The sequence below is a fragment of the Miscanthus floridulus genome, chromosome 17, assembly GCF_019320115.1.
Source record: "Miscanthus floridulus cultivar M001 chromosome 17, ASM1932011v1, whole genome shotgun sequence".
Classification (NCBI taxonomy): Eukaryota; Viridiplantae; Streptophyta; class Magnoliopsida; order Poales; family Poaceae; genus Miscanthus; species Miscanthus floridulus.
Window position 1 is genome coordinate 103,301,786 of NC_089596.1, and position 72,089 is coordinate 103,373,874.

Here is a 72,089-nt window from a genome sequence, read left to right on the forward strand (position 1 = left end):
ATTTCCCGAGATGCTCTGCTCCTCTCCACCTGCCGTTGCTCCTCTCAAGCCCTGAAAACAGAAATATAAATGCAGGACAATAAGACACTAACACCATAGAAGTAGAGAGCTGAAAAATTCTTTAAATAGAGTTATTTTAAAATGTCTTCAACCTACAGATAGAACTAGCAAGAATAAACAGGTCATTGCAAATTTACTCCGTGAGGGAGAACTATTAATTAATATAATAGAGATTGCACTCGTGATCGCTTGTCACTGTTGCACGAAAAAGACAACTCACAAAATAAAACCTGTACCAAGTGATGCACTATGAGAACTGAACTAACTTCACAAAATTCAGAAACTGAAACTATGAATATTCACTGAACTCTCAGTTAAAATCCTAAAAACTGAAACAAACCGCAGAACAAAAATTCACTCACTGAAGACAAACTATAGCTGCTACTCGTGTCAACATTCAAACAACAAGAAAGCTATCGGCCAGCTAATCTGAGCTGATGTACACTGAAAATAAAATGTAATTGCCTGTCAGCTAATGTGAACTGCTGGACAGCTAATCTGAAGCTAAAATGTAATTGCTTCCTGTATCCTGAAAATGGCACTTCAAACTGAAAAAGCAAACTGAACTATCAGCTAAAATCCTGAAAACTGAAACAAACCGCAGAACAAAAATTCACTCACTGAAGACAAACTATAGCTGCTACTCTTGTCAACATTCAAGCAACAAGAAAGCTATCGGTCAGCTAATCTGAGCTGATGTACACTGAAAATAAAATGTAATTGCCGGCCAGCTAATCTGAACTGCCAGCCAGCTAATCTAAAGATAAAATGTAATTGCTTCCTGTAGCCTGAAAATGGCACTTCAAACTGAAAAAGCAAGCCACTGAACTTGCAGCTAGACAGTTGCCTGCTACTATAGCTACACTTGATTTTTTTCACTTTTATAAATACATCAGGTTGTCATGGGTAACACACAAAACAACATAATAAAACCTACATGAGGGCAAACATAACTCACCTAGTGCAATGCAAACATAACTGACCTAGTGCAATGCAAAATGCAATAACTCAAATAACAATTTGCCGGATGACTCGTAACCCTTGTGTAAGCTGCAAAGGTCACAGTGTGGTTTTAGAATATGCTACTGAAAATATATGGGATCAATTTTTGTATAGAACTGTTTTCCCATATATTACGTCTCAATCATTCACCAAATAGGGCAAATGGAATAGAAATTTAAATCTTTACCATAAATTGGATAGGTAACGAAGCAATGCTTACTGTAAAGAGAAGGATTCGTACGGTGGGAACTGCCCCTGTTCCACACGGAGGTGGATGACAAGCTCAAACTGCCAAGAATTTCGTGGGTTAGATTTGAGATGGAGAGCAAGATACAGATCGATTTGGGGAGAAGACGTAGAGGTAAGACCAATAAAAATGAAAACGAGAACCTGCTCGGATGTACCCTCGACTCGCAAGACCTCCACCAAGTCGTCGTTCGCCCGTTCTCGCCTGCCGTCGTCGCTTCAATGCCAGCTACTGTATTAGAACCTGAGCACGTCATTATAGGGGCTGCTCCGTCTCTTTAAAAAAAAAAAACTGTTGCTACCGACCGTTTTTCACGCAGTGGAGCCCACCGCCTGACTGGCGTCGCCGCGTCCGCGCGCGCACGCAGGCGGCACTGCCAGGTCGTCCGTCTATCACGCATGCATATGCATGGTGCACAGCGGCCCGGTCGACGACCAACGCACGGATGGAGAGACCCCCGTGCCGCCCGTCGGCGTCGTCTCACTTGCCCGTGTGCCACGCGTCGACCGACCGGCCGAAAGCGAGTTAAACTACTGGCCATGCATGCATGGACGCGCGCGGCATGCATGCGGTGGCGACGACGTCGCTGTTGATGCGATTCGGGAAAAAGGTGAGGTGAGCGAGCCCCTACGACTCCGGTACGGTCCGTCCGTGTACAAAGCTAAGCTAGCTGTCGATGTTTCCGCGACGACGGTGGTCGCGTCGATCGTCGCCCGTCACGTAATCCGGCCGGACCGTGTGACCGGCAGGGAGGTCGGTCGGCGCTCTCACGCCGTTTAAGCCATTTTAGCCGGATGCGTTTGGCGAGCGACCGGCCGGCTGGGCGAGCCCGGGACAAAGGCAGAGCAGGGACCATATTATTCTCTCCCGGCCGGTTTCGAATTCCAAGCTTGGGCAACGACCAGTCCTGACGATCTGCTTAGGTTGGTGGAATCTGGTTCTGGTCATTCCAGGTGTTCATATTTTTTAAAGATAATTTTAGAATTTCACAACGTGATATTTTCGTCAATAAATATCAAGATCTACCAATTCAACCTTTTTGGATAAAATATACTCCTATATGCGTACATCATTATTAACTTATACTATATGGGTGAGTGCGCGTACATATGTACATGAGTGTAGATATTTGTACGACCATACCATTCATGCATCCGATGGTACATATGTATATGATGAGTACAAACATTTGTATGTATGACCAGACCATTCGTGCATTATCCGATGGACCGGCTGGGGATCGACGTGGCCATGCATGTGTGGCTCGGTTAGCTACCAATCACAGCACCGCCGGCCGGCCTCACCCTCACCCACGCTAACAACACGCGTGTGGTTTCCGCGTACGTACGTGCGGTGCACCGTGCACGCGTGGGCGCCCGTGCCTGGTCTATCTGTCAACATCGTCCATCCGGCCGTTAGCCCGTTAGGCTCATATTGTTAGAAGCACTCCCTACGTGGCGATCTGTCGACGACGGACCGGCCGGCGGGAATGCTTTTGCTCGATCGCTTTCTGATTTCTGAATTTTCTGAGGCGTCCTACGTCTCGATCGTTTGGTAATCGCCTTTGATGGTTGGATGGATGGATTAAATTCATTATTCCGACGAGCAAGGTTTTTAGGCGATTCATTCACTCCAGTGGCCCATGCACACGTTTTGGATGATGGCATGATGCTGTTGTAGTGCTGCATGCATTAGTTAGGATCGAAGAACTACCTCATCACTGACGCACGATGTGACACGAGGATGTTGGGAGTCCGGCCGCCCGGCCTAACCCCTGACCTGCACTAGGTAAAAAATGATTTTTAGCAGCGGTTCGAATTTTTTATAAGGACGGCAGGTGATGGAGCCGCCCTACAGTAGCGTGCTCGGATGCCCAGACACCAGTCGCCCCTATAAATGGAATAGTAGGGACGGCTGATGATACGAGCCGCCCCTACAAATGGAGTCTAATTTGTAGGGGCGGTTCAATCACCAGCCGCCCATGGAGTTGCTATTTATAGGGGCGGCTGGTGATTGAGCCGCCCCTATAAATGTCCCCGTATATATAGCTCCGATTTAAGGGGTGGCTCAATCACCAGCCGTCCCTACAAATGACCAACATATAAAACAGCTGCAACACCTTCTTCCTCCTCGGGTCACTCACTTCAACCTATGAAAGAAAGATGAAGAGGCCTTGGGCACCTCCCAAAAATTGCTCTATTAAGAGGGGAAGGTTTTAATCTCAAATCCTTTGGTGGAGACGTTGTAGAAGGTAAGAAAATGTTATTCCATATTTTTTGAAGTTTTAATGGTTGGTTAGTGAGTAATTAGAGTTTTGTTTTTCTCTCTCTTCTATGGTGCTTGAGCTACTTATGAAGCAAATTAGACCCAAGTTTTAAATGTACTAGGGTAAATTATGGAGGGAAACAAGATCATACCCTTATTTGATCCATGTTTCTTGATTTTAGTGAACAATTAGTTAGTTTTATGCGTGTTTCATGTGCATGTAAATCTAGATCTAGGGTTTGGTTTTTTTATTAATATTGTTTTTGTAAATTTATGTTTGATAAAATTGGACTAGGGTTTGTATGAAAGATATTGGGTAAAGTATAATTGTTGCTAATTGTTGTCTTTGAAATTGTTTATTGTAATAAATAAATATGTATTTTAATTATTTATGGATAAATGGGCCATTAATTAATTATCCTCTACCATGGTGTATTTGTATGCTTCATGTAATTATATTAGATTTATATTCATATATATATCTGAAGTATATACAATTATTCTCAAGTAATTATTAATTTGATTTATTTTTATATATATCTGAATAAGTAGTCCTTTAATGTTTGTTTTGTTATTGTTGTAAAAGATAAAGTACAGGAACTCTTGGATGTATGGTTCGTTAAGGTTCAAGGCAGGTTTTCGTAAAGAGGTGGATAAATTTATTGAAGCCGCAAAGAAGCATGCAACGACATTGAAAGAGAATAAGGATACAATTATTTGCCCCTGTAAAGATTTCAAGAACCATATAACATGGACAGATGTGACTATCATCAGATCATATTTGATTATGCGAGGATTTGTTGAGGACTACACAATGTGGATTCATCATGGTGAAACGGTTATTATTAACGATGAGGATGAGGAGGAATACGACGACGAAAGCATAGAATCCTTATCCCAATATTCAGCAGAGCTTGATGCACGAATGGATTTCGAGTTTGGCAATGAACAAGGTGGTGATACTGGTGGTTGGGATGATAACGATGAAGCTGGTGCCAATAATGATGGTGGAGCACGTGTCGATGATGAAGATGATTTGGAGGACATGATTGGAGCCTTTGGACCAGAGATTTTACTAAATAACCCGAAAGGTCTAGAAAATTTGGAAAGGGTGACAAAAGCATCGAAGGAGACTGTGTATGGTGTTGAAAAGGGTTGTCCGACACATTGGACATTGCTACATTTTGTGCTTGAGCTGCTCATCCTGAAAGCTAAGTACGGCTGGTTAGACTGTAGTTTCAATGATCTGTTGCATCTCCTGTCATGGGTGCTGCCACAACCAAACTCAGTTCTCCCAACACATACCAAGCGAAGAAGGTCATAAGTCCATTGACAATGGGGATTGAAAAATCCATGCATGCTCCAACCATTGTATACTTTTTCGTGGCGAAACGTTCAAGTCACTGGATAAATGTCCCCGGTGTGGGGCCAGCCGGTACAAGAACAATGACCTTTACGGTGGGGACGAAGCCTCCATGGGGAAAAAGAGGAATAAGAAGGGTATAAAAAAGGTGGTACAAGAATCTTAGCCCCCAGAGGACACTCCATTAGGCAACGATGCAAAGCAGAGAAGAATTCATGCCTTGGTAATGTGGTACCTGCCAATGACCGACCGCTTGAGACGTATCTTCCTAAACCCTAAAGAAGCCACACTCATGACATGGTGGGATGATGAGCGTAAGGTGGATGATGATAAGATTGCACACCCAGCTGATTATAGTTAGTGGCAAAGGTTTGATGAGAAGCACAAAGAATTCAGCGATGACCCAAGGAATGTATGGCTTGGCTTGAGCACCGATGGAATGAATCCCTTCAATGAGAGGATGAGCGACCACAACACTTGGTCAGTGATCTTGACCATGTACAACATCCTAACATGGTTGTGTCAGAAGAGAAAGTACCTTCTCCTCACTATTCTTATTTCTGGCCCTAAACAACTAGGCATTGATATAGACGTGTTCCTCGAGCCTTTGATGCAAGAAATGGAGAGGCTATAGAGGCATGGGGAGCATATGTACGATGCATTCTGAAATGAGGACTTCATATATAGAGTAATAATATTTATTACTACCAATGATTACCCCGTGCTATTTGCTTTATTTGGACAGATCAAAGGGAAGACGGGATGCTTGGTTTGCTTGGATAGTACTACATGGGTGTACCTGGATGAATCCAAGAAAATAGTTTACCTAAGGAACCGACGCTTCTTAAAGACAAGTCACAAGGACCGCCGCAAATTGTTCTTTAGATTTTATGATAACGCCCCAGAGATTGAACCCCCTCTAGAGAGACGTCATAACGAAGAACACGCGTACAGAATGGTGAAAAACGTACGCGTCGTCTATAGAAAGAAGAATCCGGATGGGACTAATAGAGATTTTAGCACACCTCCTATCGAAGGCGTACCTTTCAAGAAACAATCGATCTTCTTTCAGTATCTGCCTTATTGGCCAGACTTGGAGGTCCCCCTGCCATTAATGCTATGCACGTGCAGAAGAATGTCTTTGAGAGTCTCATTGCTACCTTGATGGACACAGACAAGTCAAAGGATGGTCTGAAAGCACGGAAAGACATGGTGTAGCTAAACGTGATGCCACAGGTTCACTCGGTACCTGAGGCTAATGGAAAATACACTCTGCCCACGGCATGCTTCAACCTAACACCAGACGAGAAGAGAGCTATATGCACTTTTCTAAGGGGGGTCAAAGTTCTGACTGGGTTTTCAGCAAATGTGAAGAAGCTAGTATCGATGAAGGACTTGTCAATAACACACTACAAGGCTCACGATTGTCATGTGATGCTAACAGTGTTTCTATCTATTGCATTCAGGGCTATAAAGCCAGAGTTCTTGAAAATGGCCATCACCCGCATGTGCTACTTCTTTTCGAAGATATCACAGAAGACGATTGGCAAGCAAGAGCTGAGTGACCTACATGAATTTGTGGTGGAGACACAAAACCAACTAGAGATGTGTTTACCTCCTGCTTTTTTAATATAATACCACATCTCATGATTCACATGGTTCATCAAATACAGGCGTTGGGCCCTTGCTACTTGCGTGAAATGTGGTCCTATGAGCGGTTCATATCGGTTCTAAGTCTATACGTGCATAATCGAGCATACCCAGAGGGCTCCATGATAGAGTGTTACAGTACTAAAGAAGTCGTCGAGTGCTGTCAAGAGTACCTAAAAGTACAGAAAGAGATTGGTAAACCCGATTCTCGTCACAAGGGTAGGCTGGCTGGGAAGGGCACCAGTGGTAGAAAAGTGTTCATCGACCATAATTATAAAGAGGTGAGTCGGGTGCATTATAGTGTCGTGTAGAGTACACAACTGATGCAACCGTACATTTATGAACACTTGGCTATCATTATGGCGGAGAGAAATGGTCGTTCGAATGATTGGGTCATGAAACAACATAAGCAACGACTAACTACATGGTTGAAGGACCAAAACATACCACTTGGAGAAACCATAGACTCTATTAACATCAGTAGATTGGTGGAGGAGCCATCGAGACAAGTGACATCTTGGAATGCTTATGACATCAATGGGTATACGTACTATACCCACGCAAAGGATAGTAAATATGTGAACCAAAACAGCGGCGTTCGAATAGAGGTTCTCGATGGATTGGAGCAAAAGATCCAATACTTTGACATCATTGAAGAGATATGGAAACTTGACTATGGAAGGGATATAACGGTGGCCCTATTTCGATGCCGCTGGATCAAACAACACCAATTGAATGAGATCGGATTGAGAGTCCTAGACCTCGAGAATCTAGGCTACCAAGATGACCCTTGGGTGCTCGCTTCAGTGTCGCACAAGTTTTCTATATGTCTGACCCATAAAGTAATCTCCCCTCAAAGAAGAAGACAAAGCATGTGGTTGCCTCTAGAAAACAGCACATTATTGGAGTTGATGGCGTGGACGATGTTGAAGCTTACAATAACTACGATGAGATGCCGCTATTCATAGACTTTCCTAAGAAGATCAGTGTTGTGAAAAAGAACCTCCCCAAAGACATATTGTCATGAGAACGAAAATGTGTCAAGGGGAAAGTTGTTACAGCGGGCTAGCTAGTTGAACGTGGAGTGTTTGTGTAAGTGTGTGTTTGTAAGACTTCATTTATACATACGTGTGAGACTATATATTTATGTACGTGTGTAAGACTATATATTTTTATATGTGTATAAGACTACATTTATGCATGTGTGTGAGACTACCCTTTGCAACATCTAGATGACTCTATTTGAACATCCATTCTATTACTACTAAAACTTTATGAAATCACTTAACACTTTATGAAATGAAGAAATGACCAAAATAAAAGTAGATCTTGACGAGTTATACAACTTTTATATTCATCACCTTTACAGCTGAAATCATTTAGTGTTTGAAAATCAGGTTTGAAGCTGTCATTTTCTAAAATTTAAAATTTAAATTGTTCAAAATTAGTGACAAAGATAGATGACTAGACTAAAATGAAAGAGCATGATTTTAGAAAAATTTAGAAAAAAACATCACATTTAGAGTTAGTATGAGGGAGAAAAACTAGTTACAAGTTTCAGCCACAGATTAAAAAGAGAAATCACACTTGTTCATCATTGATCATCATGAACAGTTGTGATTTTTCTTTTTAATCTCTAGGTAAAATTTATAACTAGTCTTTCTCTCTCATACTAACTCCAAATGTGATGATTTTTTTTCTAAAATTTTCTAAAATCTTGCCCTATCAAGTTAGTGTGTTGATTTGGTCATTCTTTTCATTTGACAAAGTTTGAGCACTTCAAATTTTCAAATTTAAAAAAATGACAAGTTTGAACGAGATTTTCAACCATTAAATGATTTTAGCTGAAAAAAGTGATGAATACCAAAATTGTATAACTCATCAAGATCTACAACTTTTATTTTGATCATTTCTTCATCTGACAAAGTGATAGTAAATATTATTCATAAATCAACATGTTTCTCGTATAGTTCATGAAACTATGAGTCATATGTGAATTTATGAAAATGTTTACTAATACTTTGTTACATGAAGAAGTGACCAAAATAAAAGTTATAGATAGTGATGAGTTCAACAACTTTTATGTTCACGACTTTTATTGTTGAAATCATTTAAAGTTTTAAAATCTTGTTTGAAGTTGTCATTTATTGAAATTCAAATTTTCAACTGTTCAAATTTGGTCAAATGAAAATAGGATCAAAATAAAAGTTATAGATATTGATGAGTTCTACAACTTTGGTATTCATGAGTTTTTCATCTGAAATCATTTACTCTTTCAAAATCTTGTTTCAAGTTGAAATTGTTTGAATTTCAAATTTTAAATCATTCAAACAAAGTCACATGACAAGATGACCAAAATAAAAGTTGTACATGTTGATGAGTTATACAACTTTTTTGTTTACTGCATTTTCATTTTATTTCATTTAATGTCATAAAATTGTAGTCGAAGTTTTAAAATTCAAATTTTTATTTTTTATTTTTTTGTTTTCTATATTGTTTTGACTACAATTGTCTATATATATATATATATTTCTTCATATATAGAATAATACAAAATATTATATTTGTGCATATACACAATTGTTTTTATATTACTTTGTGTTTTTATGATATAAAAAATATAGAATTAATAATTTAAAAAATAGAAAATATTTGTAGGGGCAGTTGGATCAGTAACCGCCCCTACAAATGCATTTGTAGGGGCGGCTAGATCAGAAACCGCCCCTAGAAATAGTCCCGAGTATAAATGCAAGGGCGCACGGGTGTTAGCCAGTTGGGCGCTGTCTTCTTTCTCCGACGCCGTCCGGCTACCCCACCGACGCCACCACCCGGACCTGTCTCGACACCCGCTCCCCCTCCCCACACCTGCTCGACCCATCTCTGCACCCGTGCACCCCCTCCCTGCACCCGCGCCTCCTCCTCGTACCCGCGCGGCTGCTCCCCGCCCTAGGGTTTCCGACCGGCCGGCGGCGCTAGGGTTTCCGACCTTGAGGTGCTGCGGTGCACCCAGCCGGTGGTGCACCCGCGCGCCCCATCTCCGCACCCACGTGCCCCCTCCCCGCACCCACGCCCCCTCCACCGGCGTCCGCGCTCCTCCACCGGCGTACGCGCACCTCCACCGGCGTCCGCGCCCCCTCCACCCGCACCCGTGCCCTCTCCACCGGCGTCCAACCCCCTCCACCGGCCTCCGCACACCTCCACCAGTGTACGCACTCCTTCCCGTGCTCTCCGGTGTCCATGCATCTCCACTGGCGTCCGTGCTCCTCCACCGACGTCCGCGCACCTCCACTGACGTCCGCGCATCTCCACCGGCGTCGATCAGCAAACATCGGCTTTCCTGGTCAGTCTATCTGTCTTATCTCTGACAGTTACTGCATACATTATGTTGAAAGCCAAACGTACTCTGTGCTCACTGGAATATGTTAGGAAAAGAAATCTATTATCCATTGTTTCTTTGCACAGCATAAAGGATGATACCTAGAAACAGAACGTCCATAGTATAGGTCTACAATGTCCTTGCATCGTTCTTGTGTACTACTTCTGTAGAATTGTGAAATGCTTTACAAGTGGAAGCCTCCTAGATTATAACTAAGAAATAAGATGTCTTAGTATACTTAACTCTTTGATTGATGACATTATTCGTTTGTTCCTCCGAGGCTATTGCCTTAAAACTTATTTTGAAGGTTTGACTTTACATTATTGTCAACAGTGTGGGAGTGATATGTGTGTTAGTCACCTGAAAACTCAGCAAGCAATTTGAAGTTGATATATTTGAGTTGTGTTTTCCGGCATGTCTCATTGGCATAATTCAGTTGTATACACACAGTTTTCTGTCACTTAAAATTTGCTTTCTAGCATGCTGAACTCGTGTGACTTGAAGATTACCCTCTTATATTATTCTATCCTTACCTTGGTCCAAATACAATGCATGCCAACATGGAATAGGTCTTGGAATACATGTAGCCATGTACTGTTGAATTGTATTATTATTGCTAGTCCATGTGGGCAGGAGAAATTCTATTTTTTAGCATATAGACAGCCACAGGGAAATTTGGTATGCCTTGATGGATCCTTTGGTTGCAGTAGTAATCACAAACAGTATCATATTCTTCTTTGTTCTCTGAATTCCTAATAATTGCCCAAGATAGCCTAGAAAAACTTATTAACCATGCCGAAGATGACCTAGAAAAACTTGTTAACCATGCCGAAGATAAGCTATATTCTTCTTTGTTCTCTATATTCAGTAATCACAAACAGTATTTGAGTTGCAGTTAACCATGCCGATATGGCCTAGAAAAACTTGTAAACGATAAACATCTTAACCTAATTGCACTTATAACAAATGAAACATCTTTACTATTTTTTTTTGAAACTTTGCCTCTGCATCCCTGTAATATGTATGGACTATGGATGTGAAACGTTTGAGAAGCACCTTAGAAGTTGACAAGTAACTTGGATTCACTGACCTGCTATGGTTGAGATACATTGCCGTGCGCTATGAATCATTTCTGCTCAGTCCTAAAATTTGCAATTTTCTAGCACTTTGCTGATCCCTCGTTCACTTCAAAATGAGCTCGTTGTTTCATCTTGCGTTTGTCCAAATATAAGGCACCAACCAGGATACATCTACTATTGAATTGGTGAGTCCACGTGATTAGGAGCACAGAGTACGTTTTTATCATATGCTACTCTTATATCTAAATGAGTTCTGTGATTTTGAGCTTATTGTTTCTCATTGGACTGCGAATAAGAAGCATGCAAACTTTAGTACTAGTTCTTTATTGCTTTGGTATTTCTGGAAATTTTGGTCATCTTTTTAGGTTGCAAGTAGTTTTATTTATTTATTAGTTGATTTCACTTGCATGTGTGTTGATACTACTAGCTGCTGGCTACTACTACTACTCTGATGAACTACTACTACTACTCTACTCTACTGAACTACTACTACTCTACTTACTACTGCTAGCTACTCCTACTCCTACTAGATGCTTGTTGTTCCTGCTGCTCTTCTCTCTACTCTGTACTACTAAGTGTTGTTCCTGCTGCTCTTCTCTCATTTTCTACTTTCTGCAAATTTAAAATGCCTGAGGTGGTGGCTGCTTGCTGTGCTTGCTTGCCCACTACTTACTAAATTTTTTTACTCTACTTAACTACTGTTGTGCTATGTCTCTACCTCACTCTGTTGACTCTACTTAACTACTATTGCTGCTATGTCTCTACCTCAGTCTGTTGACTCTACTTAACTGCTATTCCTGCTATGTCTCTACCTCGCTTTGTTGACTCTACTTAACTACTGCTGCTGCTTACTGTTTTTTTACTCTTCTCTCTCATTTTTGACTCTGTACTATGTCTCTATCTCTTTTGTGGTCTTCTAACTCTACTCTACTAAACTACTACTACTCTACTTGCTACCGAACTACTACTCTACTTGCTACTGCTAGCTACTCCTACTACTACTAGCTGGTTATAATTCTACTCTCTTCCCTAGCTATTGGCTGCTACTCTACTCACTTCCCTATACTACTAAGTGCCTGCTGCTCTATGTTTACCACATCTAAGTTACCAGATTTTGATCTGTAGGGGTCTTCCAACCATGTGGCAGCAGTCAACTCCTATCCTCTATGTTTGGGAAGCAGCAGCTGCTTTTTTTACACCTTTTTCTCTCTATGTTTGTTAGCAGCTATTGCTTTTTTTGCCAAATCTCCCCTCTCCTCTCCTCTCCTTTGTTTTGCCGATGATGAAATTTTCTAAGTCCATACATTATATGGAATATGAGCTAATGATCAAGAACTTGTGAGGAATTTGGCATCATTAGCAGCCACCCCTACATTACCTTCTCCTCTCTTCTCTGTTATGATGCCTTGATGCTCCAAGTTCAAGATCAGATGATGATTGACATGTTTCTAAGGCCTCTACTACTGCTACTTCTTATTTTTTTGATATATTGTTGTTTTATAGGACTACTTTGGTTTATAGACCATTTTGATTTCGTATACCTTCTCGCGTACCTAAAGCACACTTTCTTGCATCTATTAGAACAAAGCGTGAAATAATGTTGCGGACACCAGACAGTGTAGCCCGATGCCTCGAGCATGATTTGTAGCCAACCTATGAGGAGCAAGCACTAGAGGACCAGCTTACTCAGGAACAGTTCGATAACGAGGTAGAAAATGATCTAGAAGTGGTGCTTACTTAGGAGTAGTGTGATGAGGAGGAAGGGGGAGCAGAAGGAAGAGCGGGAGAGGCTGCTGAAGGCAAAGAAGTTGATGGTGATGAGGAAGAGGACTTAGAAGAGGGATATGTAAGTCTCAAAGATCCTTTCCCACGTGAAGCCAGAAGGAGGCCAACGGAGGAAGATTTGGACAAGGATTTTTACCCGAACAAGGAGGTAGGGAAAAAGCCTTAGCTTATAAATTTTGCTAAAGCTTTGGCTGTGTTACCTCTGCTAACACTTTGACCTGTCGTATATACAGGTCCCTCCTAAAACTTGGAAAAGACAATGTCGACGTCCACGACATCTCGCTGGACAAGACGGAGTAGAGGAAATGAGAGCAGAGGCAACAGCCACAGAGACGGATCACGATGTCTCTGTTCCACAACCTCAAGACACAACCATGACTACCAAGCCTAAGAGGAAACAAGGGGATAGAAAAGGAAATCTATATCCCGATAAGGCATGCTATGTGATAATGGAGGTCGGGCCAGCAGGGGAGATCCTTGAGCCAAAGGAATTAAGAGAATGATTTTGTAATGCGATCGGGGCCCTAGTAAGAGATAAATTAAACCCAGCAATCCCTAACTAGAAAGAGATACTAGAGAACACAAAGAATACACTATGGGATAGGCAACTGAAGCTCAATTTTAGATTTTCGGAGGGTAAGCATGAATTGGTAAAAAAATGCTTTCAGGATGATGGGAGAGTCATTCTGACGTTGGAGGTCGGAGCTCAACATGAAGTATATCCAAAAGGGGTTAACTCCCTTCAACGAGTTCGGCAAAATAACTCCTAGCTAATGGGAGGAGCTCATGGCTCAAAAGACTTCACTGGAGGCATTGGAGCTCAGTGCCCGTAACACTGAGCTGGCGAAGAGGAACAAACACCACCATCATCTAGGCCTCAATGGCTACTATGCCAAGGAAGAGCAGTTTAGGAAGATGGACAAAGAGGTCATAGCTGCTGGAAATATCAATGTGACGAATTTGAAAGTAAGCTCAAGGAATTAGATATATGCGAGGAGTACAGAATCATCCGGTGGTAATCTTAAGTTTGATAAGCTGGAGACCCAAGAGGCAGTATCAAGGATACTGAAATATGCTGAAGACAAGGAGAAGGGCTCATTCAATCATTCTAGAGAGAGGGACGAGCTTAGCCTTGGCTTAGAAAACAAGGAGTACACAGGCCACACCAGGGGGCTAGGGAAAAGGATGACATGGAAGCAAGGATTTGAAGAGGATAGGCACATGTACAAGAAACATGACAGAGACCGGGAGACTAGTCTTGAGCTTCAAGTGAAGGCTCTAGTTGTGATGGCGCTGGAGGAGCAAGGACTGTCTACGGAGCCACGGATATTAGTGACGTCGCCGGGAGAACTGGCATTAGTTGACAGCCCTCCAAAAGTTCCTAGCAGCCAAGGTTTCACTGCAGCCACAACCCCCGTCGATCGCATACGGAAACCAACTAGTTACACCTTGGTGTTTCTCAGCAGCCGACAGAACACTGTGATGGAGATGGCAACGGGTGTGGCACATCCTCCCGGTGGCTTACACCACAATAATAAGATACCGCCAGACTACACTAGGGTCAAGGTGCATACAGTGAAGCCTGAGTTCATGTAGTGGAGGATAGACTACACAACTCCCGAGGGCCTAGTGTTACTCGGAGATGTTATGGGACAGTTCATCCTCTGGCACAAACAGGACATTATATTGACTGCTTCTTCGCCGCCTCCTCCTCTCCTAAATTTAGAGCGAGTTGTTGAGGTTGGGGAGATATTTTCACCGTCTCATGACCACCACATTCCTGAGATGCCACATTCTTCCCCGCCTCCGAGCAAGCATGTGCCTGATGAGATGACACAACCTTCTCTAGCTTGTACTGAGCAAGTGCATCATGAGATACCATAGTCTTCTCAACAAGCACAGCTGATACATGAACAACGAGTGCCTTCTGAAGAAGGTGATGCACAAGAAGATGAGAACGTGCCTGAATGGGAACTTTAAAAGAAGCATCCAATCATCATAAGGCGAGTTTATGTTACGATCAAAGACGTCTCGTCGGTGTCCAAGTGGTTTTCCCATGACCAGTTCAAGCCTGAGAACCAAGTTAAAAAAGTCCCATCACGGGGTTCTGAGGAGGCCATCACTAGCAAACTCCATCAAATTGCAAAGTAGTATCCAAATGTTGATGACATCAAATAGTCAAAGGATTGCCCAAAAACATATGAAAGAGGCAAGCCCTTCCTACCAAACCGGGACATCCAACGCCTACCACTTGGAATGAGAAGGTTCCATGATTGGTACTTGTGTGTTCTCCCAACGAGCATAGATCTCATACAAGCATGATTCCCCATCGGCACATTTGGAAGCCCAGCCAGGAAAATTGTCTTTGACTTTAATGACATGCACACATGCTTTCACCTAGGAGAAATAGAGATGAATCTAATTCGCATGTGGTGCCTATAAGTCCTTGTCCTCCTGATATGATATGAATATAATCTTTAAATTTTGTTGTAACTAACCCACGTCGTGATTTATAGAATGCAAGTGCACATTATCAAACAAATGCCAAGTGTGAAAGCCAGGTATCTAAACCCTCAAGCTATAGTCCAAACAAATTTTAATTACCCTAAATAGTGGACACTGGATGCCAAAGAGCTAGATGCTGCAAAGACTCTTCGAGAGAAAGAGCGTATCCGTACGACGAAACTAAGGGAAGAGTCCCTTAAGGTTGCGGCATACATTGCCCTAGCTTTCAAAAATCTCCAACAACACTCTACTATATGGCTACCATACAACTTCGAGTAAGTTCAACTCTATACTTAAAGCTTTGTTCGATATATTTTATTCGATGCAAAAGAGTTTATCTAGTTCTATGATTAAATCCATGCAGCAACCATTGGATTTGTATAGCCGTCGATGTCGGGAGGAGCATGGCATGGATCTTTGATTTAATAGATAGGGATCCGATGACATACAAAGACTTCATATCGATTCTCAAGACGTATACATATCGACAATCCTCATTAGCTTATATGTTTGTATACATACTTGTAACGTTCACTTTTGGATACTAACAAGTTGTATTTGCTAAAATAATTTGAACAGGGCATTTATGTTCTATGTCACTAATCATCATGGAAGGCATGATCCAGCAAGGAAGCAAAAGCTAGCTATAAAAATACTATGTGCGGTAAGTATAACTTACTTCTTCAGTACTTTATTACATGGCTGTCAAAAGTATTACTTAACATTTTCATATGTAAAACAAACAACACTCCAAGCAGAAGCCTGGGAGTGTACATTGTGGATACTATATATGTTCTATGATGAGTAACACCGATGCCTACAGGAGACACCCCTTAAGGGTAAGTTTGAACCTCTTCACCCGTAGTATAAAAACTTCGTACATGATATGAAATACTAAACCAAAACTTATTCTCTTGTAGTGAAAAGAAGAGAAAGGAATGAAAAGAGACCCATATGAGAATGACCAACTCTTAGAGCTCGTCGGCGACCTTTGCAACTTCATATTGGACCAGATTGTACACGTCAAAGGCGCCTACCATGAGCGAGAGTCTGACTTAGGTAGAAATCCTCAGTACCAACACCTTCGTGAGACTAAAAGGCTAGCTCTAGGACATTGATAACAATGTGTATGGAATTTGTATATTTAATGATGGATTGTATATATTCTTGTGAATTGGACTTGTAATTGTAGTTTATATAATACTCTTGTGCTTGTAGTCGCGGTCGCGGGGCGTTCGGCAACGCGAACGCGGTTCGGAACGTTGGTCGCGGGGCGTTCGATGACGTGAACGCGGTTTGGAATGTTGGTCGCAGGGCGTTCGGCAACGCGAACACGGTTCGGAACGTTGGTCGTGGGGCGTTCGGCAACGCGATTTTGAATTGTAAATTTGAATTTTTTTTACAGAAAAACATACTGTAGGGGCGATTTAGATTGAGCCGCCCCTACAAACAAGTATTTGTAGGGGCGGCTGGTACTATAGCCGCCCCCTATAAATAGATTTGTAAGCACCAGCCGCCCCTATAAATTGATTTGTAGGGACGGCCTGAGAACCGCCTCTACAAATATATGATTTGTAAAGACGATTCGATAGGAGTGGCTGGTCAAACCGCCCCGAGTTAGGAGCCACCCTAAAAATCGATTATGTAGCAGTGCTGGTGGGAGACCAACGTCCGCGTCAAAGTGAGCGTGGTCGGTACAACAGTGTTAGTCATGCTGTGTGTGTTGGGTGGGTGGAGCAATATGCATCACAAACTACTCACAGATAGATAAAAGTGACAGTCGCAAAAAAAAAAAGATAGGGAAAACTGACGAAAAGAATCGATAAACTATGCCACCGTTAGTGTACGTGTCTCTTTTTATTTGCGCATGCTCACGCGAGCGCGCGAGCGGTGGATAAGAAAATGGTACTGTACGACCTTATGTTATGTTATCCCTGTCAAATTAAACTAGAGATATATGAGATTCGTGTGTGCACATTTTCCACAAAAGATACCTTGTTAATGTTATCTTCGACTATCTCTACTTGATCTGCCACTGGGATGGCCCTTCCCACCGGTTAACCAGCTCGATCTGGATCACTGCCCTTCCATGATACTCCCTCTCTGTCACATTAGTTTATCCGAAGTAAAAACATTACTATCTATGATCAGTTTCACATCATATAAATTTTATAGATTATGAAAGTATTATTTCTCGTAGTGAATCTAGAAACATAAGTCTTATGTCGTCATGAACTTATATATATTTTTTGATATGGATGGTGAAAGATACAAATACTTGACTTGGTACAAAACTAATATGACATGTAAATAAAAACGTAGGGATACCATTCCTGTTGAGACCTGCCTAAAGGAAAATAGTGTAAAAGCAACTCCAAAAGCTCCCTGTATCGTTTCTAACCTATAGGAATCGAGATTTTGATTAAAAAAGCGCACAATAAATAAAAAAGTTATTGGAGAATACAGAGATATAGAAAACAATTTTTTTACTGAAATGACTCTTTAAATATGATTTAGAGAGTACATTTTAGGAAGACCTTTGTCCTTGGAGATGCTCTAAAGTGCCTCGTACCCTCTTTCACCAGTTTGCCGAAATATGAAAATATCCAGGTGAGGCGCTCATATACTTCCGGTGATTTGACAAAAAAAAAATGTTGTATGCAGGTGAGTTCAATTTATTTGAGGATAATGTCACTGTCATGTCACCCTAACCCCAGGCCCGCCGTTGCGTCGTCGTCACAACTTCAATTCCATTGGTACCGTACGACGATATGTTATGTTATCCCTGTCAAATTAAACTAGAGATATATGAGCTTCGTGTGTGCACATTTTCCTCAAAAGAAACCTTGTTAATGTTATCTTCGACTATCTCTACTTGATCTGCCACTGGGATGGCCCTTCCCACCGGTTAACCAGCTCGATCTGGATCACTGCCCTTCCATGATACTCCCTCTGTCACATTAGTTTTATCCTAAGTAAAAATATTACTATCTACGATCATCCATTTTTGATAATTCTTATAGTTTGACAACATATAAATTTATAGATTATGAAAGTATTATTTCTCGTAGTAGATCTAGAAACATAAGTCTTATCTCATGAACTAATATATATTTTTTTGATATGGATGGTGAAAGATACAAATACTTGTCTTGGTACAAAACTAAAACGACATGTAAATAAAAACGTAGGTATACCATTCCCGTTGAGACCTGCCTAAAGGAAAATAGTGTAAAAGCAACTCCTAGAGACTCCTTGTATCGTTTCTAATCTATAGGAATCGAGATTTTGATTAAAAAAGCGCACAAGAAATAAAAAAGTAGTTGAAGGGTACTGAGATGTAGAAAACTATTTTTTTACTAAAATAGCTCTTTAAATAATGATTTAGAGAGTACATTTTAGAAAGACCTTTTATCCTTGGAGATGCTCTAAAGTGCCTCCACTACCGGAGACCGGCTCTTTGCCGAGTGCCAAGTGAATTGCCGAGTGTTTTTTTTTGCCGAGTGTTTTTTTTCAGCACTCGGCAAAGAAGCTCTTTGCCGGGTTTTTTTTTGACACTCGGCAAAGAATTTTTTTTTGACACTCGGCAAAGAAGCTCTTTGCCGAGTGTTTTTTTAACAAGGCAAAGAAAATTTCAAAGCACATTTTGAAGCAGTAAATTAATTTAAATGAAAAAAATTTCAACTACAAAGTTGTATAACTCATCAAGATGTACAATGTTTGTTTTGGTCTTTTCTTCATATGATAAAGTGAAAGTAAATTTATTCACAAATCTAACATATCTCTCTTGTAGTTTATGAAACTACAAGAGAGAGATATAAGATTTGTGAACAATGTTAGAACGACCATATCGGATGAACAGATGACCAAACAACCAAAATGAACTTTGTAGATCTGGAAAAGTTATGAAACTTTGTAATTGGCAACTTTTTGATTTGAAATCATCTTGTCATGCAAAACTGTGTTTGAATTTCAAAATTTTAAAATTCAAACTTTTCAAACGACCTCGTATGGAAAAACAATCAAAATAAACTCTGTAGATCTCAAAAAGTTATGAAACATTGTAGTTGGCAACTTTTTGATTTGAAATCATCTTGTCATGCAAAACTGCGTTTGAATTTTAAAATTTTGAAATTCAAATTTTGTAAACGACATCGGATGGAAAAACTTCCTAAACTAAAAGTGTAGATCTTGAAAAGTTATGAAACTTTGTAGTTTACAACTTTTTTATTTGAATTCGTTTAGGGCATCAAACAAGCAATTTACACTCGGTTTAGTATAATATGTGGTGAACCAAAACGTAATTTAGACATAGGTGGTAGTGTGGTGTAGTGGTTAGAGGAGGAGACGCGCGAGGGAGAGGTTGCCGGTTCAAATCCCACCGGCCTCGTAGCTGTGAATTTTACGCAAAAAATGCCGGAGACGGGCAGACGGTGGGGGCCTCCATTGATTAAAAAAAATCTGATTTTTTTCGGGGTTTTTTTTCCAACTTTGCCGACAAAAGACACTCGACAAAGATGTCTTTGCCGGCTTATTTTTTGTCGAGTGGCCTTCGCCGAGTGCAGCACTCAGCAAAACATTTGCCGAGTATAAATTGGGCTTTGCCGAGTGCCAGAGGGCACTCGGCGAGTCCGGTAGTGCTCGTACCCTCTTCCACCAGTTTGCCGAAATATGAAAATATCCAGGTGAGGCGCTCATATACTTCCGGTGATTTAACAAAAAAAAAAATGTTGCATGCAGGTGAGTTCAATTTATTTGAGGATAATGTCACTGTCATGTCACCCTAATCCCAGGCCCGCCGTTGCGTCGTCGTCACAACTTCAATTCCATGGGTGCATGCTGGTCCAGGTCCAGGGATCGGAGTATACCTACCCAAGTCCATCACTACGCTGGCGGTGGACGGTGGTGCGGCATATCTGCATAATATATGCTGATATATATGCCAATGCATGCATGTATTATTTTCCCTTTGAAAGAAGCGTGCTAACTATATGCATGCTAGTACGATACGATATGATTACGCGGCGTTAACTCACTGATTATCCGTGATCTGCTGGCGTTTCGTTGTTTCGTACGCACTCAAGATTTAGGATTGGGCCGGCTTGATGATGCTTCCCGCAATGTTTGCTTGATTGATGTGAACTTGCATTGCATTCACCCTCCCTGGAGCTGTTTGGTTGGCTTACTGGATTTCCTTGTCTCGTCTCATCCATTTTTTTATTTTAATACTTTTTGTAAACTAATTTTAAATTTAACATTGTTTTTTTTTCAAAACTAACACTTTTGGCCGCACCTATTGTCATGACACGGCGAAATGTCTGTGCCGTGCCATGCATGGTGGCGTGGCGGGTGGCTGACGTGGCGACGACCGAAAATGCTGACTGGTGACGTCACTAGTCAGCATTTCCGATCGTCGCCACGTCAGCCACCCGCCGCGCCACCATGCATGGCGCGGCACAGGCATTTCGTCGCGCCATGACAATAGGCGCGGCCAAAAGTGTTAGTTTTGAAAAAAAAAATGTTAAATTTAAAATTAGTTTGCAAAAAGTGTTTAAATAAAAAAATCACCAAGGTTAAGCCATATATTTGCTAGCGCTCCTAGAGTAGCTCTATAGATGGCTCCCAAACTAAGGCCCTGTTTAGATCCCACCTAAAATCCAAAAATTTTCAAGATTTTCCGTCACATTAAATCTTGCGGCACATGCATGGAGCATTAAATGTAGGTAAAAAGAATAACTAATTGCACAGTTTGCCCATAATTGACGAGACGGATCTTTAAAGCCTAAATAGTCCATAATTGGACAATTTTTGTCAAATACAAACGAAAGTGCTACAGTAGCCAAAAGCTAAAAATTTTCGTATCTAAACGGGGCCTAAATGGGGTTCTTTGCTTCACTCCATTCGAGGTAGAATCCAGTGCAAGTGCGTGAAAAAGTGGCTTCATCCGGTTTCTCTGGTGCGTGTGGGCCCTCGCAAAATGCCCCTCCTCCCGTGGGTGAGACTAGGGCAAGAGCGGGGAGGAGGCGAGAGTGGCTGCACGAGCGAGGCCAAGGTGGAGACATGTGGGAACGGCCAGGCAGAGACGGAGACGGGGAGAAATGAGTCAATAAGAAAGCGAGAGTAAGGGAATGAATAAAGTAATAAGATAGGAAGAAAAAATAAAGAAAGAAAACAAAAAGAGATAACGACATTATAGATATTTCACCTTTTTATGTACAATGATACTGTAAGTTGTTTTACCAAACATTTTTTTTCTAAAAGAGCTATCCAAAACCAAAGAAAGCTAGAGCTGCAAATTAGTCTTAACAGCGCACGGGCCAGTAAAGCCAAATTGGCTCTTCCAAGCTAGCAAGCGAAAACCTTTCTTGCACGGGAAACAAGACAGGTGAGCAAAGACGAAATCAAGCACGTGTATGTTTCAATTACTTCCCCGGCGATGTGAGGCGAACTCGAGCTGGAGATGCAAATGCGCCGTCTATTCCCTCTGTCTCTCAACAGTCATCAGACATTCAGACGCCTGAGATGATCCAGAACGAAGCGCATCAAGCCCAGACACTCGGCGTCATGGACCGCACCGCACCACTACCAGCTCCGGCCCGTTCCGTACCAGTCATCGTAGTGGTAGTCGTCGACACGCCGAGAGCGAGTCAGGTACGCGCCGGATGCATGGTCTGCGCATGCACTTCACGGGGCCACACGCGCGCGCGCCGCCGCGCCATTCTATTGGACCGACCTGCAGACTGCAGTCTGCTGCCGACTGAATCAGCACGAGATCGCCTGCAGCTGCAGTCCGTGATCAATCGGCGAGAGAGACGACGAGCGAGCGGACAGACCGCACCGATCGGCCGGGTGCATGCCTCTGCCGCCTGCATGCGCCGGGTTTGGCTGCCAACTGCCCCTGTCCTTGCCTGCTCAGATCAGATCACGCACTTCCGTTCCCGTCCGGTTTATCCAGTATACCATCGAGATCGATGGCGACCTCGCTCCGGCCGCCCCCACGCAACCACCCGACCGACGTGGCGCGAGTAGCCAGCAGCCACAGTCGTTGGATCGGTGCCGGAAGCCGGCGGCGGTTACGACGATGCCGTTCCTGGCCCCGACCGCGGCGCCGAGGCCGCGGACCCGGTGACGCGCGCGCTGCCGCTCGCCGTTGTGGTGCCCTTATGCTGCCACATGGATCCGCCTCACGATTGGTCCCCCCGTGAGCGCGCACTGTGCGTGCTCCTGTCCCCACTGGACGTGCGACGTACCTACACCCCGGACCCCGGACTTGGCCGGCCGGCCGGGGCCGGTCCCCCTGCTGGCTGGCTGCTGCCTCGTCGGCGTCGTCGTGGTTGCTGTGAGGGGTGAATGCGATCCTTACACTGCAGCCAGGACGGCCGGCCGCGTCTGCCACTGGCAGCAGGGCAGAGCGCAGAGGCATGAATACAGTTTCATGCCATGGCGCAAGCATGTGATGCTATATTGCTACGCTAGCTACCAGCCTGCGCGCGGCGGATGGTCGTTTACTGTACAGTCTTATATGTACTGCTACAGTACTTTCCTGTTCGGCTCCTTGTGGACGGGCCGGGGTAGTAGTACGTGGCTACGCGCAGCGCGCTCGTTGTTCTCGTTTTTCAATGACCACCAACTTTGCTGCTCACGCGTCCTTGAGCCTTCGAAACAAAGCTACAGCAAAGTCATCGTCGTACGTATTTTTCAACCGTGCTGGTACCCTTGAGGACGACGAGCTGTGTCGCGAAACTAGGAACATGGGCGGAGCTAGCTGGTTCCGCGCCTGCACCCGATCGACGCACCCGATCGACATCGTCATCCGGTGATAGCGTCAGCGACGCGGGCCGCCTCCATCGCTGCCATAGTGCCATCCATGGACTTGGTATTCCCTTTCTTTTCCTTCCTTCACCAATGGCGCTCAGGGCCCCACCCTCTGTTAAGAGTTTCGAAAGGATGGGGCCCATTTTCATCTCATTTTCGGCCCAGGCCGTTTCCTAGGCCGTCCATTGCGCAGGGCCCATGGAGAAATCAATGGGCCTGAGTCCACGTACACAATCGGGCATCAACAGCCTTTTTGCGAGCAAAAATCGTGGAAGCCCAGAAGGGAAGGGAAGTAAGAAGAAGAAAGTAAACAAAACGGTAATGATTCCAACCGGGGTCTGTGTGTGCAGCTTGACGCGTCTCCCCACTCACTACGCTCGCTCCCTCTCGTCCGCACCCAGCCGTCTGCCTCCACCGCACCGCCCCGTCGCGCGCGCCCACCTCCACCAGCCGGTGGCAACTGCGAGCCGGCGACCGCGCTCCTCCACGTCTGCGTCCTCCTCCCCCACCGTGGCGTCCTCTCCCCCCACGAGCCACGCGCCTCACTGCCTCCCTCTCCCTCCTCCTGCTTCGGCGCGGCGGCGTCCTCGACGTGAGCACGAGCTCTGATCCACGCGGCCATCCCCCGGCGACCCCCTTCCTCTTCTCTGGCCGGCCACCCCCGTCCTCAACTCTGGTGCGGGGACGGGCGCGACCTCGACAACGGCCCCCGCGCGGGCTTGCGACCTCGGCGGCGGCCCCAGCGCGGGTGCGCAGCCTTGCTCTGGCAGCGAGAGCCCCCAATGCGCGCAGAGCCGGCGGCCATGACGCTCCCCACGCCAGGCTCTCTCCCCCTATGTTGCAATTGAATGTTTCAATTATTTCATATGTTTCAGAGGTATGTTGCAGTCGAACCATATGGATGTTGCAAAAGTAGATCGGGGGATGTTGCATATGTTGCAATTGTTTTAAGAGGCATGTTGCAATAATATGTTTCGAGTATTTCAGATGTTTCAGATGTATGTTTCATCTATGTTTATATGGACGCATGTTGTAATGGTGTTTATCTGGACGCATGTTGCAATGGTGTTTATCTGGACGTTGTATATGTTTCACATATATATGTTGCATGTGTTTTATTCGACTGTTTGCGTATGGTTGAAATGGTTTTCAAGTGTGTTTCAGGAGTGTTTAAGTGTTTTAGAAGCATGTTTTAACTGCCTCTAGACGTATGTTGCAATCGTTGTTTCTGAATGTTTTAAAAGTAAACCGGGTGATGCATCTCTCCTCCCCTCATCTTCTGTTACATCTCGCGGTTGGGTGCAGCGGATGCGATTTCTGTTTGGATTCGGTTTTTACACGATAACACGAAGGGGGCAGGCGGTTGCATAACGGAGCCGCGTCCGGAGGCAGACGTAGGGCCGGACGTCCGGGCGCCAGGCTTGGCACCCGCACCACGATCCTCGATCGATCGCCACACCATCATCATGCGGCCGGTGGCAGGCTCCGCGCAACCAACGGCGCTGATCCCCTCCGCCTGCAGGCAGCCTTCAGCCGGATACGTATTTATGATCCCAATGGAGCGGACCGACGAGCGTACGGGCGTACATGATGCACATGCTCCTGTATATACTAGCCGTAGGCCGTAGTCGAGACCGAGAGCCGAGAAGGCGGGCGTGCAGCGACCAGCGAGCATCCATCGCTGTCGTCGGCTCGTCGCGGTGTCCCGTCCCATGATCGGGGCGCGGGCTCCGTCCCTGTCCCAACAGGCCCACAACCCGTCTCGCTGTCGCCTCACCTGCGCCGATGGACAGCGGCAGCAGCGGTGTGGGTGTGCGCGCGCGGGCGTCGCCGTCCGGACTGGGGAGTGTGCCGACTGCCGCTCGCAGTGGAGCCGTGAAGGAAGGATTCCATCGGCGCGGTTGGGCTTGGACACGTCGCGGCGGACAAAAACGCCCCGGCCCCGCCGAGATCAGTGGCCGCGCGGGCCGCCGATCTGCCGATGCGTGTGGTGCGGTGATTCCTGCGCGAAGCTGCGAGAGCCACAGCCCACAGGTCGCGTGGCCCGCCCACCACGTGGTATCTGATCTCGTCTCTGCTGTGGCCTGTGAGCCGTGGGTTGGGTACGTTGCCGCGATCCCGCGACGCGACCGCCTCGATCCGGCCGTCGTCGGTCGGTTCGAGGGCGTTTTGCTACTACTACGCCCGCGCCGGCTGCCGGTGCGGAACAACCAATTGATCGCACATGGAGACGGAAGGGCCGCCGGCGCCGGCGGGCAGCGTGCCCAATAGAGGCTGATCTGCTGTGCACTGTGGTGGCTACAGGCAGCCTTCAGCCGGATACGTATTTATCACGGCCGGCGCAGGACAAGCTCCTGACACTTTACAGGCCACCTTGGCCACCTTGGACGAGGAGCAACTGAAGAGCAAGTTAGTGCAGGTTGCAGAAGAGTTTACTACGGTACACGAACACAAATGCCTCCGCCGTCGTAGAGCGCGTGGCGGCAGAATAAGCAAACGGCAGCTCGAGTCATGGCGCATGGGCATTGGCCTTGTGCCAAAACCCCAAATGCCTGCCTGTGTGGCTGTGGCTGCAGCGACGCTGTGGTGCAGTGCACGGCAACAACGGGTGGCTAGGCAAGAGACAAACCCACCCAGGAAGAGAAAATGAGAACGCCACTTCCCTTGTCCTGCACCGTACGGCTATTAGGTTCTCGCCTCTATTTTAACGTCCAATTGTGATGTTTTTTGAAAACGAAGCTTAAGTTTACTCCTACTTCGGGAACCGCAAGTAACGGTGTTAAATGGGCTCAGTAAGGACAAGTTTGCCCATGTGAAATTGCCCCTACTTATCTGAATATATTATGATTTTACCCCTGTTTTTTTAAATGGCAGCATCATTGCACAACTTGTTACATATGATTCCACACAGCATGCAAATATAGATAGATAATATCACATCAAATGAAAGTGTAGCAAAAGTATTTATACAGTACCAAGCCTCATCCAACATATAAGTCCAACAAAAACGGTAGCTAATAGTGAGATATTATATGTTCAGTGTCATACATCACATTCATGCATCTATTCCTAGCAATGCACTCAACCTCCCTTCTCTTCCTCTTTCTTCTGTTCCAACCCCTTCTGTTCCTTCTATTCCAGGTCCTACACTTGCACTTCCTCTTCCTCTTCCCTTCTCCTTCCTCTTTCCTTTGCACTTGCAGTTGCACTTGCACTTCACATGAATGGAGAAAAAAGATTCAGTAAACAAGTTGACTAAATAAGCATGAGTAAAGAAGCAAAAAAAAAATACAAATGAGCATGACTCACATTTCTTGTGAAGATAATTAATTTTGAGAAGATGAACAATTCCTCTTTTGACTAGTGGTTGGACCTCCTTGGCAATGCTTCACTATATGGCCTAGTTCGTTACATTCAGAGCATGGTCTTCTTTTCTTACTAGTGGTGGCCTCATCATAGGACTTGATCCTAGAATTTCTTGGTCTTTCTGGTTTCCTTCTCAGTTTAGGCTTCTTGCAGCCTGTTCGGCTGGGGCTGAAACGATCGTATACGATCATGGATTATTACTGCTAGCTGGTTAGTGTGAGAGAAAAATACTATTATGACTTGAAATTTACGATCGTTTACGACCAAGCAAACATGCCGTTGATTTTATAGCCCAAACCAACATGTGGCCAATTATCTTGGATGTCATTGGATTGAAAGAACATGCATATGCCTTTTTTAACGGATCAACAGAGAAGTATTCATGCACAAAGTCATCCATTTGTACATCTCTACTAATCTTAGAAATGAAAGCTAAAGCATGGGTGCAGGGCTGTCCAGTTACTTGCCAAGCCCTATAAGTACATGTTTTTTGTCCTAAGTTGATTGCGTACCTGAATCTGTTCACAGTTACTTCAGCTATTCCAGCCCCACATATCAATACCTCATGGCCCTTGATACTCTTGGCTTTAGCAATTAGAGCATTGGTCACAGCTGGAATGATTGTGCCTGACATTTTACTAGCAATCTTGGCTCTCGAAACAAATTTCTCAATGATTATTTGTCTTATCTTGTCATACATATCCACAATTTGAAAATCCTTCACACCCAACTATTAAAGCTTTCAGAGAGGTTTGGTGGTTATCTCTTTTTTGGTGGCTCTCTCTTTTGTTTGTGGATGTGGCTCTCTCAGCAGTGTTTGTCTTATTGGTGGGCACTCTATTCCTTACATAAGGGTGGCACCTACGTTTTGTTGGTGAATATCGTAATGGACCCTCAAAATCATTAATTTGGGCATTAATGTACATCTTTTCCTTATCTTTATTGAGTTCAAACCACTCAAACAACTGCTCATCAGTTTTAATCTCAATAGAAGGTCCTCTAGAAATTTCATCCAATGCACGCCACAAACTTATGTACTGTTTTGAACCCCACATGTAGTGCTCACCTATGAAATTAACTAGCTGCAGTAGGTCAAAGCTATGCATGTCAACAATTTGAGTAGGCAAGGTTCTACCTTGTGGCCATGATTTTGGTCCCCCATCAGGCAAACTGAAAAATGACAGAACTTTAACAACAAGGCTCATATCCATGTGATTTGGCCTACAAATCACATTGCCGAATACACAGTTAGCTAAATCGCTCTACAAACCGAAACTCATTCTTCCTACAGATTGATACTAATTTTCCTACAGACCAAATCACATGAGCTCCAAATCTTACCTAGTCTCTTCACCAACGTCGCATAAAATCCATCTCGCGCGGGGTCGCTGCTCCTGTCCTCGCGTGGTGTAGCGCCTGCCGCCCGACCACGCTGGGCCCTGTCTGCTCCCGCACTGCCTGGCCACCCGTGCCGCATGAGGCGCCTGGCCGCCCGCAACACACGGCGCCCCGCCCTAGCCGCCTGCGACGCGCCCCGCTCTGGCCGCGCCCGTGCCCTCCTCACGCGGCGCTACGACCCGCCCAGCAACTTCCATGCCCTCGTCGCCCAGCCGAACCCGCTAGGGTTTTAGAGAAGAACGGGAGAGATACAGAGGATACGGTAGAGAGATCGGGAAATTAAGAAAGGTATGATTGGATAAAGGGTATTATTGTCCTTTGGTCTTATTACAAAGGATTTTGTTGTTTTTTTAAATTTTTTTATTCTAGAAACAACTAACAGAGTTAAAAATAGGAATAACCTGAGTCTTAGTAGTTACAAAAACAGGAGTAAAATCACAACGATGACAAAAACAAAAGTAAAATCACAATTGGACGTTGAAATAGGGACCAGAACACAATATTCCCTTACTTTATACTACGAGTAGGAATGTAATATGTAGGATCGAGTACTCCTCCATTGCCAGCCGCCAGGAATTTCTACTCTACACCACGAGTCTACTATAGTGCGGCCTGCCCCGTGCCTCCAGCCTCTTTCAGCTCTTTCACCATGGAGCAAAGGACTGCATTCAACGTTACCCAAAACAATATCCATCGAGACAACTTTTCACTCTCAGCTACAACAAGAGTAACACTCTTACATGAGCTCAGTTGGTGTGACGAACTGACCCTGGAATCAATCATTTGATACATCTGCACTGCAATACACATCAGGAAAGAACATGCAAATTCCCCATGTGATATCGGCACGGTTGTGCAACAATTCCAAACGTCAACTCCAGGCACCCAAAACCTTCTACAGAACCAAAGCCTAGATAAGATAGGGTGTTCTCTGCTCTGAAACCTCGGATACGTGATACAAAGAAAACAATCACAATCAAAACTAATCCTCGTCCATCCCACAACCAGGTTGGGCATCTCTTCTTGGACCTCCTGCCGGCTTGGCCATGATGATCTGGACAGTTCATATATTTACTCAAATATTACCATGTGCTCCAATGAAATGCAAGCATCTAAAAGAATTTAGTGTGTAAGCTTAGCAGTCATACCTGGTCAACCCATAGCACGGTGCATGCAGCATCGGCAGAGTATTTTAGGGCAAAAAACCTGTACAGCAAAATAAGCAAAGTGAGAAATCTGCCAAGGGGTCATCATAAGCAGCTTAAACTGCCACACAAGATGTGCAAACCCATGCTCCAATTTGAGGACACGCGTATGTAGACCAACAATGGTGCAAGCATTTTCCACATCCAATGTGCACATGTTCAATTACCACAAAAGATCGAAATCATTCTTAAACCAGCTTACACGTGTTTCCTACATCTGATTGACTTACTTTGTGACATAGAGGTCCCATATTTTCAAGGTCGAGATGTCCTTGCAGGCGCCTTCCTCCAGGTCAATGCCAACTTTCACATTGCCACTAGCATGCTCGGCATAAAGGGAGGATATTATCTCCATTGCGCTAAGTCCAGCATTTTCTGCCAGGGTTCTTGGCACCATTTCAAAGCTTTCAGCAAATTTTGCAATGGCATACTGGTCCAACCTGTACAATTATTAACAGCAACCAACAAATGATTGAGGGAAACATAAATTGATTTTTTTATTTTTTACAAAGGGTTAACCCTGCTCATATTGAAAGCAGATTAACTCTTACCCTGTACATGAAAAGTTATTAACTATCATCGTAAAAACAAACTTACCCTGTTTCCTTCAATGAGAGCTCCTTCAATCTCTTTGCCAGCTCTATTTCTGTTGCAGCAGCACCAGGAATTATCCTACTGTCCCTGCACATTGATTAGTATAAACAAAAACAGTGAGAACTCGGATAGATTAGCTAAACAGACATGGATGTTACAATACAATAAAAGAGTTAGGTCACATCTACTATAGATACCACACATATACCTTGTACGTATTGACACCATCATCAACAGCTCTTTCAAGATCATCTAGTATACTGTCAGCCTCTCAAGACAACAGTAGCCACTGAATTTCCACCTTCGTTCTTAACGACAGTAACCTTATAAATAAAAAACAAAATAAAAATGAATGCTGGCGAGGAAGAATAAAGATATATCTTCTGTAAAAGCACAAAGGGGCTAGAACATACTCGAGTACCACCAATTTCTTGAACGGAAACAGAGTCTGCATATCCTAGTTCGTCGGCATTGGGTTGGCTAAGTTTCAACTATATTTCAAAAGAAAAAAAAAATCCAAAATCAGAATAAGTATGCTACTACGACACAGGAACAAATACATCTGAAAAACCAGAACTTACAATTGCAATAGATCCAGTAGTACGGCAGAATCTTCTCAGTTCAAACTTCGAGCTGATTTTCAGAACCATCAGTCTGCAAACAGAACATCAACAAATAACTGCTATCAAAAGGTCTACAGCCACACGCATACAGTCCTCAATTTTGGAGAATATATAACATATCCGATAATTCTCCAGTCTAAAAGGAATTTTCAACACAGATCAATACTGCACAAAGAATTCAGGTAATCTATTCAGTTCAGAACACATGAAAAGCAAAAAACTCACTTGTAACGTTCACAGAAATGTAGCGCCATGTCACCAACTGCAGCTCCACTGACAATAACCTTGGCACCTGAGTCAGCGACAGCTTTGATAAGCTCCTCCACCTTAGCTTCCTCAGTCTTAGCATAATTTTCTAGCTGCAAAAGCATAAGTATTATAGATTCCAACATATATTTGCAGATTACAGCTTGCAATGTGCTACAGAAGCAAAGAAATATCATGTGCTCCATTTTTAAGTTCAGCGTATCCATAAGAAATGAATCCACAAATTAAGAAAAAGGAATGTACTGCTGGATGCACGTATACATAACGTAAAACACACAAAGCCAACTAAACAGTTTGCAACACCCAAACCTTCATGAGCATAGTAAAAGTAGGGACGACTTTAACAGAAGTAAAAAAAGATTCTCAGAGTAAGAACATACCTGCTCAGCGGAATGAATCAACACAGTTCCCTTTGTTTCAGTTGCTGAGGTATCAACACCACCAGCAAATACTGCAATCTGAATATTGATTGGTTTTAGAATTCAGAAAGAAACACTGCTAGACATCATACAGAAAAAGATGGGTACTGTGCTGTAACTGGTTAGGATTCCTGTGCATATTGAATTTCTAGCACCATTTTATAACATATAACTGCCCATTTAATTAAAATCATAGTTCCTATCCATTCATTGGCCTTAGCAGCAGTGTGAACTAGAAAGACAAAAATTAATAAAATAGTGTCCTAAAAAAACTCGACCTGCGGGGGGTATGACGGCCCCCGGGCATACAACTAAGAAGAGATTTGATCTTCTCACGCAGATCGAGAAAATCCCCGAACCCTTGCCCCCATCCTGACGCAGCAAAAATCCGTTGCCCTGTGAGAACTGGGCCGGGCCATTCTGCACTTTGCCTTGTGGGGATTGGTGAGGGGATTTTTTTTACTCCCAGCCTGAAATTCGCTCCTACGGGAAGTCGAACTCAGGACCTGGGGGTGCCATTAAGGTGCCTAACCCAACTGAGCTAGCACTCGTTGGCAAAATAGGGTCCTATGAAGTGTGATTTTTAAGAAACAAAAAAGTTTACAATAACACTGAGCATAACACAAGCAAATGAAATGTGCTGTGCCGTAACCGCTTTAAATAGGAATAGGATTTGGTTTGCCAGGGCTTTATGAGTGATGCAATAATGCTATATAAGCATACATGATTCACTTGACAGTAACAAAATATACAAACAATGAACACATGACTAAATCACCACGAGTAAATGATTATCCTTGAGCTTCCAAGAACCAATACTCGTAACCTTGTGAAAGTAATATTTAGAGCTCCATCCATTGCCCATTCCATTAAAAAAACTCCAAAAGCAATAAAAAAGAAGGGTATAGAACTTTCACAGGTATAACCAGTGTGCAATGTGAATGAAGAGTAGCCTTTTGAGCTTACCTTTGCCTTCTCCACCCTTTTGATGCTACCAACAGCATCATTTTTCAGAACCATCCCACGGACGACAGAAGAATTGTGCAAACCACCTCCAAGCAGCTTAGCCACTCTAACATTGTCGACATTAAAGTTTGCTGGATTTTTGGGGCAAACTTGAATGCAGGCCTAAAAAACGATACAACAAACCCACTATTAGCCGATATCAGTATGACGTGCGAGGGAAAAAAACAAATTTCCCTATAAGCTGGTATGGATTAGCTTACATCAGCCACAAGAGGGCACAGTACATCCTCCTGGCCAAACTGCTTGCTTGCGACAGCAGATCTCATCCTCAACACAACCTCCTCCTTGTTTCTTACGTCCATGTTCTCTGAGCCTTTCTCAACAAGATCCTCCAAGATCTCAATTGTCTGCATACCGAAGACAGAAGCACAAAGAATCTGCTATCAGACTGCATGTTTCAATGTTACAAAAGCCTACGGGGTTCAGGGGGGCAAGTCACCTTGTTGATGGCTTTGGTGTAGCCAATGATGATTTCACTCGGATGCAAGCCCATCCTGATGAGCTCCTCAGCCTTCTCAAGCAGTTCACCGGCAAACGATATGGTGAGATTGGTTCCATCCCCAATCTCCTCCTGCTGAGCCCTGCCAGCCAGTACCAGGATCTTAGCAGCCGGGTGCTGAACCTCGAGCTCATTCACGATGGTGGCAGCATCGTTTGTCACAAACAGCTTGTCCAAGTGATTGATAACCATCTTATTCATTCCTACATAAAGAAAACAAGTTAAACTACAATATCAAGCAATCGATCACTGGAAGGTTTCAGCATCTAAGTGAAATTTGGTCAGATGTGATTTACATAGTGCAGAAGACTAGGGTACTACAAACTAATAATTGCTTGTGATCCAAACATTGAACAAGGCTAAATGTGATTTCAAACGGCCAACCAGTGTACCAAGCGCCTCAAACTATCCAAACATTCATCAGCCTCGTCACCATATATCCCAATAAGCTCCAACAACCAGGCCACTCCTCGCTCCAGATCCCCCCTCACTCCCCCCAATAGCTCGATCCGGCGACCTCACGCTACGCCACTGAAGACTGAGCACGCTCTCCTCGCTCCAGATCCCCTCTCACTCTACTACTCCAGTAGTCACCACCCGAGCCCATAACCCGTGCAACGAAGCGAAGGTGCACGCGGAGCACAACTCACCGTTGGGGCCGAGGGAGGTGCGCGTGATGGCGGAGAGCTCGTGGCAGGCGTCGATGTTGTTGAGCACAGCCTCCTCGAGCCCGGAGAGGTGGCGGTGGCCCTCCTTGAGCATCGACTGGATCCCGTTGCCTGCCATCGAGCCGAGCCCCACCATCGTCGTCTCCGGCTCGGTGTGGGGACGGCGGTCTGGCGGCGGGGGACGGCGCCGGCGGCGAGTCGGATCGGGGCGCAGGTTTAAACTCTGATCTTCACGTTGATGTACACAGGAAAGCCAAAATCAAATACTACATCATGCTAATCACCAACCGTGACCTTACTTATGTGGCACATGTACAGGATGTTCAAAATCAGAGAATGTTCAGGAACGTACCTCTGCGGAGGGGATGGAGGGGCCTCGTTGCTAGCACTATGTCGCAGCTCTGCAGAGAGAAGAAGAGGTGAGGAAGAAGACTTGAAGGCCCGGCCATTGGAACCACAAATCGCGCCATCCCACACAACCAGGTGAAGTGGTGCACCCCAAATCGGTGGGATCTGTTCGGAGAGTGAGATTCTGCGCATAAACTCACCTGGAATGGAGAGAGGTCGCCGGAGGGAGGGAGGGAGGGAGGAAGGAGAGGGCGGCGCGGTCTGGAGATGAAGGGGCGGCGCGGTATGGAGCACGAGGGCAGCGCTCAAGACCCCGGGCCCATTTGCATCCCGTTTTCGGCCCAGGACGTTTCCCAGGCCGTCCATTCCTTAGGGCCCATAGAGAAATCAATCAGTGGGCCTGAGTCCATATACACATCCGGGCTCCAATAGGCCTTTCCCGGGCGAAGTTTTCGTGGAAGCCCAGAAGGAAAGGGACGGAAGAAAGAAAGAAAGAAAGAAAAGCACCCGCACCAGTGCACCACCATCCTCGATCGCCACAGCAACAACGCCCAACCCGCTGAAACACGGCTCCAGATCCGGCGGCCGGTGGCGGGCTCCGCGCAACCAACGGCGCTGATCCGCTCCTCCGCCATCTCCGTCCATCTCGGCATCTCCCATCTCCATCGATCACCGCCAAGAGGTAAACACTCCCAAACACCGAGCCCCACGCTCGCTTGCTCTCTCGTGTGACGTGTCGTCGTCTGGGTTCCGATCTCGTCTCACGGGCGCCACCATGGCGGCGGCCAGGGTCTCGGCATGTCGGAAGCGGAGTCCGGCGGCGGCAGCGGCAGCGGCGGGGGGAAGGATCAGGACCGCTTCCTGCCGATCGCCAACATCGGGCGCATCATGCGCCGCTCGGTGCCGGAGAACGGCAAGATCGCCAAGGACGCCAAGGAGTCCATCCAGGAGTGCGTCTCCGAGTTCATCAGCTTCATCACCAGCGAGTAAGTGTCCGGTGCCCCCTCGCCCGTGATCCGATCCGTGTCTCCAACTTCGGTGCCCTGCCGAGGGTGCCTCTGATCGAGTCGTCCGTGATTTTGATCTCTGCAGAGCGAGTGACAAGTGCATGAAGGAGAGGCGAAAGACCATCAACGGTGACGACATCATCTGGTCCTTGGGCACGCTCGGCTTCGAAGAATACGTTGAGCCCCTCAAGATCTACCTCAAGAATTACCGGGAGGTATCATTCAGACCTCCTCCTCTTTCCTCCAGCTCCTGTTTACTGGGTATTCATTATATTATGTGTTCAACTGCGAAGGCGCAATGTGCATGTTTAGGATGCCTGATTTGAACTAGAGGCTCTATATGTTCATTTGGATTTTGGAGTCATTGGAGCATTGCGCATATATAATTATAGTTACTTGAGCCTCTGATAGGCGAGGAAGGGTGAAGTAACTAGGCATACTGATACTGATGTGGGTTGGAAATTACTGATGCTGATGTGGGTTGGAAATTGATTCTGCCATGTTGTATTCATGCAAAAGGGGTGTTGATAATTGATATGAGAGTGTACTCTTCAAGGGCTTCACTTTAGTGTGTTATGTGCTGCATCACATGGGTTGGTTCAAACTGCATTATATCTTTGAATGGCGTAACAGAATTGTCAACAGTAAACTTCCGAAAATTTCTAGGTCTAGAGCATGTTCTTTTTATAGTCTATAGTCTATAGTCTACACCCTGTCATTATTGACTTTGTGGTGAAAAATGTGTGCTCACTCAACTACAAGAGTGCCTGTTTTCCAACACAAAGCATCTGGATGCATGTTTGTTGAGAAGTTGTGGGGTTAGCAATTAGATTGTTGGATAAATGAATTTCTCAACTTTACCAGGGCTAAGCAAAATAACTCTTCTTACTGTCAATGTCACATGTACTTGTGTGATTTCCAGTTTGTTTGCCTATAGTCTTGCATTATGCTCCAGACTTATCATTTGCTATAGTATTAAGTTGTTTCCTTACAGAATCATTTTTCTCCTATGCTGATGGGTTGTTTTTTTATTTTCACCATGGACAACGAACATTGAATGCTTATTATTCTTGATGGCATTGAAGACAGAGGTAATCTTTGCATATCTTTGTGAGTGTTGGTAATTCATTGTCTTTTTGTACAATGATTGACTGAACTATGTACTTTTTCCAACATCTTGTAGGGTGACACAAAGGGTTCGAAATCTTCTGATCAGAATGGAAAGAAACAGATTTTACTCAATGGTGAACCTACACCATCGGTAATATTTACTTTCTGGTTTCAAAACTGCCATCATATCATTTTTGAATTTGTACAGGGTTTACTTCGCATCTTTTGTTTCTAATTTGTACACCATTTTCTTGACGTATCTTCTATTTCAATTGGGATAGTCCTTCATGTCCTAATAGCATAACAGATATCAGGGTTCTCTACATGCCTCGCGTGTCAAAGCTCACGTACACTATTTCAGCACTTGTCATGAGGCATAGATATAAATTTCATGAAGAAGCTTTCTTGACTCACATTATGATTCATTGTGTATTATAACTAATCAGCACATTCTGTTTGGTCGTTCTTCCCTTAATGTTGTACAGCATCTGGTACACCACGCTGATAATTGTTAATCTTTAGAAACCTGAATGTAGTTCTGACATCCGATCACTAGCAGCTGTACTTACAGATTAGAATCATCTGGTGAGCTACAGAAAAAGAACTTAAAATTATATTGCTAGTTAGGACTTCTGTACAATGACCAATATTTGCTTAGCATAGCAGTCCGATATGATTTTGAGTTTTCCAACTAATTCTTGGGGTCTGCTATATTTTTGAAATCTGTAGATAGACAAACTTGTGACTAATTAAAATGCTGATGAACCAAACATCGGTTGCTTTTTCATTACAATTTTCTAAAAGCTGGGTTACTTCGTAGCAGATTCTGTCATTTCTAGAGGTACTCCATATATCAGTTGGTAGATTAGGATTTTTTGTCCATTTAGTTCTATTGCTTAGGAGGTCAAACCTAAAAACTACAGACATCAAGATCTTTTTTTTTTGGAAACACGTAAGCTATATGTGTAGTTTTGTATTAGAAAACATTTGCAAAATCTCATAAGTTTGGAGGATTTTAAGAACACATTTTTGAAGATATTAGCGGTCAAGGACATATGGGCCTGTTCGGCTGCTGATTGTAGGGCTGCTTGGCAGTCATGGTACAGTACCTTGCTCTCACCACAGAAAAAGCCAATACCATGAAAAGTAAAACATGTTAAGTATTTTTTACCGGAGTTAGTAATATCCATATCCTTTGGCTTTGGATGATAGCTTTGGTCTTTATGCCTTCTTGGTGGCCTAACTGAAAATGGTACAAACTAACAATTTTGCCTTTTGATGACAGTTTGACGACATGTAGGATGGAGGGCGGTGGAAGTGATTGGCACAGCAAACACATTAGATCAAGCAGAGCATATGCCATAGTTTTTTTATGGCAGCTAAGGAGAGAAATGTTACAGTAAAAGGGACTCACCATCAGTGCCCCTCTACCAGGAGCGCTTCCAAAAACATGTTATTTATGGATGTTAGCTCTCATGAAATTATTATCTTCTGTTATTGGGGCGTACAAACCTCCCTTCTTAGGTCCCGGACATCGGGAGGCACACGGACGCCGCGTTCGGATGCCTGCGCAACCCTCCCCCGTCCGCCTTCGCCCCGCGCCACACGCACACTCCGCCCCCGTCTCAGCGCCTGTCGATTCTTCCCCTGGCCCTCTCCTCTCTTCGCGCTGGCGGCACTTGGGAGCCGGGATGAGCAGTTGAGGACGAGCACGCCCCCAACGCACCTCGACCGCAGCACCCCCATCCGTTGGTGCCCCAGCGGGCCAAGCGCCCCATCTCCTGCCCCTAGCCCAACAACATAAAACACTTGCAACATGAAGAAAACATTTTGAATGCAACATACGTCTGAAAACATATGAAATATTTGGAACATGCGCTTGCAACGTGTGTGAAACACATGAAATATCAAAATAAAACACTTGCAACATGAAACCACTTGCTTCAACATAAGACCGAAACAGCTAAAACATTTGGAACATGCTATTGCAACATATGTGTGAAACATAAGCAACATCCAGATAAAAAACGATTGCAACATACGTCTGGAAAACAGATGAAATATTTTGAACAAATGTTTGCAACATGCCTCTAAAACACTTACAACACCCCCGATCTACTTTTGCAACATTAAGATAAAACAATTACAACATATATATGAAATGTCTGAAACACTAGAAACAACATATGCAACAAAGGGGAGGAGAAGGCTGGGGATGGCCGTCGGGCCGGGAGCCGACAGCTAGCCACGGCGCACGAGCACCACCAGCACTGGCCACGCTCGTGGGTTCCCTAGGCTCTGCCAGGGTAGACCTGAGGCGCCACGACATGTGCGAGCTAGCGACCATGGCAGGATCAGCGGCGCGAGCGATGGCGATGAGGGATAGAAAGACGGCAAGGGAGCGAGCGGCGCAGGTGACTGGGACGGGAGGTGATGCGACTGGCGATGGGGCACGGGACGGTGGGGGGAAGGGCATAGCACAACAGCTGACAAGCATGTGGTGTGGGAGGGGCGTGGTAGGGCGGAGTGGGCCGGGCGGATGTGTGTCCACGCGCTCACGCCGACACAGGCGGATGAGCGAATATACACAGCGGATTTTTTTTTCTATGAGCGAGCGGATGAGTGGACGAGGATGAGCCACATTTGGATGGGACGGAAGCCTGTGGCCAAGCGTTATCGTTTTTATATATTAATTTTACAAATAACATAACTTATCCACATAAGGTTTTGTCATCTAATAATTTTTTACATAATTTGTTTCGGATCAACTTCTAAATCGAAAGGTTACTATAAAAAGTAAAAAAATAAAAAAGAGGAAAAAAACAGAATACATTAGTACATACACAACTGTTGATACTCAAGTTTGTCCAAGTGTTTATAGTCACTCGGCTTGGATGGCCGAGCGCATATTTTGATCAACATGGTTCGAGTGGATTGTAGGTTGATCTGACTGTTGAGTCTGTCTCGTGCCACTGGCCCGAGTGTCCTTTGTTACCTATTGATCGGAGCCGCCAATAGGAGTGTGAGTGTCCTTTGTTACCGATTGATCGGAGCCGCCAATAGCTCAGGTTTCAGACTAGTTCAAATGTGTTCTGGAACTATCAGAGTACACGGCTACAATTAGTATTTGGCATGGATACTCGAAAGCATGCTATGCTTTGCCTGAGTTAACGAGAAGGTTCCGAGTCGAGCTCCTATACGTGATACTCGAAGGCGATCAATTAGGGAAGTTTGAAGACCATCAAAAGGTACGTACGTCGGTACATGCAGATGTGAAATATGTATTACGTGTTTGGAACCTGGCCGTGCCTGTACGGACGGGACTCGGGAGCTTGTGCCTGGTATACCGTATACAACATAAGTCCAGCAGCTGTACATTGATCAAGCAAGGAAGGCAAATCTAAGTTGTTTATTAATGTGAGAATTGGAGATGGTAACGCATAACTCACATACACACTAAGCAAGAAAGGCAAGCTCGGACAGAATTATATAGGGCCGTCGTGTTCTATTCTGACTCAGAAATTGATACGGCTGCCAGCACAAGGAAACCTTGTCCGGTTGTAATTCTACAAAGATTCGTGTACTTCTAGAGAAGACCAGCCGCCCTATAATCACTACTACAGGAATCAATTTGCGCAGCATGGCTAAAATACGCTCATGGCAGGCACCTCTTTTACCCGCCACGGTTGAGGCCGGCCACCGAGGCGTCCGCTGCGGGAAATTGGTTTACCGCGGCGGGCCACCTTACTTGCCCGTCGCAGGAAATCGTTATTTACCGCGGCGGGCTCTTTAAACTGCCCGCCGCAGTTAATACGATTTACCATGGCGGGCTCTTTAAACTGCCCGCCGCGGTAAAGAGTTGATTTACCGAGGCGGGCGTTTTATCTTGCCCGCCGCGGTAAAGCCTGTACAAATACACATCACAACCCCTTCATCTTCTCTACGGGTCTTTCTCTCTCAAAACTCATAGGGGATGCTTTGCCCTAAAATTTGAGGAAACTTTTGATTTGAGTTGAAGGGCTTAGATTTAAGGGAGGAGGACATCATAAGAGGTTCATAAAGGCTCTCCCTCTCTCCTTCCATCCTCTCTCTCTATTTTCATCACCTAGAGTTCTCTCTAGATCTAGATCTAGATCAATTTTAATGGAAAAAATAATGTCATGTATTTTTTTAACTTTAGATTCATTATAGATGCATGCTTCATCTTTCACATCGTTATTTCCTCTCTTTTTCATGATTTTGGATGTAAAAATCATCAATTTCTCCTAATTCTTCTTTATTTAATGTTGATTGTGACGGATAATGTTCGCAGGTATGATGGATAGATCGGAATGGATGTACCAGATCAATAGAGTGAATGATCCGCGGTACCTCTTTGAATTAAGGAAGTTTATTGCGGTTGGTAAAGCTCACCGTGAGAGACTGAAGCGGATGACAACCATATGTCCATGTTCTCGTTGCAAGAACCTGAAAGCCCACCGAGACAGCGAGGTGCAAACTCATTTGATCATGTATGGTTTTGTCGAGGGCTACACAGTCTGGACATTTCACGGTGAAAGAGTTGGTGCGAGTGGCGGTGCATCTAGAGTGAGCTCTTCGACGCCGCCGACGACAGCACCACCGGTGAATAAAGATCCTTCAGCAGCAGCTGCGCTAGCCGACAGTGACAACAGTTGTCGTGATTACATTACGTTGGATGATCTAATGCAAGACATGGCCGACGAAGCCGGCAACGGTGGTGATGGTCAGGATACTGTGAGCCAACCCGAGGATATGCAGCTTGTTGAAGATCTAGTCAAACACTTCGATGAAGACGACGTTGTGTTGGGTTGCCCAAAGTGGTTGGAGAATTTCAGAGAGTTGAAGCAGGCGGCAGTTGATCCTCTCTATAAGGACGGCGACGATTGTCCGAAGGAGTGCACGGCGCTCTGTTTTAACCTCCATATGTTGATGTTGAAGGCTTGTCATGGTTGGTCTGACACTAGCTTCAATGAGTTGTTAAGCTACCTTGCCACCACGTACCCAACGGCTAACAAGGTGCCCGCCAATACTTATCGGGCCAAGAAGCTGATCCGGCCAGTGGCGATGAAGCTTAGAAAGTTTGATGCATGCCCTAACCACTGCATCCTGTATCGGGGCAATGAGTATGAGAATTTGATGAGTTGTCCGCACTGTGGCTTTAGTCGGTACAAGAAAAATGCTGGTTGTCGCGTGGATGCAGAAGACGAGGGAGGCTTGCGGGGTGGTCGGAAGAAGAACAAGAAGGGGCAAAGAAGAGCAGTATGGCCAAACAGATCTCGGCTCAGCAGGACGATGAAGAAGAGGGTTACACGCACAGAAAAAGTCCAGCACTGTCGGTGTGGTACCTGTCCGTGACCAATCGCCTGCGTGCAATATTCGGGAACCCAGACGATGCCAAGCTCATGTCCTGTCATGCATCAGCTGACCGCCTAAAAGACGATGGCAAGCTACGGCACCCATCCTGAAAGCATCTAGGCCCCTAGTTGGGTTTCGGTGATTAATGACAATACAAGATTACTATGACTAACGTGTGTTTTGTAGATGCAATTAAGTTAGGTCATGGTAATGGAGATCAATCGGGCAATCAAAGTTGTCATGCCCCTACGATGGAAATCGTTTTGGTTTTCAAAGGATGGACGATAAGGTTAAGGATGACTAGTTCTAAATGTCAATTGGAGTTGGAGAGACACTTAGAGTAGTTTAGGACCTTGTTTTTCCTTTGGCCGTACTATTAAGGGGGTATGGACGGGTAGCTTGATCTAGTTGAGTCTAGTGAGTTAGGTGTGGTGCACACTTGTTAAAACTAGCTCTAGGTAGCTCCTACGAAGCCTTTTGATCCCATGGAGCAAACTTCATTCACAAATGATTGAGAGTTGGAAGTGAATGGAGGGTCAAATACTGATTGGACGCTGGCTCCGGTGCGACCGGACGCTGGCCGCAGGGTCCGGTCAGTTCATTTGACCGAGGAGAACAAGTCTGGTGTGACCGGACGCTGGAAGGTCAATGTGACCGGACGTTGAGGGCCAGCGTCCGGTCGACTCCAGTAAGGGTCCAGACTTGAGAAAGTGTGACCGAACGTGTCCGGTCAATACTGACCGGACCCTGAGTATCCAGCGTCCGGTCGAGTCCAGTAAGGTTCCAGTAAGGGTTTTATGCGACCGAACGCGTCCGGTCAGTGCTGACCGGACCCTGCCAGCGTCCGGTCAACTCATTACTACTGGTTCACGGGTTAAACTAACCAGAGCATCCGGTCAATACGATCGGAGCGTCCGGTCACCCCGCAGAAACTCATAACGGTTCGTTTTTCAGGCTGCCTTATAAATAGAAGCTCCACTCGTGTGTGGAGTCACTTTTGCTCATTTCAACAGCTGAGAAACATGTTTGTGAGTGCCAAGAAGAGCAAGGTCCTAGTGAGGTGTTTGTGATTTGAGAATCCAAGAGTGAAACCTCATTAGTAAATCAAGAGTAGACAAGTGTGCATCCATCGTCTCATTAGGCTTCGCGTGGTCAAGTGAGAGTTCGTGCTTGTTACTCTTGGTGATCGCCATCACCTAGACGGCTTGGTGGTGATTGGGAGCTTGGTGTTCACCCGGCGGAGCTTGTGGGTGACCCAACTCAAGTTGTGAGCGGCTTTGGGTGATTCGCCGCGATGGAGTGTCGAAGAATCAACCCATAGAGAGCACTTGATCCTTGCATGGATCAAGGGGGAGCTACACCCTTGCGCGGGTGCTCCAACGAGGACTAGTGGGGAGTGGCGACTCTCTGATACCTCGGCAAAACATCACCGCGTTCCTCTCTCCATTTACTTTGAGCATTTACTTTAAGTATTTACTTTGAGCAATTCTATACTTGTCTTTACATTCATAGAATTGCCATGCTAGAGTAAGTTTGGAACATAGGTTGCAAGTCTTTTGTGCGTTAATTTGATAGAAACACTTTTCTAGGCACAAGGGGTTAATTGTGCTATTCTTAGGTTTTGATTATTGCAAGAAAATTTAGAATTAGCCCAATTCACCCCCCCTCTTGGGCATCTTGATCCTTTCAATTGGTATCAGAGCCTTGTGCTCATGTTTTTAAGCTTAACCGCTTAGAGTAAGATGTCTCACGGGGATGGACCTCCTCCTATCTTCGAAGGGAATGATTTTCCATATTGGAAAATTCGCATGGAGGCATACCTAGAAGCTCTAGATGTTGGAATCCTTAGAGCCACCTCTCAAGGGTTCCCAACCCCTAAGAATGACGCACAACTTCAAGGCGATGAAGTGAACTATGAAAAATGGAATGCAAAGGCTCGCAACACCATCTTTAGAGGCCTTTGCAAAGATGTGTTCAATCGTGTAAGGAACCACAAAGACACCCATGCACTATGGTCGGATGTTTGTGCGCTCCATGAGGGAACCAAGAGTGAGCGTGAGGAACACTATCATCTTGTAATTAAAAAGCTAAATTCTTTTGAGATGCTTCCCAAAGAAAGTGCTAATGAAATGTATTCTCGTTTAAATGTTCTTGTAGAGGAAGTCAATGGGCTTGGACTTACTCAAATGTCACCATTCAATGTTGTGAGAAAGATCTTGAGTGTCCTCCCCATTAACAAATATGGGCACATTGTGACCGTGCTACATCAAGGTGATCTTTTCGCCGCTACACCGACACAAATCTTGGGAAAGATCAATGCTCATGAGATATACATGCACATCACGCCACAAGATGGCTCATCCTCTACAAAGAAGAAAGAGAAAGACTTGGCATTCAAAGCTAGCCAAGATAAGGGCAAGGCAGGACTTGAGTATGAGAGCTCAAGTGATGAAGATGATGAAGAAAGTCTTGCTCTCATGGTGAAGAAGACCGCCAAGATGCTAAAGAAGCTAAACAAGAGTGGCATCAAGTTTGACGGCAAGAAGAAGAAGTTATTCACTAGCTCAAGAAGAAAGCCAATCTCCGAGATGGATTGCTACAATTATGGCGAACTTGACCATCTAGCTCATCAATGTACAAAGCCCAAGAAAGACAAGTTCAAAAACAAGGGCAAGAAAGATGATTCAAGCAATGAAGATAAAGATGAGAAGAAAAAGAACAAGCCATACAAGAAGAGAGATGGTAAAAAGAGGGACTTCTACAAGAAGAAGAAGAGTGGCAAGGCCTACATTGTCGGTGATTGGCTCACGGACATTGATTCATCAAGCGGATCATCCGAGGATGATAGTGACAATAAGAAGGTGGCCGCCATTGCTATTGATCTTGCATCCTCACCGCCACCATCGCCATCATCCTCTACACACCTATGCCTTATGGCCAAGAGTGAACGCAAGGTAACTAAGAGTGATGATAGTAGTGATGATGAGTAAGCTAGTGATGATGATAGCGATAGCGATGATGATTCACCTACATATGATGATCTTGTCAAAATACTAAGAAAATACACTAAGATCATTAGAAAGAGTAGAGCTACAAATAAAAAACTTGATGCTAAAAATGATTTACTCTTAGCTAAGTGTGATACATTAGAAAAGGCTAATGATGAGCTCAAAGAAACAAATGATTCTATATCATCCAAACTCAAGGAGCTAAAATTCTCCAAGAAAGAGCTTAAAGATAAATATGATAAACTTGAGTGGGTGCACAATGAACTCATCACTAGCCACAACAAGCTAAAAGATGAATACACTACTCTTAAGATTAATCATGATACTCTTGTTATTGCTCAAGAATTTTTACCAAATGAGCCACATGATGCTCTAACCATGTTGTCAAGATTGATATAGCTACTTCATGTGATGATTTAATTGATGAAAGCATTGAGTATGGATCTAGTAGCAAAGGCAAGCAAGTAGTTGAGTGCAATGACTATGATGAGTATGTCAAGCTCAAGAGTGACAATGAGAAGCTCATGAAAGATCTTGAAGAGATGAAAAGTCACAACACCATTGTGCTAGAAACTCTTGATCATGACAAAGAGTTGATCCTTGAGAATGAGAAGCTCAAAGAAGAAAACAAGAAACTTAAGGAAGAGAAGAACAATAATATTCTCAAGGAAGAGAACAAGAAGCTCAAGATGGATAAAGAGCATCTCAAGGTGGGATTAAGCAAGTTTGCTAGAGGCAAGCATCTCCAAAGTGAGCTACTCATGAATACCGTCATGAAGATGGATAGAAGTGGCATTAGATATATGGCAAGTGTAGAGAAGATGAAGGCCCAAGCTCAACACCAACAATCAAAGCCAAAGCCAAAGCCAAAGCCAAAGAGATATTTTGAGTGTGGACAAGAAGGTCACTTTGCTCATGAGTGTCAAACTCCACCACCACAACCTTTGCCCAAGCATGCTAGACCCTTTGCTTTCAATGCTCACTACATGCGTAGAAAAGATTCTAGTGGAAAGATGAAAGTCATGTTCTTAGGACCCCCCAACAAGAGTAGGCCTAAGAAGATTTGGGTGGCTAAGTCACTTGTTGAGAAGGTGAAGGGCCCTCAACAAGTTTGGATCCCTAAATCTTGAATCTCTTGTGTGTAGGTGAACTACAAGACCGGTGGAAGTCATTGGGTTATTGATAGTGGTTGCACTCAACATATGACCGGTGATCCTCGTATGTTCACCTCACTAGATGAAGAGGTAGATGGACAAGAGAAAATAACATTTGGAGATAATTCAAAGGGCAAGGTTAAAGGATTGGGCAAAGTGGCAATATCAAATGATCATTCCATCTCCAATGTGCTCTATGTTGCTTCATTGAGCTTCAACTTGCTATCCATTGGGCAATTGTGTGATCTTGGCTTTCAATGCTTATTCACCGAGAAGGAGGTTGTTGTATCCAAGGTAGATGACAATCAAGTGATATTCAATGGATTTAGATACAATAACTTATATCTAGTTGACTTCACCTCCGAAGATGCAAACTTGAAGACTTGCCTATTTACCAAAACAACATTTGGGTGGCTATGGCATAGAAGACTTACTCATGTTGGGTTGAGCTCACTCAAGAAGCTTATGAAGAATGATTTGGTGAGAGGGTTGAAGGATGTGAAGTTTGAGAAGAACAAGCTTTGTAGTGCATGTCAAGCCGGCAAGCAAGTTGCAAACACTCATCCAACCAAAGCTTTCATGTCAACCACAAGAGTGCTAGAACTCCTACACATGGATTTATTTGGACCAACAACATACAAGAGTTTGGGAGGAAATCTCTATTGTCTTGTGATTGTGGATGACTATTCAAGGTATACATGGGTGTTCTTCCTTCATGACAAATCCAAAGTTGCATCTTGTTTCAAGAAGTTTGCCAAGAGAGCTCAAAATGAATTTGAAGTGAAGCTCAAGAAGATAAGAAGTGACAATGGCAAAGAGTTTGACAACACAAACATAGAAGCTTATTGTGATGAAGTTGGAATCAAACATGAAGTCTCCACAACCTATACTCCTCAACAAAATGGTGTAGTTGAGAGAAAGAACCGGACTTTGATCACTCTTGCAAGGACAATGCTAGATGAGTATAACACCCCCGAAGCTCTATGGGCGGAAGCAATCAACACTACATGTTATGCATCCAACCGCCTATTTCTTCAAAAGTTCCTTGCCAAGACACCGTATGAGTTGCTCAATGGGAAGAAGCCGGATGTCTCCTTCTTTAGGGTGTTTGGTTGCAAGTGCTACATCTACAAGAAGCGACAACACCTAGGGAAGTTTCAAAGACATTGTGATATAGGTTTTCTTGTTGGTTACTCATTGAAGTCCAAAGCATATAGAGTATTTAATCATGCCACCAGCTTGGTTGAAGAAACATATGATGTGGAATTTGATGAATCTAATGGCTTCCAAGGAGCACATGAGAATCTTGATGATGTAGGTGATGAACCATTGAGGGAGGCTATGAAGAATATTCCGGTAGGAGACATCAAGCCAAAAGATGATGAAGATGATGTACAAGTCATTAACCAACCTTCTTCATCAAGTGTGCCACAAGATGGTGGAAAAGATGGGAGAGTAGAAAATGAAGATACTCATATCTCCCATGAGCAAATGGTGGTACAAGCACAAGATGTTGATGCTCCACAACCTCCTCCTCAAGTGATCAATAGAAGAAATACACCTCTCCTACAAGATCAGCCACAAGATCTCATCATAGGGAGTCCATCAAAGGGTGTAATGACTCGATCTAAAAAACTTACTTCATTTATTGCTCATCACTCTTTTGTCTCTTGCTATAAGCCTACCAAGGTAGAAGAAGCTCTTAAAGATCTAGATTGGATCAATGCCATGCATGAAGAGTTGAACAACTTCACTTGTAATGAAGTTTGGACTCTTGAAGAGCGACCAAAAGGTGCAAGAGTCATTGGAACAAAGTGGGTGTTCCGCAACAAGCAAGATGATCAAGGTGTTGTGAGGAACAAGGCAAGACTAGTTGCAAAGGGGTTCTCTCAAGTTGAAGGCTTGGATTTTGGAGAGACCTTTACACCGGTTGCAAGATTAGAAGCCATTCGTATCCTACTTGCATATGCATTACATCATGAAATGAAACTATATCAAATGGATGTGAAAAGTGCATTTTTAAATGGCTTTATTAATGAACTAGTCTATGTTGATCAACCTCCTAGGTTTAAAGACCCTAGATATCCTAATCATGTTTATAGGTTGTCTAAGGCACTATATGGGCTTAAGCAAGCGCCAAGAGCTTGGTATGAGCGCCTTCGGGACTTCCTTATTGAGAAGGGCTTCACCATTGAGAAAGTCGACACTACACTATTCACCAAGAAGCTTGATGGGCATATCTTCATTTGTCAAGTATATGTTGATGATATCATCTTTGGATCATCAAATGAAGACTCATGCAAAGAATTTGGTGAATTGATGTCAAAAGAGTTTGAGATGTCCATGATTGGTGAGCTTACATTCTTTCTTGGTTTTCAAGTCAAGCAAATGAAAGAAGGCATCTTCATCTCTCAAGAGAAATATACTAAAGATCTTCTCAAGAGATTCAAGATGGATGAATGTAAGCCAATCAAGACCCCAATGCCTACTAATGGACATCTCGACCTAGATGAGGGAGGTAACCCGGTTGATCAAACTCTCTACTGTTCTATGATTGGTAGCTTATTATATTTAACCGCATCTAGGTCTGACATCATGTTTAGTGTATGTATGTGTGCTAGATTTCAAGCTAGTCCTAAGGAAACACATTTAATTATCGTAAAAAGAATCCTTAGGTATCTTAAGCACACATCAAGCATTGGCCTTTGGTATCCCAAAGGAGCTTTATTTGAATTAATTGGCTATTTCAATTCGGATTACGCCGGATGCAAAGTTGATAGAAAGAGCACATCCGGAGGGTGCCATTTGCTTGGTAGATCACTTGTGTCTTGGTCCTCCAAGAAACAAAATAGTGTGGCTTTATCCACCGCCGAAGCGGAATACATTGCCGTGGGTGCATGTTGTGCACAAATTTTATACATGAAACAAACTTTGCTAGACTATGGTGTAGTTCTAGAAAAGGTACCTCTTTTATGCAACAATGAAAGTGCGGTAAAACTTGCAAATAATCCGGTTCAACACTCTCGCACCAAGCATATAGATATCCGCCATCACTTTCTAAGAGATCATGTGGCTAAAAATGATATATCACTAGAAGGTGTAAGATCCGAAGATCAATTAGCGGATATCTTCATAAAACCGCTAGATGAGGCTACATTTTGTAGATTGCGGAATGAGCTCAATGTACTTGATTTTAGTAACTTCACTAAAAATTGAGCTTATGTTGTCCCTTGCATTCATTGTATTATACAACATGCTTAATTTGTGGCAATGCATATAGGGCTTGTCTAACATGGTTAAGATAACTGCTAAAAAGTGTGTGAAGAAGCTTAACCTTGGATCAAACTTGACAAGCAACTAGATTTACTTACAAGTATTGCATATGCATGAATGTTGTTTTGTCGTTTTGTTTCATTTGCCCTCTTGTTGCCTATTTTCTTAAAAAGAATTATAGCCTAAGGAAAAATATTTTGAAAAATATGAGGGTTTGAGAGAGGTCTCTCACATCAGTCCCAATTGGTGTTTATTTGGATCTTATTTAAGTTGGGACTTGATTGGGAACAGGCAGCGCGAAGGAAGTTTGAAGATTTGCTAGAAAAAGTGCACCGGACGCTGTTGTTCAGCGTCCGGTCAATTCACAAGAGGTGAACTGCTGCCGAAGGAGTGACCGGACGCTGCGTCTGTGCGTCTGGTCAGGAGGACCTTCAACATCCGGTCGATCGAAGGAAGAAGAGGCAGTACTGACCGGACCCTGCATGCGTCCGGTCATGGACCACCAGACGCGTCCGGTCCCGATTCTAGAGGAATTGGACCTCTCTGGAATCGACCGTACGCTGGGTGGTAGCGTTCGGTCACTACCACCGGAGCATCCGGTCAGTGGATCTCATGTGATTTCAAGTCTCTTTTCCATTTCCTTCTCTGTCGCATTTGGGACCCTCATATAACCGTGCCTTCGGGCTCTTTTCTCCTTGACCTAATCCAGATAGCCCCCAGCGCCACCGCATCCCGCCGTGCCGTGCCAGCACCACCGCCTCCTGCGCCTCCATAGCTCGCCACCGCAGCACCACACCCTTCGCGCCGACGTCTTGCCCATGAATCCGGCACCTTCGGTCTACCTGCTGCTCAAGCAATCGCCCTAGCCCTATTTTCTTCTTGGTAAGACCAGATCAATGCTCCAAATTCGATTTGTCTATGAACCTAGATCAACTGCATTGTTCTGATTCCTAATCGCATTCAGGGTTTTCAACCTAACCCAAGCCGGTTCCGAGGTTCCCCCACGCGACGTCTTTCCTTTTCCTAGATCGCTGTTCATCAGGTAGAAAGCCATACAATTCAAGTTTGCATCTACATTGCTCTCTCTATTAGGGTTTTGCATCTATTAGACATATTGTATTTATTTATATATCCATCTATTCTATCGTGTAGCGAGTCGGTGCCGTTGTGGTTCTTGTGGCAGTTGGCAGTCAACTCGAAGCCAAGCTCGCGAGTAAGGAACGAGGCCAAGCCTTGAGAGTGTCAGTTTGTTTGTTGATCTTCATCAGCAGCAGTTCATCCTCTTGTCTGTTCAGATGGCTCGCACCAAGAACATTGGTGGTGGCCCAGGTGATGATGATCGGAGGCCCCCACCTCGCCAGCCAGCAGGATCGAAGGGCAAGTCCACCAAGCAGGTGACATCCAAGAAGCGCAATTACCCCAATGCAGAGACAGCGAGAGCAGCAGCTGTTGCAGAGGACGCAGAGCATGCCGAGAGAGGCGGTGCCCGCAGTGGAGTTGTCATTGCAGATCAGCCGGTTTCACCAGCAGTGAGAGCTGCGCTTGAGGAGGTTGAGCATCATCACGGTAGTCTAGCTAGGACTACCACGCTTGCAGGACGATGGGTTGCCATTGAGGAGGGTCAGTCAGCAGAGCAGGAGCCAGTTCAGCAGACTCAGGAGGGCGAGCAGGCATAGCAGACCTAGGAGGACGAGGAGACAGAGCCGGCACCCCAGCTTCGCCACTCTGGACAGACCCATGTACTAGTCTCATCGAGGTCGCCGACACAATAGAGGGGATCACATCCACCACCTAGACCACAGGGTCCACCTCCAGTGGTGCATCTTGACTTGAGGGCTGCCACGGCCAGACAGGTTCAGCAGCTACGATTTGTAGAGTTTGAGGTTTGGTTTCCTCTAAGGAGGGATGAGAGAGCAGCTGAGGGTTTCTACACGCCACTGTAGGAAGATTTCTACAATGCTTATCTCAACAGTGGGGCAGTGTTTAGATCTCAGAGAGACTGTCGGATAGAGTCTATTGCGGCAGTAGCCGAAGAGCACATTCGGCCTTACTTATCATATTTGCCAGGGTTGACAAATTTGATTGGACGGACGGGAATATATGTACCATCTTGGGTTTATCAGTTTTATGCTTCACTCTTCATCGATCCACATCACAGATTTATTCACTTTGCCTTCAGAGGCAAAGACTACAGAGTGATGAGTGGCAGGGCTAGAGAGATACTAAGGCTATAGGATTAGCCTATCAAGATGCATGAGGTTTGTTATGGACAGCAGGAGCCTCCCAGGCGTCCTCATGGAGGGTTGGTGCCCCCTATAGATTTAGTGTGACATTGCTTCAAGGAGCCCTTTGGTGAGAGGTCGAGCAGGAACCCTAGTGACTTGACTCCTACAGCGAGAGTGCTAGAGGCCATTATCAGGAGGACACTGCTTCCTAGGTTGGGATACAGGGAGGGCCTGACTCGCTTACAGCTCTGGCTTCTCAATGCCCTGATGCAGCAGACAGTATTTGATATCTGGGACCTCCTTCTTTCAGAGATGGAGGATACAATAGCTGAGGGATTCAAGGGTCGTAGGTAGCTTCCCTATGCTCACTGGATCATGTTTCTCATCCATAGAGTGGTGCTTGATAAGCCCCCAGGTATGATGGATGAGTATACAGGTGCCACCACAGAGTTCCCAACTTACAACTTGTCATAGAGGATCAGACGCAGCACTCCTCAGGCACCCAGATAGCCTAGCCATCGTCTCGACGTGCCAGAGTCCGCAGCTCAGTAGGATGAGATTATTAGAGGGATTGCAGCCACTGAGGAGGAGGAGCTAGAGGCACAGCAGGAGGTGAGTGAGTATAGTGACAGCTCTGACGATGACTACCAGCCTATTCCTCAGATGCCTCCACGCAGACACGATGTAGAGGCTGGTAGTTCCAGTTCTACTCCACCTGCTCCACAGACAGACCTTGCTCTCATTGCTATTCTTGAGCGGATGTAGCAGACACAAGATAGACAAGCATAGGAGACAGCTGCTTCTTTTGCTCAGTTTTAGGCTCGACAGGACGAGTTCTAGAGGCAGCAGTAGGCCATGCAGCAACAGCATCAGCAGATGCATTAGCAGCAGATACTCTTGCAGCAGCAGCTTATGGGTTTCATGCAGCATGTAGTGATAGCTCTTGGGGCCCCATAGCCACAGCCTTCGCCCTAGCTTGCTCAGCCAGCTACCACTTCGACGACTCTAGTAGTACAGCCTAGTGGGCTCTAGAGTCAGGGACAGCCTCCAGCTCAGTTTGCCTCACCTCTTGTATAGGTGTCCCAATGGTTAGCCTCACCCGTGGTAGCCCCGCAGTTCACTCCACTTCAGATGGGCTTCACACCAGAGCAGTCTTCCTCGCTATTCGTGCCTGACACGTCAGTCTCTAGGAGTCTTGGAGCATCCTTTAGCGAGCTGACCGGCATGCCTACACCGCCTCATATGCATACTACCGGTCTGTCCACAGTAGCTCTAGTCGCAGTGACTACTCAGAGGCTCCCCTCGTCTGTCACCTCGTTAGATCCTACGACAGACATTCTAGCAGCTTCATAAGCAGCACCAGCCCTAGCTCAGACCTAGACTGCTTCAGCGACACTTTCTGCCATAGAGGGTCAGTTAGTTCAGAGCTCAGGGTCAGATGATGATGGTGCCCAGTTCCAGCTTGCCCCATGTTCTTCAGTGCTCGGCTCGTCCGCTGCAGTCCCGCTGACCGACCCCTAGGTTTTGGTGTTTGACGCCAAAGGGGGAGAGGGTTTGAGTATGTAGACTCAGGGGGAGTGACATTTAGGGGGAGCTAGTTATCTAGTATTAGCTTATTATATACATTTAGAGTTCTATTTGTGTGATACACTATTACTTATGCTTTCATGTGTTTACTTTCATGCATACTATTATATATATGTGATAGTGCTATCTATGTGATTGTGATATATGACATGTGTGCTTTCTACTTTGCATTATTTAAATGTCATATCACTTGTGTTATGCTCATTTGCCTTTGCTTCCGCATTTATACTCCGATGCAAATGAGCTTTGTTAATCGTACTTATGCTTAATTCACATCCTTTGAGTACATTGTGTTGGCTTGGGTCATATAAGCTTGACTAACACTTTTGTTCTTATTGACAAAAGCTTATATGAACCAAGCTCGTCAAAAACCTCACTCTTTCACATACTCGAGGTGGTATTGTCATCAATCACCAAAAAGGGGGAGATTGAAAGCATCTAGGCCCCTAGTTGGGTTTCGGTGATTAATGACAATACAAGATTACTATGACTAACATGTGTTTTGCAGATGCAATTAAGTTAGGTCATGGTAATGGAGATCAATCGGGTAATCAAAGTTGTCATGCCCCTACGATGGAAATCATTTTGGTTTTCAAAGGATAGACGACAAGGTTAAGGATGACTAGTTGTAAGTGTCAATTGGAGTTGGAGAGACACTTAGAGTAGTTTAGGACCTTGTTTTTCCTTTGGCCGTACTATTAAGGGGGGTATGGACGGGTAGCTTGACCTAGTTGAGTATAGTGAGTTAGGTATGGTGCACACTTGTTAAAACTAGCTCTAGGTAGCTCCTACGAAGCCTTTTGATCCCATGGATCAAACTTCATTCACAAATGATCGAGAGTTGGAAGTGAATGGAGGGTCAAATACTGATCGGACGCTGGCTCCGGTGCGACCGGACGCTGGCCGCAGGGTCCGGTCAGTTCATTTGACCGAGGAGAACAAGTCTGGTGTGACCGAATGCTGGAAGGTCAATGTGACCGGACACTGAGGGCCAGCGTTCGGTCGACTCCAGTAAGGGTCCAGACTTGAAAAAGTGTGACCGGACGTGTCTGGTCAATACTGACCGGACCCTGAGTATCCAGCGTCCGGTCGAGTCCAGTAAGATTCCAATAAGGGTTTTATGCGACCAGACGCGTCCGGTCAGTGCTGACTGGACCCTACCAGCATCCAGTCAACTCATTACTACTGGTTCACGGGTTGAACTGACCGGAGCGTCCGATCAATACGATCGGAGCGTCCGGTCACCCCGCAGAAACTCATAACGGTTCGTTTTTCAGGCTGCCTTATAAATAGAAGCTCCACTCGTGTGTGGAGTCACTTTTGCTCATTTCAACAGCTGAGAAACACGTTTGTGAGTGCCAAGAAGAGCAAGGTCCTAGTGAGGTGTTTGTGATTTGAGAATCCAAGAGTGAAACCTCATTAGTAAATCAAGAGTAGACAAGTGTGCATCCATCGTCTCATTAGGCTTCGCGTGGTCAAGTGAGAGTTCGTGCTTGTTACTCTTGGTGATCGCCATCACCTAGACGGCTTGGTGGTGATTGGGAGCTTGGTGTTCACCCGGCGGAGCTTGTGGGTGACCCAACTCAAGTTGTGAGCGGCTTTGGGTGATTCACCGCGATGGAGTGTCGAAGAATCAACCCATAGAGAGCACTTGATCCTTGCATGGATCAAGGGGGAGCTACACCCTTGCGCGGGTGCTCCAACGAGGACTAGTGGGGAGTGGCGACTCTCTGATACCTCGGCAAAACATCACCGCGTTCCTCTCTCCATTTACTTTGAGCATTTACTTTAAGTATTTACTTTGAGCAATTCTATACTTGTCTTTACATTCATAGAATTGCCATGCTAGAGTAAGTTTGGAACATAGGTTGCAAGTCTTTTGTGCGTTAATTTGATAGAAACACTTTTCTAGGCACAAGGGGTTAATTGGGCTATTCTTAGGTTTTGATTATTGCAAGAAAATTTAGAATTAGCCCAATTCACCCCCCCTCTTGAGCATCTTGATCCTTTCACATCTGATGGCAAGTAGTGGAAGGATTTCGACGAGGCCTACTTGAAGTTTGGTAAGGAGCCTAGGCATGTTAGGTTCACGCTGAGTACCGACGAGATGAACTTGTTCGGTGAGCTTAGCAGCTCACATAGCACTTGGCCTGTCGTGCTCACCATGTACAACCTACCTCCCCATCTATGTCAGAAGCGTAGGTATCTTATGCTGACCATGCTTATCTCCGGACCGAAGCTGCCCGACAATGATATAGATGTGTTCCTGGAGCCGTTCATGGAGGAAATGAAGATACTATTTGATGTTGGGGTCCAGATGGTGGATGCATCCCGCAAGGAGAAGTTCATACTAAAAGCAATCATCTTTGTCACCATCACCGATTACCCCGGTCTCTTCTCACTATCGGGGCAGATCAAAGGGAAGACCGGCTGCGTAATTTGCATCGACGAGACCTACTACACTTACCTTAAGGGATCCAATAAGATGGTGTACACGAGACACAAATGGTTCCTCGCCAAAAATCACAGGTATAGAAGTATTATGAACAAATACTTTGACAATCAGGACGAGCCGCAGCGTGATCAAATGACGCAGACTAGTTGGGGGACAAAGGTGTATGAGATGGTTAAGGACATGGATCAGGTGGAGTTTGGAAAGAAGAAGAAGCCACCTAAAGAGGGGCCCAAGCAGACAAGGAAGCAAAAGCGGGACCAGACGGAGGAAGTCCCCGCCGCTGTTCCTTTCAAGAAGAAGTCAATTTTCTTCAAGTACCTGTCATATTGGAAAACACTGAATACACCCCATGCCATTGACTGCATGCACCTGGAGAAAAATGTCTTCGAAAGCACGATTGGTGTCCTGCTAGACATCAAGGGCAAGACAAAGGATGAGTCACGAACGAATCTTGTCAATCTGGGCATCAGGCCGGACCTTCACTCGGGACCGCCTCAGAACGGTAAAGTCAATATCCCGGGTGCGGCCTGCAACCTAATGCAAGATGAGAGGACAGCTTTTCTTAAGTTGCTTAGGGGTATCAAGGTGCCGACTAGTTTCTCTTCCAACATCAAGAGCCTGGTCTCCATGAAAGACCTCATAATGATCGACTACAACTCACACGACTACCACATCATGCTGACGGTGTTCCTACCAATTGCGATTAGGGCTATTCGTCTAGAGTACATGAAGATGATCATCACACAAATGTCATACTTCTTTAACCACATCACCTAGAAGGTCATTGATAAGGCTGAGCTGCCTGCCCTAAAGGAGTTCAACGCGGAGACCCTTTGCCAGCTTGAGATGTGCTTTCCACCATCTTACTTTGATATTATGCCACACCTAATGATGCATATGGTTGATCAGATCCATCAACTGGGCCCCGTGTACCTACACTAGATGTGGATGTATGAGCGGTTCATGTCCACCCTCAATAGATACGTCCATAACCACGCTTACCCGGAGGGCTCTATGATCGAGGCATACACAATGGAGGAGGTTGTGAACTGGTGTATGAGGTACATAAGAGATGGGAGGGTGATTGGGCTACTTGTCCATCACCACAAAGGCAAAACCTCAGGGATGGGGTGCACAGGCTGAAAAGTACGCACCGATGTGGCAAACCGAACGGTGCAAGAAGCTCATTACAGCATCCTTCATCAGTTAGTGAGCATGGAGAAATACATTGAAAAGCACCTAAAAGAGATCCGCGCCGCTAATGACGGGCAACGCACGGAGGCATAGGTCCAGAACCATCACAAGAACAATTTCATAGAGTGGCTCAAAGAGCAACACATACCCCTTCAAGGATGCCCTAATGAAGATACAGAGACCGTTAAGAGGCTTGTGTTAGGCCCATCTAGCCAAATCACCACGTGGCAAGGGTATGACGTCCAGGGCTATAGGTTCCACATGAAAGACAAGGACAAGAAGAGCTCGGCACAGAACTGCGGTGTTTGATATGAGGGCGAAGAAGAGTCCACGGGCTAGAGGAGGCAATACTATGGGCAAGTCGAAGAAATATGGGAACTTGACTATGGCCAAAACCTATGCATAACCGTCTTCCATTGCTAGTGGGTCAAACCGAATGCGGTTGCAGTGGACAGTTATAGGCTAACCACCGTGGACCTCAAAAGTATCGGCTACAAAGATGACCCATGGGTACTAGCAACCAATGCCGCGCAAGTGGCCTACTATATATATGCAGAGGACCCAAAAAGGCATGTGGTTGTGTCTGGAAAGCAGCGGATTATGGGAGCTGATGGGGTGCAGAGTCCCGAACAATACAACAACTACGTAGAGCTCAAGCTTTTTACCGATCGTCCAAAGAAGATCAAGGCCATCGAGGACCGATTCAACAAGTCCAGGATGATGCCGTGGGCCTGCCCCGACGGTGAGAAGAGGACGGTGAAAGCACCTGCACCAAAATGATATATGTATCCCAGAAACATATATGTAACTTATTGTAGTGGACTCCATTCAAGACAAGTTGTAACTTATTATTAATATCATGGAACCATATGTATGCATCATATATTTTGTTGTGTTATTTTTTTCTTTTTCATATTATGTGATCTATGTTCAAACAAATGAAACAAGCTTGTATATATATATATACTCCTCTATAGCTAACTACGACTCTACTACTACTCTACTCCTCCAACTACTACTCTACTACTCCAACTATGTACTACTCTACTACTACTACTCCAAACTATACTACTATCTACTACTACTATACATACTCCTCTATAGCTAACTATCTAGTATATATACTGCTCTACCTAAGGGAAAAATAAGATTCTAGATTGAAAAAGGGGAAAATAAGATTTCAGATTGAAAAATATTAACCATGACGGGTGCTCTAAGAGGCCCGCCACGGTACATATTAACCGTGACGGGCGTTATAAGGAGCCCACCGCGGTAAATATTAACCGTGACGGGCATTCTAAGAAGCCCGCCGTGGTAAATATTAATCGTGACGGGTGTCCTAAGAGACCCGCCGCACTTAATGATGCCTTATATATACTCCGCCACCTCCCCCAAATCGGCTAAGTCCTTCGTCGGTTCAAAAACGACCCCAAAGGGCTGCCCAAAAACCACCGCGCCGCCACGCCATTGCCACCGCCATGCACCTCCATCATCGCCCCTGCCCTCCGCACCATGGTGCCCTTGTCCTCCTTCCGTGCACACGCACCCGCATCATGGTGCCTTTGGACATCGACAGGAATGCGGGCCAGAACCCTAGGCCCATCCTCCACCACCGCCATCGCCATTCGCTGCATCCGTCGCCGTCCTCCTCCTCCGGTGCCGGTGTGCTCTCCGTGGGGGCACCATGTACCTCCGTCCGTGTCCCTGTGCCGGTGTGCTATCCTCCCCCGTCTCCCATCCCCGTCTCCGTCCGCCTCTCCATCTCCGTAGTCATCCGCGGCCCCGCGTCGTCCTCTACGGTGGCCTAACCCTAGCGCCGCCAGTGCCACAGCCGAGCCCCAAGGAGACCACCCCGGTAATGTGCTAATTGCTCCCCTAATCCCTCCTATGGAGCAATGCCAACTATGGATGTTCTTCTCTAATTTTAGTTTTCCTGAGCAATGCCAACTATTGCTGCCTATGATGCAATTCTATTTATTGAGCACTTGATGCCACTACCTATGATGGCACATGTTGAGATGAATTTGGAAGAAAAAATACTAAATGCTGCTTATGATGTGATTCTTGTTAACTGAGCACTAGATATATATGATGCCACTGCCTATTTGTGAGTACTAAATTATTAGGCATACATGTGCACACCCATGTCCTTTGCTGGATCTGCTCCTTTTAATTTGTACTACTCTTGAGTGGGTGCTCAGTTTCAGACAACAGGAAGGGAAGAGAAGGGGTTGGCTTTTTCCATTGCCTATGATTTGTACTACTATTATCTCTAAATCTAGGAGGATACTTGCTGCTACCACTCTACTGCTATCTGCTACTACTATACTCTACTACTATCTGCTACTACTATACTCTACTACTATCTGCTACTACTATACTACTTGTACTTGCTGGATGCTCCACTACTATACTACTACTGCTACTGCTGTACTACCACTATCTCTACTCTCTGTACCTATATATGACTACTACTACTACTACTACTACTACTATACTATACTACTATCTGCTACTACTATTTTCTATACTGCTGGCTGCTACTACTAGCTGCTACTATACTCTACTACTACACCCTACTGCTACTACTATACTCTATCTGCTACTACACTCTACTATTTGATTTTGACTCCATCTATGTGGCATATATATGCAATGATGAACTTTTAAAACAAGAGCCGAGGCAGTGACTCTATCTTGATGGCCGAAGGACTTAGCCCTTTGGGGCCAAATTTTGAAACTATCTTGATGGCTTTTGTTTGGTATTTGCAATGATGATTCTTTTCACACTTCTAAGCTGAGGCAGTGGCATATGCAATGATGTGAACCCTTTTATGCTGAGGCAGCGGCGATGATGATCGAGTGCCCTCGCTAAAGTTGAAAGTGTGTGGTCTCCAAACCCTGAACAGATACTAGTGGTGCCTCGAGAATTGAATTTCAAGGAGGAACAAGTCAGGGACAAAGAACCCCCCGCTCCATCTCCAACCACTTCAGGCAAGTCTAGGGGTCAGAGGACAAAGCTGAGAAGGGGGGAACATGGGAGGTACCAGAGGGAAATCCACAGTGAAGTCCATGTGATCCATGAGGTGGGACCAGAGGGAAACCCGTTGTCGCCACCCACGGTCCTTGCCAAGTTTAGCAACCAGGTGGCATGTATAGTCAAGGACAAGGTGGAGATCACTTGGGAGGACTAGAACAATGTCCTAGTCGACTACAAGACACATATCTGAGGTGAGGTGATGAGGAGCTTCCATTATCCCGAGGACACCGATCTTGACAAGTGTAGGGAGTGGGTCATGCACGTGGTAGGAAGAGCCTTTATAAACTTCAAGTCCATGCTAACCAGGTACTACCTGAAGCTAGGCAAGTCACCCTATGCCAAATACACTATGGTGAAGGAACATCACTAGGAAGAGTTCTGCAAACAAAGAACAATAGAAGAAGCAAAGGCAAAGAGCACCAAGTTCAACGCACTCACGAAGAAGAACCTGCACCCCCACCACTTGGGCATGACTGGGTTTGCTGGTAAGAGGCCCTAGTGGCGGGAGCAAGAAAGGGCTAGAGCTGCTACCAGGCTTCCCAATCCGTACGATGGTGTATACTTGAGGGCTAAGGACTTCATCTATGCCTGCAAGCCAAAGAAGCTCAAGGAGGGCGCGAGCAAGTTCAATGAGCCCAAGTTCGAGGAGGTGGAGAGGGTTGTCATCGAGGCCACTAAATCCAAGGACAACTTCGAGGTTCGCAGGGGCTAGGACTTGCTGACCCTGGCGCTAGGAACCCCCGAGCACCATGGCCGTGTCCATGGCATGTCGTCGAAGATGAGCTAGAACTCAGTGGAGTCATGGCAATCTAACGCTGCCACATACCGGTCAAGGCAGAGGTGCAAGGAGGGCATCTTTTAGAAGGGATATGATCAAGGCATGGCAGAAATGATGAGCCGGTCCATAAAAGAAGCCTTCATGAGCAATGACCTAGATATGGTGTCGATGAGGTCACAGATGCTTCGCTAGGCTGGCGTGGCCGTGCCTTAAGTTCCACAAGGGCAGACACAAGGGTAGCCACTGCCGATGATCGAGGATCACCCAACGCACCCCGTCGATGACATCCGGGAACCCATGCGCGTCCACCTCACGATCCCGTTCGGCAGGGCGAAAAAGTTGACCATGGGTGAGGGTTACATGCACCCCAAAGAAGATATCAAAGATTTCAACCAAGACCAGATCCCTGCCAACTATGCTGCCGTGATACTTACATGGTATGTGACCGAATAGGAAGAATTTGAAATGGAATATCCAACTATAGAAGGGGTAACGATCCTTGGAGCTGCCTTGGGTTCTGAAGTCCTATGGAACAAGGACAACATAGAGATCATTCTCTCGACGCTGACTTCTACACTAACGGTGACACCAGCATCACAATCATCCGTTGCCAGATCTTGTCCCCCCGATGATCCGGATCACGGCGACGACGATGACGAAGGCAATGGCGGGGATGACAAGGGAAGGAACTCACCCTGAGGCACAAGCCCTCACCCTTGTTCTCCTCCTCCAACAACAAGTCCACCTCCACCTCCCGATAGTCCGTCTAAGGGCACGAGCAAAGGATTGGGAGGCACAAGCCCTCACCCTTGTTCTCCTCCTCCAACAACAAGTCCACCTCCACCTCCCGGCAGTCTGTCTAAGGGCACGAGCAAAGGACCAGGAGGCATGGAGGAACCAGGGGCAAAGACACTGCCTACTGCCATTGCGAGCACAAGCCACTGTCCTCCATCACTAGCAAAGACTAAAGGCGACCAAGGGCAGCTCACATACTCACTTGAGTTCGAAAGGTATGGTAGCGGCGAGCATAATTTGCTAATAACTTTTCTTTGCCATAATATGGTACTAACATTTCTATCCTAGGCCGAGATCACCTTTCCATCTATTTCCTAAATCGGATGACTGCCCCGGCCATTACGAGCATGGGAAGTTCATGATAACCAAGGCCCAACTCATCGACAAGGAAAGGTGGGAGACAAGGAGGTTTCATCTCTGGTACATGGAAGCGACAAAAGCTAGCCTACATGGTTTTCTAGTCAAGGTTGTGGTGGAGTACTTCCACTTGCCCGGCAATGATGTAGAACTCCCCATGGACTTCCACGACATGTACAGACTACTATGGGAACAAGACCTTGACATCGCCCAAGTCACCTTGTTCTCTATGTAAGTGCTAAATTGCGAGTTTCACATATCACCTGCCTTTGAATCGGTCAAGACTACTTATATATGCCACGATGGCTTGTCCTTGCAGGTTGATGGCCTATATATCTAAGGAACTAAAACTTGATGTTATCTATCTATCTCCAATGCATATTGCTCAAAGAATCATCATTGGTTACCACCTAGATGACAATCATCCAGCCATGAAAGACTTGACCAAGTGACAGAGAGAGGCGCATAGGAAGAAACTGATGGACAATGAGAAGTTAAACATTTCAAGATACATACTAGGAGCAATGAAGAAGATCAGGGGAAATGGGTGTATCCTAGCTGCCTACCACTTTGGATAAGTCGAAGACATGCCTGTAGATATAAGTGGGTAGCTAGCTAGTATTATTATTTCTCATCGTAACCTATATTTTGTTTCAATGGCATAGCCAAGGCCTCGAGGGTCACTGGGTTGCATTTATCATCTACCCTCAGGATGGTAGGGCCTGCGTATTTGATTCATTGACAGTGCCAAACTTAAAAGGGTACAAGGCCTTTGAATATTACCTCAGAGTGTAAGTGACTGAACTATCTTATTATATGCATTCTAATGCCTTGCCTAATACTAGTACATTTCATATAGCGCTTATAAGGAGTACGTGAAGGATCCTGAATGCTATGATCGAAGAACAAAGAAATTTAAGGCTAAGCATAAGAACCGCATCAAAATCAGACGCAACTTTCTAGTAAGTATTTGAAAGGTTTAATTGTGCTTTCCGTTCATATGCGTTCTAATGCCTGTGTTGTAATGCTTGCATATCGATCATGCAGTGTGCCAAACAACCAATAGGATCACAAACCTGTGGCTTCTACACCTGTGAGTTCCTAAGGGTGTGCAAGCAGTATAGCAGCAGTTGGAGGGTGCTCAAGAATGGATTGAACTGGTTGAGAGACATGTAGAGCATCAAATACAGCTTTAAGCAGACAAAGGCAGACATATGTAAGTTTGTCTCAAACATATGTAAGTTTGTCTTAGACAAATGCGTGCTTGAAGGGGGCATGTTCTTCCATGAGAACAACCCGCTAGCAATTTTACCGGAGTACAAGAGGCTGAGGAAATGGCCCACGATGATGCGTCCGCAGGATTACACCTTAGCGCATGTATAATGACTTTAATATGTAAATGTAATGAATTAACGATGACAAGAACGATGAAATGAATGTATATATATGTATATTATCTCATGTGTAATGCCTGCATACTTTTTAAGTTTAATCTATGAAATCTGGATGTAATTTGGATTTGAATTTGAATTTATATGCATGCTGTATTTTATTTGAATTTATATGCCTGCTGTATTTTTTTAATTTAGGAAATAATTTACCGAGATGGGCAAATAATAAAGCCCGCCACGGCTAATACACATAACCGCGGCGGGCCACAAAAGGTGTCCGTCGCGGTAAAATAATTTACCGCGGCGGGCGGTGTAACGTGCCCGCCGTGGTAAAAGTATATTTAGCGCAGCGGGCACGTTACACCGCCCACCATGGTAAATCGCTTTACCACGGTGGGCAAAGCCGCCCGCCGTGGTTAAGCCACGATTTACCATGGCCTCTAGGCTGCGGCGAACGGCTTTACCCGCCGCAGGAAACCCAAATCGCCCGCCTCCAGTAAAGTTTGTGTAGTATACTATAAATATAAAAGGGTGATGGCTGATTGACAACACACAATCGAACCTATCAATATACATCTACTTTTTATTTTTTATCATGTCTTTCAATCTATTATTTCTTCTCGTTCTTCATTGTCGATGATGTTCATCTCTTTAATGATGGTGAAACCCTAGAGCGGTAAGGCCGGCTAGGGAAGCCCATAGCCACCACACGCCCTGACAGGGTCCCTCCTGGGTGTGTGGGGTTTTGGGTCTCAAGAGACCTCACTGGCGTGTCTTGCGTATCATGCTCCTGATGAGGCTCCTCCTACGACGTGTCCTACGTATCACGCTCAGGGGCACATGGTGACGTGTTCGTGTGCGAACAACAACTGCCGACGTGTGACTCTGAAAAAGTGAGTGGAATTGTCATGATCATCAGTGACTAAGGCATAGTACCGCCGACCGCCTCCATCTACCATAGTGCCATGGACTTGGTATTCCCTTTCTTTTTCTTCCTCACGAATGGCGCTCAAGGCGCGCCCTCTGATAGAGTTTTGAAAGAATGAGCCCTATTTTCATCTCATTTTCGATCCAGTCCATTTCCTAGGCCATCCATTCCATAGGGCCCATGGAGAAATAAATGGGCCTGAGTCCACATACACAATCAGGCACCAATTGGCCTTTTGTCTAAAAAACGTGGAAGCCCAAAACAGAATGGTAGAGAAGCAGATTTTCTTGGGTCAAATCCAATGACCCATTACCCAACTTGATAATTCTAGTCTAGTGTTAAAACTCCATAGGACCAACCCTCTAATGTACTACAGTATTATTTATGGTGCCAAATTAGGTATAACAACGTGGGTCATTGGGTTACCCATTGGGCCACGCCCAACGCCGAGCTCCCCTGGCAAACTCCACTACAGAGTTCAGAATATCGGCAAATTTTCACCGAAAATCAGCGATTTTCGTTTCTATCGGCGACCTCCGGTAAACATACATACCGGTAATTTCGGTTCAATTTCATTCAAAATTTTTTAAATCTTTGCCAAAATTTGAAAATTTTGACCAAAATTTCAATCGGTTTTCACCGATTTTCATTTGTCCCCTCCAATATTTGTAACTCAGCCATCGCCATGTTTGCCCGCCCTCTCTCAGGGTTGGGAAGGAGTGCGTGGGCGTGAGGACTGCTCGGCGAAGAGCACGCTCGGCCAGGATAGGCCACAGGCGCCGCCGCCATCGGGTAGCCTGACCGGGATGCGCCCCCGGTGGGGCACGTGGGTGGCCAATAGTAATTTCTCAGAAAATTACAGTAGCTTCCAAGTGCTCCCAATAGGCTACTGTATAAATTTCATACTATTTGAACATGTATAACATCCTCTACAAAAATGACAAGCTAGCAAGGTTTATTTTAATCAAAATAGTTACCCCTATAGAAAAGTGTCAAGCAATATATTTTATATTTTTCTTAGCTTCATCCTAGTACCATAACACTATACAAATATTTGCATGGCAATATGTTACTTATTTTTATCCTTATGAATTTCCTTAGAAAACACCATTTATTAAAAGATAAATAGAAAGACCTTACTCCAATGAAGTTTACTACTAGTTTAATATTTTTCCTAGCTAGAGCATGTCAATACAAACTCAACAAAATTGGAATCACAATTTTTGCACATACCAAACTCAAGTTATGCATTTTTCAAGATAGAAACCATTTAAAAAGCATTTATCTAGCTGTATTTTATTCATCTTGAAAAATACCAGAAATAATGCATTTCATATTTTTATAAAATACTACCATTCATGAGGAATTGAACAAAATTTAGTTCACCAAAATTGGACACTCCAAACTTGAGATATGAATTTTTGAAACATGCATTCAAATCTAGAGAAAATAAATCAGAAATTCAAATCATGTCAGACTAATAGCTGGGGCCCACTGGTCAGTGGGACCCGCATGTTAGACACACAGAAGTAGAGCACGGTGGTTTACCGACAAGAGTTCACCATCGATGAGGTTTCCGATGGTAGCATCTGCACCGCTGCACTCTACATGTCGAGCCGCGTCGGTAGGTGTGCTTGGTTTGCCCAGAAGCTCACTGGTGGTAATGGCGGACGGCGACAGTCACGCAATGGTACACCGGCATCCTTCGGCCACCATATGCTCAGGTGAGGTGCTCTATAGCTTCACGATAACCTATTGGAGCTAACCTAGGTGGCTACGGTTCCGGTGATGTGACGGCGAGCTTGGTCCGCGTGCGTGGCAAGCGGCGGCGCACGGTGCACGATGGTGCTCTCACCGTCCCGGTGAGATGCCAGTGGGAGAGAGGTCTCCATCATGCCATTAGCTAGGCCTAGGGTTACCCTACCGAAGACATGAGAGGACAGAGGGATATGGTCAACTAGCTCGATGACGATGAGCTCCAGTGCCACAACGGCAATGGCGGCTGCGTGGAGAACGGCGACCTGTTCCGACACCGACACGCGGTGGCATCATCCCCAAATTCGACCTAAGCTACAAGACTCTAACGGGGTGCTGTACCAAAGGAGATGGAGGCGTGTAGGGTAATGGAATGTCCAGGCCACAGTGAGCCATGAGCGTGGTGGCGCTCTAGTGATGGCGTGGTGGCAGTGAAGCGAAATACACCCTTACCCTGGCTCGGCAAGTGGGGCAAGCGGGTCAGGGTGGAAGAGGTGACAATGGTAGAGTTGCTAGCGAGCTAGATTGGATGGTGGTGCAGCGATGGTGGTGAGTGGGCACGGCAGAGCAACGGTGACGACGCAGCGATGCGATGCTTTACTTTGCTTAGGAGCGAGTGAGAGAAGAGCGCATTGCAAGAGTGAAATGGATCGAGCAGTAGAGGCGCATGACTTAACCCTCCATGCTGGCCTGACTGACCGAGCTAGCACTGGCATACAACCGCCACATGGTGCGCTTGGCCTACCCTCAGTCGGCCACTGCCGCTGCCCTCAGCCGATTCAGTCCAATGACGAAGCTGACTAACAGAGCAACTTTGATCCCCAATATCTCCCAAACCAATTAGAGTTAGCAAAAATTCCTAGAATAGAAGTTGTAGAGCTACATGTAATCTACAAACTTGCTTTAGGAAGCATCCCCAAATTCTCAATGGTTATCTAGTTACAATGCTCCCAAGTGAGGTACATTGAAACTGTAAACCGCATTAAGACAGAAAAAATTTCCAAGTCAAAAACAATAATTCTATTGCTACTTGTGGACTATTTTTAGCATGCTATGCACCGAATTAGGTCTTGACCCAAAAATAAAAGTTGTTACTCTAGTCAAGTACTATAACTTTGCTTACGGGTACACTGCCATGCAAAGTCTCTAGAGTATAGTTCAACTTAGGTCAAACATGCAACTTGAAAATGATAACTTACACTATAACCATGACTTAGAGGCCAAATTGGTCCAAGTTATGAATACAAAAGTTGTTCCATATGACATTTTAAGCATGTTAAAAGTACTCCTAGGATCCCACACACATTTTATACATTGGTTACATGTAAACCCTAGCATATGTAAAGCATTTAGTGACAAACACATGTGATATAAGCAATCATAGAGATAATATTTGAGATGCTCATGCTCATGAATGATCAACGATGCTTGTGCTCATGCAATGCCAATGCCAAATGCATACTTAACACCTAGGGTGTTACAACCCTTCCCCCTTAAAGAAATCTTGTCCCGAGATTTACACGACTAACCAACTCTTGTAGAAAACTAGATAGACCCACGAAGATAATCCTCTCGCTCCCACGTAGTATCTTGCTCACTATGGTTATTCCATACCACCTGGTAGAATTTAATAACTTTGCTATGGGTCACTCTTTCCATTGTCTCAAGCACTCAAATAGGTCTTTCTTCATAGGTCAAATCCGACTGGATCTTGACACTAGCAGGTTCAATAGCTTCTTTGAGCACATAGAGGCATTTCTTGAGTTGGGAGACATGGAAAACATTGAATATAGCTCTCATTTCTGGAGGTAACTAGAGTTTGTAGGCTACTGGTCCCCTTCGTCTAATGATCTGGTATAGGCCTACATATCTAGGTGCAAGCTTTCGCTTCACACCAAACCTTTGCACTCTCTTCATGGGAGACACCTTCAGATATACAAAATCTCCAACTTCAAATGTAATGGGACTTCTCCTTTTATCTGCATAACTCTTCTATCTTGATTGAGCAGCTTCAATATGTTGTTGAATGATTCAAACTTGTTCTTCAGCTTCTTGGACAAAGTCAATCCCATAATACCTTCTTTCACCAGGCTCAATCCAATTCAGAGGAGTCCTACATTTTTGACCATACAAAACTTCAAAAGGAGCCATCTTAATGCTTTCTTGATAGCTATTGTTGTAGGAGAATTCAGCCAAAGGTAGCCATTTCTCCCATGAACCCTTAGAAGAAATCACATAAGCTCTCAACATATCCTCCAAAATCTGATTCACTCGCTCAGTCTGACTAGCTGTCTGAGGGTGATAAGTAGAGCTATGGATCAATTGGGTACCTAGCTGCTTGTGCAGATGTTCCCAAAAATGATTAACAAACTACGGTCCTCGATCTGACATAATGCTTTTTGGCACACCATGCAATCGTATAATTTGGGCAATGTACAACTCTACGTACTGATGGAGTCGATACTTTTCTTTAATAAGGATGAAATGTGCAGATTTAGTGAAGCGATCAACAATTACCCAAATGGAATCATGACCCTTTTCAGTGGTTGGAAGCCCAACTATAAAATCCATATTGATGTCATCCCACTTCCATTCTTGGGATAGACAGTGGCTGATGTAGTCGAGCCGGCTTCAAATGGATGGCCTTGACCCGATAGCAATTATCGCATCTAGCAACAAATGCTGTAATTTCTTTCTTCATTTTTGTCCACCAAAAGCGTGTTTTTAGGTCTTGGTACATCTTACTGCTACCTGGGTGAATGGACAAATTGAAAGAGTGAGCTTCCTCTAGAATTTGGTTTCTCAATTCTCTATCTTTCGGCACTACAAGTCAATCCTTAAACCATAGCACACCCTTCTCATCGAGCCAAAAATGCTTGGTTTCTTCCTATTTCATCTTTCTTTTGATATGGAATATGCCCTCATCGATCTTTTGGAGCTCAATGATTTTAGACTCAAGAGAGCAACTAACTGTGATATTGTGTAAGACTATTAGATGCAATAAGTTCAAACCATCTTCTAATAAAGGATTACACCGATACTTTTGACTTAAGGCGTCTGCAACCATATTGGCTTTTCTAGATGATAATGTACTTCTAGGTTGTAATCCTTGATCAATTCCAACCATCTTCTCTGCCCCATGTTCAATTCAGGTTGGGTGAAAATATACTTGAGGCTCTTGTGATCAGTGTAGATATGGCAAACATTACCAAGTAGGTAATGTCTCTAAATTTTTAGAGCATGGACAACTACTGCTAATTCTAAATCATGAGTTGGATAATTGACTTCATGCTTTCTCAGTTGCCATGAGGCATAAGCAATGACTCAGTCTTCCTACATTAGAAGACACCCTAAACCGGCACCCAATGCGTCGCAAAACACATCAAAAGGTTTCTTAATGTCAGGCTATGCTAAAACAGGAGCAGTAGTTAGCAACATTCTCAAAGTGTTAAAAGCTACCTCACACTCCGGTGTCCATACAAATTTCTCATCCTTTTGAAGCAACCTAGTCATGGGCTTGGAAATTTTGGAGAAATATAAAATAAACTGACGGTAATATCCTGCTAAGCCAAGAAAACTCCGAACCTCATGAACGGAGGTTGGGGCTTTCCAATCAAGAACCTCTTGCACCTTGGATGGGTCTACCGATATTCCATCTTTAGATAAAACATGGCCTAGGAAAGGTACTTTCCTCAACCAGAATTCATATTTACTAAATTTAGCATATAATTTATGCTCTCTCAGCCTAGACAATACCACTCTCAAGTGCTTGGCGTGATCTTCTGCATTCTTGGAATAGATCAAGATATATTGATAAACATGACCACAAACTTATCGAGCTCGGGCATGAATACTAAGTTCATCAAATACATGAAATAGGCAAGAGCATTGGTCAACCCAAAGGACATGACTAAATACTCATAAAGGCCATACCTAGTGGAAAAAGCCATCTTAGGTATGTCCCCAGGCCTGTTCTTGATTTGATAATAACCTGACCTCAAATCAATCTTAGAGAACACTTTTGCTTTTGCCAATTGATCAAATAAGATATCAATACAAGGCAAAGAATATTTGTTCTTGATAGTAACAGCATTGAGTGGTCGATAGTCCACACACATTCGCAAAGACTTATCCTTCTTTTTCACAAATATGGCTGGACAACCCCATGGTGATGAACTAGGGCGAATGAGAACCTTCTCTAAGAGCTCTTGCAATTGGATCCTTAATTTTGCTAACTCATTTGGTGGCATTCTATAAGGTCTTCGGGAGATGGGCGCTATACCAGGTATTAACTCAATCTTAAACTCTATATCCCTATCGGATGGTAACCTAGGCAATTCATCTGGAAAGGCATCCAGAAACTCACATACTATAGGAATATCAGCAAGGGCCATAGGCTGGATAGCATTGGCCACATTTTGGAGATCAAACTCCCTAGGATGGGGTACTAGAAAAGCATCGTTATTCCTAGGGTCTCTTAACATAATGGTTCTAGTCGATGTATCGATAAGGACACCATGATTCTTCATCCAATTCATACCTAAGATCACATCTATACCCAATCCTGGTAATATCACTAAATTTGTAGTATACTCTCATTCACTTATTTGGATAAGTACATCTCTAGCTATCTGATTGGTGGAAATGTTACTCATGGCTATACTTATACAATAACCACCTTTGTCTATTACAAATATTTTTTGATCATACTTGGATGCAAATGTTGGACTCATGAATGAATGTGAAGCCCCAGAATCAAATAGAACAACTATAGGATTATAGTTCACAAGAAACATACCGGCTATGATAACCTCACCAGAGGGAATCTCTTCCATGGTGGTGTAATGCACATATCTCGGGCATGCATTTGCAGCTATGGTTTCTGATTATTCTTCTTGGGGTAGGGGCACTCCCTCGCCCAATGACCAGTCTTATTGCAATTGAAACATGGTTGATTGTTAGGAGGTGCCATCGAGTTGCCTTGTCCTGCACCACCCTTAGGCGGTAGAGTAATAGAGTATGCCCGATGATACCCTTTATTTGCTTGGCTTGGCTGGGCCTTCTTCTGAGGTGGTCGGTATTTTGGAGCAGGTGGGCGGTATTGGGTTCTTGCGACACTAGAGCTCTCTGCTAAGATGCACCAGCTTCAAAGACCCTCTTGCGGCTCTTGGATGCAGCATAAATATTATTATGATTCTCTTATGTGAGCGCATCACTCATGAATTCGTTGTAGGTCTCACTCTTGCTGTTTGCTAGAGTCTTCATCAACTTTGGACCTAGTCCTCTCTTGAAGCTTGCAATTTTCTTAGCATCGATATTCACAAACTCAGGCGCATACCTAGAGAGATTATTGAAGGCATGCAAGTACTCAGTGAGACTTTTGGTGCCCTGAGTAAGCCTCATAAACTCTATATGTTTCATGCTCATAAGACCTAGGGGAATATGATGCCTCCTGAAAGCAGCATTGAACTCATTCCATGTAACCTAAGCATTAGCAAGGAGGGTAGACAGGTAATGAGTCCACCAAATGCCTGCTGGACCATGCAACTGATGTAAGGCATACTCAGCCTTCATATGCTCTATAACTCTCAAGAGATGAAACTTCTGCTTAATGGTATTGAGCCATTCATCGACTTACAATGGCTCCTCTGCCTCCTTAAAGATAGGAGGTTTAGTGTCCAAAAAGTCCTTGAAATCACTGTAATGATTTGATTCGGGTCCCTAGTGTTGGTCCCATCCCCATCCATGATCGGCGTTCTACGTAAGCCCGCGCAGTACTTCCCCCATAGACCGTTGGGTCTCTAGGAGTTGTGCCATCATTTCCGCTAGCGTGGGGTGCGATGGTGGTGGGAGATCATCATCACTATCATGACTGGTACCAGCCCCTCTATGAGTGCGAGTCATCTGCAAAGTTGCAACAACAAGTGATTATTGGGTGATATCTAGAGATTGTAGAAAAATTATATAATCATGCCATACTATAATTACTGGAGGGAATCTTAAATTCATACATTAACACAAAAGCACAATAATTCATTTGCACAACATAACATCACCAAAAGAACCACTTGTCGTACTCACAACGCGTTCTGTACATGCCAGATTTTTCTTGCTAATAACAACTGGGAATTCAATAAGAAGTGCAATCACCACATGTATTACATGCATGGTTCCAATAACATCGAGAAGGGGTACATCATGAAATTGAAACCTACATTATGAGTTCATTACACAAGGATCAAAGATAAAGAGCTAACACATCTAGCTAGATATTGTAGCTAAGCTACTCCTCGAGGTGGTTGTTGTCGATGTCAGACACACCATCACCATGGTTGTCCTCAAAAGGCTCAACCTCTTCATCCTCGAGATCCTCCTCGATGTCCACCTCCATGCCATCATCCTCAGCAATCAACACATTGGAATCTTCTTCCACCGCTAGAGCTAGAGGAAGAATTAGGTTCACCATGTTGTTGAGATGATGAACATCTAGCTGAAGCTCCTCAATCTGGCGTATGAGTTCCTGCTCTCTGCGATCAAACTCCATTGCCTGCCTAGCAGCCCAAAACATAGTCTAGATCCTAGCTTCCTCCCTAGTCTCAACAAGGCGAATGACCTCATCCCTCTCAGCATGGACGTCCTATAACTCAGCCCTAGCTGCATCTCTTTCTACAACAACATGGATAAACTGTCCCCGACGAGCTTCCAAGGCTGTCATATAATTACCTATCTCATTCTAATCTGCTCTAACTGTAATTTGATGCCTGCACACACGTCCTCGCATCCTGTGATGTGCGGCCTATGCTCTTTGGAGCTGTAGCATGCAACTGATGTAACTATCCTGGCAAGAGTAAAACATCTTCGTAGCTACATACATGGCACTCATGGTGGTATTCCTACTTCCTGCTCTTTCATCCTGGTCTCTTACCAAAGCATTACTACCTAGATGGGTCTAAGCGATGTGTGATGCATCCACCCAAGGGAAAGATCCAATGGGCTCATTGACAAGCTCATCACGGAATTCCTGACAGATTTTGCTAAGAACTTCAAAAGTGACCACTTAGGCACCCTCCCAAGGGGTCTATCCATCTGACTCAAT

At 44.8% G+C, this 72,089-nt stretch overlaps 1 protein-coding gene and 1 pseudogene across 1 annotated transcript; one reads left to right on the plus strand and one right to left on the minus strand.

Moving 5' to 3' along the window:
- Positions 1 to 28,357: 28,357 nt before the first annotated feature.
- Positions 28,358 to 33,742, minus strand: LOC136517639 (T-complex protein 1 subunit theta-like; annotated as a pseudogene).
- Positions 33,743 to 34,048: 306 nt separating this feature from the next.
- LOC136517727 (nuclear transcription factor Y subunit B-4-like) lies at positions 34,049 to 37,158 on the plus strand. Its single transcript, XM_066511371.1, has 5 exons — positions 34,049 to 34,242; positions 34,350 to 34,546; positions 34,653 to 34,782; positions 35,749 to 35,828; positions 36,963 to 37,158. The coding sequence occupies exons 2-5, from the start codon at positions 34,359 to 34,361 to the stop codon at positions 37,078 to 37,080; spliced, it is 516 nt and encodes a 171-aa protein (XP_066367468.1). The 5' UTR covers positions 34,049 to 34,242; positions 34,350 to 34,358; the 3' UTR covers positions 37,081 to 37,158.
- Positions 37,159 to 72,089: the final 34,931 nt, after the last annotated feature.

Bases quoted from the DNA above. Each gene is read 5' to 3' on its own strand.
- LOC136517727 (XM_066511371.1), top strand. From the start codon at position 34,359: ATGTCGGAAGCGGAGTCCGGCGGCGGCAGCGGCAGCGGCGGGGGGAAG. The intron at 34,783-35,748 runs GTATCATTCAGA...CCAACATCTTGT, and splicing joins ACCTCAAGAATTACCGGGAG to AGGGTGACACAAAGGGTTCG. The intron at 35,829-36,962 runs GTAATATTTACT...TTTTGATGACAG, and splicing joins ATGGTGAACCTACACCATCG to TTTGACGACATGTAGGATGG.